Raw genomic sequence first — 67,740 nt, 5'->3', positions numbered from 1 at the left:
GAGATCGAGGTAAGTTAGCTTTTAGCTTACTAGCAGTCTACTGTGTATGTGTGCTAAGTAAAGGAACTACAGTGTATGTATGTGTGTTATAATATATGTCATGTTATGCCATGCCAAGTCATCACGTAATTGTTTGTTATACAGAATTTATTCTGTCATCAGTTTTTAGCTGTTACATAATATATTCTGTCATGTATTGCTGTACATTACAAGTACATCATGCTAAGTATGCCATCTATTACATGTATGTCAAGTCATGTAATATTCACTGTTGTAAGTATGTCATGTTAAATATGTTGTCTATTATATATTATGCCATGTTACGAAATATTTCTATCTCAAGTTGGTCATGTATTTCAAGTTATGTTCAAGTCACGTTATGTTACGTCAGGGCTTCAGTCCTTTCATATTCCAGTCACGTTTCATCTTGATTACTTATGTATGGGGTCACAGCAATTGTGATGCATACACTACATGAGACACAGTAATTGTGACACGTAGAATACATGGGGCCACAACAACTGTGGAGTATGTATTTAAGCAGTTAAAGAATAAGTTTTCGTAGAATACATGGGGCCACAACAACTGTGGAGTATGTATTTACACGTAGAATATATGGAGCCACAACAACTGTGGAGTATGTATTTTTCATGTTAAGTTAAGTTTGTGCAGAATACATGGGGCCACAACAACTGTGGAGTATGTATTTACACGTAGAATACATAGGGCCACAACAACTGTGGAGTATGTATTTTTGATGTTAAGTCAAGTTTGCGTAGAATACATGGGGCCACAACAACTGTAGAGTATGTATTTACACGTAGAATACATGGGGCCACAACAACTGTGGAGTATATATTTTTCACGTTAATTCAAGTTTCAGAGCAAGTTCATACTAAGTCAAGTTTCAGATCAAGTTCATGTCAAGTCAAGTTCAGTTTATGTTTCAATTTAAGTTATGTCAATTATGCTATGTTGTACGCTAAGTTATGCTTTAATTACTTATGAATTTGATTATGCATTTATGCTTTTACTGTCATCCATGCATCATTAGCTTGTGTGGAAGTTTTTTTGTTAACTTACTGAGATTTGTAATCAAATCTCACTTTGGTAGTCCCAACTACCATTCCTCCTGAATGGTAGATCTTGTTACAGGACCTGAAAGAGAATCAAGAGCTGATCAACTAGACACAGTTGACTAAGTGACGGTGCGACATCAATGTTAATATAGTAATTAACGTAAATTACTACTTGTACGATTGAGTTGCATCTCTAGTACTTTTTGGATCATAACCATTTTGGACTAGTGTTGTGATCTTAGTTGTTCAATGGGTTTTTATGTATGAAGTATGTTTTAAGTATTTGAGATATTTTCAATTTGGTGCATAGTATTGCTAAAGAAAAAATTTATCCGCTGCGAATATTGCATATTGTTAGATGCATGTTAGGAACATTGCATCTTATATGTCATGAACGGGGGCAGGTAACCTTGTGTTGCATGTCTCGACGCTTCAAATGTCCATCCGATCTCAAATGGAATTTGGGGGCGTTACAGGGTGGTATCAGAGCAATACGTCTCTGGGCAGAAAATCCACATGTCCTTAGGAAATGCACCAAACATTAGACTTGAAATTTTAGTCGTCAGTAGGCTTGAATTTCTTAAGGTATGAAAGATAGTATGTGGTTTTAATACATATACTCGTGTGTTTCAAGGAGGGACACATGACTCGTGATAGAATACCTCGGAATCCTATGGGAGATAACAATCAAGAGGATCAAAATTTCCCGATGAATGAAGGATTAGTTGAGGTAAACATAGTTAACGTTGATCTGATTGCAATTGATGGTAGTATTGCATTATTATTATTTTGGAGTAGGTCAAGTCATTGGGGTTGGTAAATTGTACATTGTTTGATTCAAACGAGTCATTGTTTCTATTAATTGTGGTAGTGCTTGAGAATTCAGCTTGGAAGTTGAATTGTTACCCTAGTGGTAAGAGTAACAATTTTCATTAGAAATATTATTGTTCATACTAATGTAGATATAGAATACCTTTTAGTAATATGAGAAAGGATATGTAGGATTGATGAATGGTATTCCACATATTTGGAGAATTGTTTTGATTCTGAGAATACGATAGAAATTGTGTTTGGAAGAGTAATTTGATTAAGAGAAGCTTTAACCTTAGTAGGATTCATTTATGATAATAGTATTACCACGCCGCCAGTAAATGATTTCTGGCAAAACACTATCTTTATGGATACATAGATCGATCTTCTTTTGAAGACTATTATATGGGGAGTAAAATCTTGGTCTTGAGGATTTAGGTAAACATTAGGAACAAATCATTTAGAGTTAGAATAATTGATAACTCATGATGGATAGAAGAGTTATGACAATCATAAGAGAGAAAGTCTCAAGTTTAAGTTATTAACTGGTCAGTTATCGAAGTACCACCTAGGAAGATGACTGATTGTTGCGATTATAAAGAAATAAGTTAGTCCTAGACCAGTAGAACTCCTTGAGGTTTTATTAACTTGAAGATTACTGAGAGTTTGGATATGCATGATTAAATGCATATTTATATGAGTCATTGGATCATGTCATATATATGAAAATCCTTGAAAGAAATAAAATGGAGCACATAAAACATCTACCAGAAGATAGAAACACAAATATGAATATTTGTGAAGTATTATTTTATTATCATAAAGCAAAATTACATAAATTTGAGGCTCTTTACCTCAATCTTTAAACGCTATTTCTCTTCAAAAATCTACATGTCTTTCCTATCTAAAGGAGTAGCCACTCGAAAAGAAGAGTTAAGCAAAGATTTTAAATCTCTGTTCTCTCGCTTTACTGCTTCTATCTTCATGTTGGATTCCATAAGAAGCCTCTGAAGGATAGAAATATTCTCGTGGAGTTTGTCAACCCCACCAGTCTTGGATTGCAGTCTCTGTGAATATGCGACAATGGCTGATGAGTATCGAGTACCGAGACTCACAAGCTCGTAGATAAGTTCATTATCTGACTTATTAGTCAGATCATTATTGGATTGCATTATAACACCTACAGAAGAAGAATAAACAACTGGTGAACGAGGTACAGAATACCTCATGTTTTGGTAATGAGAAGATTGTTGAGCCATTGCAAAGTGAGTAAGCAGAAAGAGATTGCAGAGTAAGAATGCAGATTAATTTCAGAAAAGTGAAGAAGATGAGATGTGAAAAAAGATGAATTGAATAATTCTTTTATAGAGAAAATTATGACGAATCATCTCTCGTGAAGCATTTCTCTACAAGAAACGAGCAATGTAGTATCATAGCTACGGTGCCTGACAACTACAGAAGAATAAAGTAGTGTCATAGCTATGCGGCGCCTGACAACTACAGAAGAACAAAGTAGTGTCATAGCTATGCGGCGCCTGACAGCTACAGAAGACCTATAAAAATCATGCGGATCAGAACTGTCTGGTCTAAAACAGAGGGCCACCGATTTTGTTAAAAAAAAAAAAACAAAAAGAGAGAGAGAGAGAGAGAGAGAGAGAGAGAGAGAGAGAGAGAGAGAGAGAGAGGTTAACGGCTTAATTTTGATGAATTCTCTACTAATTATGGTATTTATAAGAACACTTAAAGTATATCGCCCATGTTTTTTTAAAGAATAGTTTCGGAAGATTATTTACTTGAAGTTTTAGGTTTGGAGAGTGTGTCGATACAACTTGGTCAACCTTGTGGAAAGAAGTATAATATAATTGTTGATTAAAGTAAGAGAGTTAAGGAACAACATAATCTCAAAGGCAAATATATACGGGATAGACAGCAAGTTAGTAAGCAACACCTATTCCTTAAGTTGTTATTTCTTACTTCGATTTCGAGGATGAAATCTTTTTTTTAGGAGGGGAGATTGTAACAGCCCGCTAGAAATTCAATTGTAAAATTTCTATTAACTTTAGGAACCTTGTGAAGACCCCATAAGTTTTCACGAATCTATTAATTGTATAGGTTTTTGTCTAACTACATAGTTAGTGTTATTATTTACTATGGTATCAGAAGTGTGTTTTTGATTATTGGAGATAGTTAAAAGTGTCAAAATGTATTATGGTTTGTGCCATTAGACTCGGAGGGTTATTTAAGGTCTTATGGCGCAATAACATTTTTTCATATTTTCGGACAAAACGTCTGTTCAAAACTGTAGATATTATTGGATAAAAATATCTTAAGCTAATTTTGTGGATATTATTAGATAAAAATATTTTAAGCTAATTTCGTGGATATTATTGGGTAAAAATATCTTGAATTGATTTTTGTAGATATTATTAAATAAGAGAGTCCTACACTCCACTCTCACTCTGGATAAGACAGTCCTACACTTAACTCTCACTTCAGGTAAGAGAGTCCTACACTTAACTCTCACTGCAGCCTCATCTCTTCCATATCTCATCCATAAGTATCTCCAGCCATCTCTCCCCACGAAATTATTTTCATTTATACTTTCCATTAAAAGAATATCAAACACTCTCTCTCGGACAGCTTTTAGGAGTTATTTTGCATGCCCATTTCGAAACTTTTGTAAGTGTTTTATCATAAAATATCCTTCATATAAGTTATTCCTTTTTTAGTCTAGTTTACGTGGATATCTTATTTGTCCCATTTGAAAATCATTTGGTCAGTCAAATATTATGTAAACTATAAAAAGGTCATTCTGGAAGATAAACTGGAGAATATGTTATAGTTTGGAGTTTTTGACCAAGCTAATGGATAGATATTGGTCCGAAATTTTTATGGAGTATTGTTAACATGTATATATGACTATTGGTTGAGGATTTTTGCATGATTAAAGGTTTTGATGAAATATTTTCTTAGATTTAGAAACTTAGAAACTGGAAGAGGAAAAACAGTTTCTGTTTTGAGAAAGTTTAACTCTTTGGTGGTCTAAACCTATTCCAATGACTTTGATAATTTTATTGGAGAATCCTAAGCATCTTATATACATGTTATATTATTATTTTGAAGATATTTGATATTAGTTTCAAAGATATGAAATTTTATGCAAAGAGATATTCAGATAAGCCAAAGTGTGGATGTTCTTGGCTAAATTTATGTTTTGGTTAACTTTTAACCACGTGATCTTGAATTAGAAGCTTATATATGTTTTATAATATTTTTTTAAACCATGTGATAGTTTGGTTTGAACATCACATATTTATAAGTCATAGATCAAAAGGTTGATCAAAACAAGTTGAAAACAAAAATCAATAAAAATAGTATATGGAGATTTCGGCCCTATGGAGTTTTAATAGTTGTTATTAGTTTTAAATTTTTCTAAATTGATATTTGAATTGAGGATAAAATTTACATGATGCATGTAAATTTTGGTGACTTTTGGAGTTAGTATGCAAAATCCTTAAGTTATGGGTAAAACGGTTATTTTCTTACATGCAGAGAGTAAAATGGAAATTTTACTCTTTAAGTTAGTATTTTTTACATTTCAATTTATTAGTGATTTAGTGCTAACTTTTAGAATCACTAATTACAGTTCCTCGTGATCGCGCTTAAAGTTTTATAAGAAATGCGGAGATCGAGATAAGTTAGCTTTTAACTTACTAACAATCTACTGTGTATGTGTGCTAAGTAAAGGAACTACAGTGTATGTATGTGTGTTATAATATATGTCATGCCATGCCATGCCAAGTCATCACGTAATTGTTTGTTATACAGAATTTATTCTGTCATCAGTTTTTATCTGTTACATAATATATTCTGTCATATATTGCTGTACATTACAAGTACATCATGCTAAGTATGTCATCTATTACATGTATGTCAAGTCATGTAATATTTACTGTTGCAAGTATGTCATGTTAAATATGTTGTCTATTATATATTATGCCATGTTACGAAATATTTCTATCTCAAGTTGGTCATGTATTTCAAGTTATGTTCAAGTCACGTTATGTTACGTCAGGACTTCAGTCCTTTCGTATTCTAGTCACGTTTCATCTTGATTACTTATGTATGGGGTCACAGCAATTGTGATGCATACACTACGTGAGACACATCAATTGTGACACGTAGAATACATGGGGCCACAACAACTGTGGAGTATGTATTTAAGCAGTTAAAGAATAAGTTTTCGTAGAATACATGGGGCCACAACAACTGTGGAGTATGTATTTACACGTAGAATACATGGGGCCACAACAACTGTGGAGTATGTATTTTTCATGTTAAGTCAAGTTTGTGTAGAATACATGGGGCCACAACAACTGTGGAGTATGTATTTACATGTAGAATACATAGGGCCACAACAACTGTGGAGTATGTATTTTTCATGTTAAGTCAAGTTTGCGTAGAATACATGAGGCCACAACAACTGTAGAGTATGTATTTACACGTAGAATATATGAGGCCACAACAACTGTAGAGTATGTATTTTTCACGTTAATTCAAGTTTCAGAGCAAGTTCATGCTAAGTCAAGTTTCAGATCAAGTTCATGTCAAGTCAAGTTCAGTTCATGTTTCAATTTAAGTTATGTCAATTATGTTATGTTGTACGCTAAGTTATGCTTTAATTACTTATGAATTTGATTATGCATTTATGCTTTTACTGTCATCCATGCATCATTAGCTTGTGTGGAATTTTTTTGTTAACTTACTGAGATTTGTAATCAAATCTCACTTTGGTAGTCCCAACTACCATTCCTCTCGAATGGTAGATCTTGTTACAGGACCTGAAAGAGAATCAAGAGCTAATCAACTAGACACAGTTGACTAAGCGACGGTGAGATATCAATGTTAATATAGTAATTAACGTAAATTACTACTTGTACGATTGAGTTGCATCTCTAGTACTTTTTGGATCATAACCATTTTGGACTAGTATTGTGATCTTAGTTGTTCAATGTGTTTTTATGTATGAAGTATGTTTTAAGTATTTGGGATATTTTCAATTTGGTGCATAGTATTGCTAAAGAAAAAATTTATCCGCTGCGAATATTGCATATTGTTAGATGCATGTTAGGAACATTGCATCTTATATGTCATGAACGGGGGTAGGTAACCTTGTGTTGCATGTCTTGACGCTTCAAATGTCCGTCCGATCCCAAACGGAATTTGGGGGCATCACAACAGACATGGCATCAAACTGTGTACGAAGCACGGACACAGCAGAATGGATCTCCATATGCACAACCTCGATCACAGCTGATGTCTGTTCGCTGATCGCTGCAGGAACAATCTCAGCCATCTCCTCACGAGTAACATTGTTTACTGATGCCTCGGCCTGTATGGATGTCCCAGTAGCTGATACTCTGTAATCTCCTGGCTCTGCATCTCTCTAAGGATCAACCGGTTCTGGAACATGTCCACAAAGATGCAGTCTTGAGTGTCCCGTGCTGCGTGAGAGGGTGGTGCTATTTATCGGTCTCATCGGCTCCCATTTACACTCAGTAACATCAAGCACAACCCCAGCAAACAGCAGAAATCGAATGGTCAGGATCCCGAATGACAGTCTATCCATCAAAATGTATTGAGACTTTGATCGAATCCTATCGAATATATACCCCACCAAGTCGATAGGAATGCCACGAGCAACTTGTATCATAAATTTCGTCCGAACAATGCTAACCTCTGTTTTGTGCTGCCGAGGGTCAATGTTATTAGTAATTATCAAATTCAAAATCTTGAATAAAGAAGATAAATATGCCTGTTTGATGCTCTTCATCCCGTCATAAGGTGGAGCATCTAGACCAACAATCAAATCTCTCACCTCATGATCAGCAAGGGTATTGACCTCATCAGTATAAACTGATGCCTCCTTCTCAGCTATCTCCGCTTCAGCTAAAAGATTAGACTCTCTAGGCACCACATTCAGATATGAATCTGACAGCCTAGGAATATCGAGATACTCAGCAAATCCATCCCGTGAAAATACAACGGGTACTCCTCGGACAGAGATCCTGTAAGCCCCTCCGTCATCTAGGATGGCACTACCGAGCTCTCTATAGAACTCAACAACAATGTCAATATAAGAGACTGACTCCCATGCTTCCTCCCGCGCATCTAGGATAGGTCCCAAACACGATCACTGAAGACTGATGGTAGTGAATGACTCTCCCAGATAAGACTCTGGAAATCAGAAATCTTCACTGGTCACTCTAGTGAAACAGTCCTCTCCCTGACTGGACCACTACTAGTCTCACTAGGATTACGTCGCTTACGTCCCGCCCTAGAAGAAGACATTATAATCAACCTGAAATTTACAATTAAAAATTAGATACACAACATTAACAATAAAAATACATTAAATAACTATTCACAGTACACATCAACAAATAGCAATTTAATAAAGTGAGATATTGAGAACAAAATAAATTTTAATAAATAATATCACTTTATTTAATATTAATATGATTAATATTAATAGAAACATCAATATTAAATTTTATATTTTTAAATTATTGCAGAAAACACACTTTGTATCCACATCCGCTTTCTTTTTTTCTCAAGTATACTTTTGTTGGAAGTCCCTCTCTACATGCTCTTCATGCAAATATTTTGATTTTATTAGAGATCCTCATCTACCAAATCATCTTCTTGATTCTGAAGATGGGTATTGGAACATGGGTAGTGCTACATCTCCTGACAGATATATAAAGCTTGAGAACCCACTAAATAAGGCAATTTTTTTTTTTTAATTTTTTTCATTCAATTTTTTATATTTTTAAAATAAAAAAAAAAATTCACAATATTACTAAAAAACAATTATTTAATCCCTAAGTTAAAAAAAAATAAAAAATGGAAAGACACATTCGGTAGAGAGTTTATCTCTCTTTGGAACATTCACCTTTTTCGCGACTGAAACCTCATTCATTGGTAGTGTCTAATTAGCTCATTTAGCCCATTCCCCTTTATACACGGCCAGAATTAGCCCATTAACATATGACGGCCCACGACAATTCTGATTCAAAATGACCGACTTACCCCTATTCTTTACGCACGAACTACACGTGTAAACGGTGTACTTTCTTCCCCTTCTCGGAGATTGCGAGGACGCAGTGTTGGGGGAGAGAGTCGAGAGAGGCGATGTTCGGTGCTCTGAAATTGCAGTTCTCGAACCCTCCAATAAGCACAAACTACAAAAGGCGCAGCTTTTCCGTTGCCATTGAGCCGCGTCACCTTCACGATCTCAAGAAACCAGTCCGACAATTTGCGTCTCTGTCGACACAAGTAGAGTACAATGCAACTGCCGCGTCTGCTCCGTCGATCTCCTCGCAGTACACATCTACTGTCGGATCTCCTTCGGCGTCCTCACTTCAGCTTACCCAATGGAATTTTAACCACCGTCACATGCTCATGCTTCAAGCCGTTGCTTGCGCGGTACTTGTTTATTGTTTTGTTTTTAAATTTCAATACCATCGAAAAGAGAGTTTTACAATTCGCCTCGATTATCTTCGTTTTAATGTCGAGTCTAATTGCACGCTTGTTTGGAAGATAACTACTTTATTTTCAATTTAGCTGGGGAAATTAGCGTTTTGATTTCTTAAGGTTTATGTCTCGCAGACTTGCAGACATAGTCTATTATTGTTGATATTATGGTTATATCACGCGCATATCTCATGGAAATATATATATATATATATATATTGTAGATTTTGAGAGATAAATTGTATAAAATTTTATAAATCTCATGGAAAAGTATTTTCTTTAAGTAGAAATTACATTTGATAGATAAATCATATATGATTTTCTGTTTCCGAAAATAGAAGAAAGAAAAGATAGGGACTTATGATATAAGAGGTTGCTGATGATGATTCCTTGATTTTTAATGTCTTCGAAATTGTATAATTAGGAATCTCATACATTGGCATGGATTACATTTTCTGGTGATTTTATTTTCCTCGAAACAAAAGCCCTTTAAGCTCTGATGGTGTTGCTTTTAACGAATTTTTTCCCATTTGTTCGAAGATTTCACAATTTAGTGTGTTTACGATAGCATAATGTGATTATAGCAGACGGGTATTTATTTTTGTAGGCTGCGGTTTCGGCAACCTGGCTGTTTTTCTCTGCTATACCGACTCTTCTGGTACGTTATCATGAGAATTTTCTTCTTTTATATTTTTTTGTTTACTTTTATTTGTTATTTATGCATTCAATGCGTCCAATGTGGGCATATTGAAGGCTTTTAAGAGAGCAGCGGAATCCCTAGAAAAGCTCATGGATGTCACGAGGGAAGAGCTTCCTGACACAATGGCTGCTGTTCGGTTATCTGGGATGGAGATCAGTGACCTAACAATGGAGCTCAGTGATTTGGGGTTAGCACCATAGATAGAACACTCTTCTGCTAGTATTTTTCCCTTTATGTTGAATATTTGATACAGAATGTTGCAAACCCTTTTGTTTCTTTTGTAGCCAGGAGATTACCCAAGGTGTTAAAAGCTCCACTCGAGCTGTGCGCTTAGCTGAGGAAAGATTGCGCCGGCTGACAAACATGGCCCCATCAGGTTATCTATGTCTTCTCTAGCTTTTCACATTTGAATGTCGGTTCTCGAATTGGTTCGGAGCAATGGATTTTACTGTTCATCTTTACTTGATTAGCTTCGTTGCAGGAGGTAGCCAGCCCCAAAACTGAGGACACAGTGCCAGTGTTGGCTAGAACTGCAAGGGGCGTTAGGGAGGGGATTGTGAAGGGTCGTGCCATTCTGCAAATGTTTTTCACCCTCACCCGGTTTTCTAGGTTGGCCCTCAACTATTTCACTAATAGAGCTAAGCGGTAGGTGCTAGGATATGTGAGCTTAACAGTGAGAACCATCAAAATATGTCTTTTGTACATATCTTTTGTTTTAATTTCTTCTACCCGTTTTCAGTAAATGTTGTTGTTGAGATTTTACCTTTCAGGGTGCTAGGCCATGGACCTAGGAGGTCAAGGCGATAAATGTAGTTGTCACGTTGCTTTATCTTCTGCTTTTAGTTGCAGAAGGTTTCTTGTAGCCTTTGTCAATCCATGTACCTCGACATTTTAAGCTTTCTATGAACTTTTTACGCACAAGTATAAGCTTGTGGTCTCTCTTGTCATTGAAGTTTGAGTAATGCTACATACAGTCATTTTTGCGTACTCCTTGTGCACTCTACTGATATAATTAGCTGGATCAATTTTTTTTTAATACACAACCAATCATATCACTGGAGTGCACAAAAGAGTGCACAAAAGTGACTGCACATAAAATTTTTCTTGAAGTTTTTTTAGCCTGACTAAAATAATTATTTGTTACTTAAAATGATGAAGGTTTCTAAGCATAGGAAATTTAGATTTCTTGCATGATTGATCACTGATTATTTCTAAGTTAATCTGAGGTTGAGAAAAGGTAATCGTGTCTTGCAGTACTATTTACTTGGCCTAGTTTGTTTTCAAATATGAGATAAGATAAGATAAAATCTTTTGAGATATATTGAGATGAGATGACATAAAAAGAGATTAGATGAAATATATGTTTGTTTATAAAGATAAGCTGAGATTAGTTTGACTTTGTTATAGTTAGTAATATGATGGGATTCATAAGTATTTGTAGTACTTTTTATAGTATTTGATTTGTTTATTTATTTACTAATAGTGTAAATTTCTTTCCGCTACTTCTTTTTTTTTTTTAAACTATTTGGTCAATTTTTTTTTTTTTTTTGTATTTTTTTGGCTGCTTCCTTTGTTTATTTATTTACCAATTGTGTAATTTTTTTTTCGCTGCTTCCTTTATTTATTTACCTTATGTGTAAATATTTTTTCTTTTAATCAAATATTTTGCTGCACGTTTGGTATCATTTTTACTTTTTTTGCAATGTATTCATGTCAATATATTGTTTATTTAAAATATATTATTGGAGGAAATATTATTGAAATAAGGTGAGATCTAAGAGATGAAAACTTGAGAAGAAATTTGAGATCTTTTGAGATCAAAATTGGTAGATCAAAATATATTTATTTTTGTAAAATTTCTGACCGTAGGAAAATTTTGAAAAGTTTTCAAAGTTTTGATTTTCTATTATGAAAGTAAACGAGGCTGTTAAATTTATCATGTTTAATTTATAAAGAAAAAATCTAGTTATAAGTATAATTATATATTAATATATATATTAATAGAATATAATTAGTTAAAAAGTTGATTTAATTAAAAATAATATTAATTTAAATTTTAAATATAAAAAAAATTAATATTAATATATAAATTAATAAAAAGATTAGTATGTTATTTTATTTATATATATATATATATATATATATATATATATAGTAAAACTCATTTGTAAAAACTATTAATCATGTTTAATTTATCCAGTAAACATGGTTGACGGTAGTGTCAGAAACATGATATCTATGCATGTTCTCGTTGTTGCTGTGATCTAGTGGCTGTGTTTGGCTGCAGAAATCTCATTTCTTATTTTCGATTAGGCATTTTTCGTGGACATGCGAATGACATTGAGTTGACAGATGATAGACATAAAAGGCTGGTGATCGAGTAGAAGTGATGGTGGGAAATATGATGATTTGGGTGAGTTTCTAGATTGAAGTGATGTTCGATTAACATAACGTATTCATTTGAGGAGTTATGTATGGATAATGATTCACTATCAATTCATTCACAATTTATAAATAATTTTTAATATAATAATAATTTTTTATTATATTTAATCTTATCAAATTATAAAAAAAAAGTCAAAATAAAATTTAAAATAATATTATTTTACTCATAATTGTACACATTAACAAAGAAAAATAAGTTTATAATTTTTCAATATATATATATATATGGTGGGTGTTAAATAAGAAACGTGTCAAAATGACGAATGTTTATTTTATTATTATAATTTTTTTAAATTTTTATATAAAATATAATAAATAATTTAATTTTTTTAAATATCAAAATAATAATAATATAATAATAATATTATATTTGACTTTTTTCTTAAAAATCTTATCTTTATCATACCATTTAAACCGCACCTAAACCTAGCTCGATTAGTTTTGAATCCCTGATTTCGTCCAAAGCAAGGATGCCTTCTAAGTAACAGATTAGGGAACTTTCACTCCATAATATTCGTTGTTTGCCATTTAGACATGGATATTTAAGGACTGGGACGATGTATTTGCTGAAGATGTCATGATTACTTGAAATGTTAGAAAGGGGGAAATTGAGTGGGAATAACCAGGGTAGAAGCAGGAGAAGAAAGATGTGAAGTCTTATTCTTTTGCTAATAAAGTGATTTCGGAGGAGCTGAAATGAAGCATGTCTGTTGCTAGGTGAGCAAGGGAACCAATATTACCTGGCATTGCATGCCCGTGGTTTAGTTTTTGGAAAAATATAGTTGTAAGTACAATTGTGTACTAATTTGTGCATCAATGTGATGTGATTGGTCAAAAAGTATATTTTATTGAAAACAATATTAATTTAAATTTTAAGTATGAATAAATTAGTATTAGTACACAGATTAGTACACAACTGTACTTATATGTAACAAAACTCTTAGTCTTTTAGGACAGCAGAGTGCTGTATTTATCACAACTTGAGCTATTATGATAAATGCCATTACATAGGTGAAACAAAATCTTAGAACTGCTGTGAAGTTTCCAACTGAGATCCTATTAGGGGATTCCAGAATTATACCAAAGGGAGTTGTTCTCTACGTACTTTTGGTGTGAATAGTCTTCAAACTTCAGAGGCCTGAGAGTTGAAACGTTAACAAAGACCACGAAGATAAACAAAGACATCCAGCTGCATGCGGGTGGTGTTGTGTGAACAAAAGCAACAAGAAGTGGTTGTGTAGTGGTGATCAGATTGATAGATCACTACTGAAAGTCTGAAACAATGAGAGAGAGGCCTCTGCATTTGATGAGGAATCATTTTAAGGGACTGCTATTAATGCTGGTCGGGACCGGGACAGTTAACGAGGAAATTGAGATAAACATAGAAGAAAAAAAGATCGTTCTGAGATGCAGATCAAACTTAAAAAGAGATTCTGCCACGGTTGAGGACGAACACCTCCTTAACATGTAAATAACGACAAATTGCTGCAAACTTTTTCACCTCACCACCGGCCCACTCACAGGACTTTGCTTTCTGTCACTTCCCACATGCTATTTTATTTCCATATGTTTCACTTCTCTCAATGCCCATAAGCTTTAATCGGTTAAATTATGCCCTCTGATCTTTTCTAGAAAAAATCTGATTCGGATGTGCTTTTGTGCCTTGGCATCACGGAGAAAATAAATAAATTAAGGGAATGTTTTAGGAATATAATTATTTTCAGACTTTCTCAAACTAATTCATTATTATTTATAAATTATTTATTATTATTCACAAACATTTTGAAATATTTTAAATATCCACTGGGTAGGAACATATGATGATAACAAGAAAAAGCGAAGGATTTTTTGATGTTAACAAACGACAACCACTCACCAGAGGCGATGAATTGATATAGATCTACTTGCTCGGGGACTTGAGAGAGAGATCGGGCAAAATGTGGAGAGACCCAGAGAGAGAGAGAGATAGAGAAACCGATGTGGATATGAATCCTCTGATGTTAACGGACAGCGACCTCACCAACGGTGATGGATCAAAATGGATGTACTGGCTAGGGTTTCAAAGAAGTGAGATGGAGAGAGAGAAATTGAAGCTGTGAAGGGGCTATGCGTGTATCAATAGAGCAACTGGGATGATATTATCATTTGTTACAAAACGGCATCATTTTCTTTAGACAAAATGAAGTTGTTTTCCTTCAGCAAAAGGACGTCGTTTTGTAACTCAGTTACAGATAATCGGACTAAAACCAGATCCGTAACCGGGTCTGGAGTCTGGACGGAAAAAGAAATTATACAGAACATGAAATTTAATATAAAAGTAGGGAATAGCTCTAGCTATTTACGACGCAAACTATTCTTCTGCTTTTCAGCTATTTGGTGACATGGACAACGTTGCTTTCAGTGCTCGAAATAAAGGTCAAAAACAAGTTACCAGCAAGCCTCAGGTCTGCAATAAATTTAATTAAGAATAATGCTTATAATAATGTCAAAATATAGCATTAAATTCTAACTTACAGATTCCTTAGCATGAACTAATCACCAAGGTTGCATATATGTACAAAACCACCGACGATGAAGCCCCGGAAAATTAAGCATACAAGACGATGAAAAAGTGGTCTTTTTGGACCTGTAAACATGATTATTTTAAGAAGAAGATTTGTTGATTGAATAAATCTTCTCAACCCCCAACCCCCAACATCCCACCTCTTTTTTATTTTTTAATATTTTTTTAATATTTTTTTTTGAATTTATTTTTTTTAAATTAATTAATTTATTATTTATATATTAAATAATAAATAATAAATAAAATAATAAAAATTAAAAAATAAGTGAAGTGTTGGGGGTTGTGTAGCATGACTCTTGTTGATTTGACCACCTCCGCCAGAGCTTATTGGTGGTTTTGGTGGCCTTCTCAAACCTCTTGATGACTTTGCCCCGTTCACTGCAAACTCATCCTGCATTATCAAAAACAAAACACACACACACACATGTTAAACAAACCTCTATGTTTGTGTGTGTGCGTGGAGTTAGAGAGAGAGAGTTACAGTGAATATCATCTCTCTCTCTGCATGCAGAGGAGGATGTTGAGATTGAGGTACTTGTTCGGTTGTGGAGTCATGACCAAGGCACTTAAGAAAAGATTTGATGACCTGGTCAAAGAAATAGCAAGGGCTGTAGAACAAACCATATGTTTCTTCTGATCGGTTTCTTTGCTCCTTTGTCGAAGCCCCATCATCATCTTCTTCTTTTTCTAGTGTATCCTCTCTTTCTTTCTCGAGCTATTTGTTCTTCTTTCTCTGAGGGCAAACGGTGGCTTGGTGCAGTTATTATCTCACCTGCCACTTTCTTTATTGAAAATTGATATAAAATATCTTTTTAAGAGACACTTGCCAGATTGTACGTAAGCCATGGTAAATGGGTCTCTGACAATTTTTTCCCCCCAGATCAAACTGGCTTCATTACTTTGTAATTTTGCTTCGTTTAGCATTTTTTTTTTTTTAAATTTTTTTCAGAAAAGTAGACTGTTTTTTAAGGGAATAAACTATCTACTCTTCAATATCCTAAATTATCAACAATCACATAGTCGTATCTCAAGGAATCTAAAGATTGTAATATACATCTTTCATTAATGTTGGACCGTTAAAAAAAATTATATATTTCCATCATAATATTATATATGATGATTATATCTTATATTAATAAGTGGCAATAAGCAGGCAGGAGTCGTATAATTTTCCTGCCTGTTTTGCCCCTCCATTTTCTATTTATTTCCTTTGCTCTCAAGTTTCATGTCTGGCAATTTTAACCATACTTTATGTTTATTTTCTTTTTTTGTCCCTCTGCCGTTGATATTAGAGATTTATTCGGATAATTACGCTTTTGCCCTTACTTTTGGCTCCGGTGTTTCTCGATTCTGTATAGTACGTTCTCATCCAACTCTGAATTTTATCTTTCCACCGCTTGGTATAATACTGATTTCACCTTCTTCATTTTGTACTCTTTCCTATCCGGTAAAATCGACTCCTCCCTCCCGTTTTAACCTTTTACCAAATCCATTTCTTTGCTTCTGATTTCTAGGTCCTACATCTCGGCTCTCAACGAGGTATTTTTTTTTTTTTATGTTGATTATTCTGGATTCAACATTTCTAACTGTTTATTCAGTTATTTATTTGTATGCAATAGTTAATTGTTACAAATAAATTTGGCTAAAAACATGAAAGGAATGAACAACAATTGTTACAATCTTTCAATTCCTCAAGACTTTGTTCTCTGCTTCTTAAACGGTCCTTAGTAGCTCGCTTTTTTATTTGCTTTGTTCTATGTATTGTGTGGTATGATTTCTTCTTCCATTTTTTTATTTGCTTTGGCACACATGTAAACGGTCCTTAGTAGCTGACATATGAATGATAAAAATACCAGTAATTTATTCCAATATTTGAAGAAAATTTCAACGATGAATAAGAGATAACATAAAAATCTCAGGCAGGATAAAACAATCATATCGAGTAATACAAAGCGAAATAGCACACGTACATATGAGTAAAAAAACAATAGAATCTAATATACATACAAAATTCATAACAATAAATAAGATCTTAACATTTCAGTCATGTACACAAAATTTTAATGATGAATAAAAGATAACATGAAAAATTAAAAAATAAAATAGAACGAAAAAATAAAATAAAAAACAAAATTGTTTACATTTAGAAATTACATGTTCAGATTTATGAACATCTGTGAAGTTCTCTGGGAAAAAAAATAAATAGAGAACTACACGAACAATAACCAAATAAAAATAAGAGTAACTCAAATCGAAACATAAACTATGGTAGTTGTGTAGATTTAAAAGAAAAAAAAATCTTCAACTTAGCCAAAAAATTTGGGAGATGAATAAGAGGTATGCCGCGTAATATTAATCGAAAAAGGCGAATGCCTGTTCAGATCTATGAAGATCTGTTAGGTTCTCTAGAAAAAAAATATAGATAGAATGAGTATACAAAAAATAAGGGAAAAAAAAGTGAATATCCTCAAATCTGTAAGGATGAACACTGCGATTTTTTTTTCCCAGCATGACTTTTTTTTTTTCACTTATGCTGGAAAAAAAAATGTTCATGTCTACGGAAAAAGAAAAACATGATAGAAAAATGTAACAAAAATAAAAATCAACAGAAAAATTGAAAAAGTAAAAAGTACAAGAAAATATTATGATTTTATGTTTACTGTACACGAAAAAAAAAAGGTATTGGAAGAGTTATATGGCCAACAACAGATTTAGTAAAAGAAGAAAAAAAATAAATATAAATGAAAGAGATAAAAAGACTAAGAACCCAGATCTAAACATGCTTTGTTCGGCTATATGCAGATCTATTTGTATCTATATTGAAATGAAATTAACAGAGTAAAAAAATAAATATGAACCCAGATGTGTAAGAAATACATAAAATTGAAGCATATACCCATGAAGCAAACGAAAAATACGAAGCCAGTATATGTCAAAAGCAACAGAAACAATTTCTACATAACTGAAATGTAGAAACTTAGAAGATCAACATTTTGCAATGACAGTAAATAAATCACAGGGACAAACGTTAAATTCTGTCAGAATATACTTACCAGAATCTGTCTTTTCTCATGGACAGTTATATGTTGCACTTTCAAGAGCTAAGACTGCTGATTCGGTCAAAATGCTTATAAAACTAACGACAAGTGCTGTTTATTAAACAAGTTATACAAAAAACATTGTATATAGAAATTTTTTAAGATTAATAAATTCATTATAATATCATGAGAGTGTTCAAATTATTTTGATGTCTTTTGTAATATCATGTGAGTGTTCTAATTCTTTTATGTTATTATTATTCATATATTGTTTTTTTTTCATTTTATAATTCTATAAACTTTTTTGTTATATATTCACATTTGTTTGTCATCTAATTTTTAATTACAGTGAACATGCGGACCGTGTCTACATCTGTTAGGGACATTACTCCAGCCACAAGAAATTGGAAGATTAAAATGATCGTTACAAAAAAGTCACCAAAACGTACGGCGCAAAATTCAGCAACAAAATACCAAAATTTGATACTTTTAGATTCTGAGGTATTAAAATATTACTCTTCATTGATTATCATTATTTTGTGTGGTTCAAAATTAAACAATTAAATTTATTCATTGTCTTCTTACAGGGAAATTGCGTGCAGGCAGTGATCACTACAAGAGATATGATTTTTTGAGACAAAAAATTTTGTCTCAAAAAATGGAAATTTCGTCCCTAAAAGTTTTGGGAGACGAAAAAATTTCGTCTCTATTTTGTCTCAAAAAGGCTGTCTCAGAAAGTTTTCGGAGACGAAAAAAGTATTTTTAGGGACGAAATTGGGCGGAACCGGTCGAAACCGTTCGAACGGGAAATTTTTTCTGAGACAAAAGAATGTCGTCTCAGAATCTAGTTCGAACGGAAATATTTTTGTTCGAACAACATGAAATGTTAATTCGAACCAATAACCATATCTGACCAAGTTTGTTCGAAGAAAAATATTAACTGTTCGAACAAATAATCTATTTACAGAAATCTTCTGTTCGAACGGACTTTTAGAAATGAATTTATTCGAACGAGTATTTAGTTGTTCGAACGAACGCATGGATTGTATTTCCCGGTAAGTTCGAATGGGTATATTTTTGTTCGAATGGGAATTTATTGGTTCGAATGGATATGTTTTTGTTCGAATGTATGCATAAATGGTAATTTACCATTCAAACGGCATTGATCAAACAAAATGAAATTGATACTAATACAAATTGTAATCTATATACATCAATTGTTCAAATGTTTACAAACATCGTAAATATAAAAGGCTATTAAAAAAAAAACAAATGAATTATGATTGTGGTGGTGGTGGTGGTATAGGGTTTTGGGACATCATTAATTGAAATTGTTCAAACATTTTTTGGTTATTTAATTGTAGCCTCTCTTCTAATCTTGCTTCTAAATCTGCTGCTTGATCTAATCGGGTCAACAACTCTTTTTCCTTCGATCTCAATCGTTCTATCTCAAGTGCAGCTTCCTCTAATTTTTTAGTGTTGTCGTCATTCGATCTGGCTTTAGAAGATGATGAAGATGTTGAGGATGGCTTCACGCAACGTCCTAAGCCCCTCAAATATCCAGAACGTGATCCAAGAACTTGAGAAAAGATTTGAGCATCGTTGACAGATGATTCATCAGATGGATCCGCAACAGTGTCTTTAAGAGATATCATCTTGTCCTGGAAAAAGAAAAACATTAAAATTAGTATATGTAACAAAAATATATTTAGACAATGAAATTAAATAAACTTAAACTTACATAATTTGCCTCTGCTTCAGGATTGCTCCAAACACCATCACGATTTTTATGTGCTTTAGCATACAATTGGGTCAGATCATAATCAGTAGGATTTTCTTCTTGCTGCAAAATGAAAATTAATATCATAATTTATACGAAAAAAGTGTATATATTAAGATTTATTGGAGACAATAAGAACTAACCATTTTTTTTTGCTAAGCGATGAAAAGATCGAGAACCCGCGTGATGGTGTATCGTTAAATTTGATCTATTTGTTTTGTTCACTGTACTCCGTTTCTAAAAAAAAGAATTATAATTTTTATTTAATACATCTATTATATATTATTAAAAAAAAGATGGTAGCGAAATTACCTGATAAGCAGGATCTTCAAACAGATCACAAACTTTCTCCCATTCGTTTGGTGGCATTGCTTGGAATGGATTTTGACGCGCCTCTATCGTAGTACTGAACTTCTGGTAGTGTGCATGGCATCGACCTTTGTACCTCCGAAATGCATTCGACATGAGTTCTTCAATCGTTAGTCGATCCTCCCGCCGACCAAAATTTAGTTCAAACTCGTCCTTCAAAGAATTATAAACAATTAGTATAATTTCAAACATTCGCATTTAAGTAAAAATGTTATACAAAGTAACTTATTACCAGACAATGATTTTTGATGTGGTCTTTCACATCTTGGGGAACTTTAGCCCAGGATGATGTAGCCATCGGTGCATACGTGCGAGTAAGTGTACCAACATAAGAAGCAAGCCAAGCTGCCGAATCCCCAGAGCCACCGGTGTGATCATCAAATATATCAACTTTAATTTTACCCACTTTCCTTACTTTTTCTATGCAGACACCCCTCGTAATGCCTCTAACTCGGCGCTGGTTTACAACAGCTATATATACAAATGGCTTAGAATATATTTTAATTAAATTAATCTTATTTGAAAGATATACATTGAAAAAATACCTTGTTCTGGTTCTGTTGACGGTGGCCCACCATTGTTGGCAGGTGAAGCACAGGGGGATTCGCTAAGTGGTGGGGATGGCTCACGTGTTCTTTTGCGTTTAGGAGGCATATCTGTTTGAAATTACACAATATATTATTATTCGAACAAAATACATGAAATATTTTTATAAGAATTTTACCTACACAAATATCTGTTTGAAAATCATTCGGTATCAGTATTGCTGGACCAATCGCTCTCATCCTCAGTAGACATTTCAGTTGATTCATGTTCTTCCGACATGTCACCTTCAATTACTTCGGGTTGAACATCTTCTCTGCGCAATGGGACCATGTCATAATGGCTGAGATCAACAAATAGATTGATGCCTGATTCATTTTCTTGATATGCTTCTTCATGGTCTGGACTATCAACTTCTTCATGTGGTTTGTCTACCTCTGGAATATAATCATACACATTTCTCGGCGCAAATTTCTCGACTATTCTCCATGGATTTCCGAACTCCGGATCATTTAAATAAAAAACTTGATTTGCTTGGCATGTGAGAACAAATGGGTCGTCCTCATACCATTTGCGAGATGTATTGACACTTACAAAATATTCATCCTTACGCACTCCCAATCTAGGATTCGAGACATCCCACCAGTTACATTTAAATAACCAGACCATATATCCCCCCACATACTTTAATGCTATGATATTCTCCACAATTCCGTAAAAATCAATATTTTCATCCCCATGGCTTCCTTCGACAACAACCCCACAATTTTGAGTTTTCCTATATCGTTCTCTGTCTGCTGTGTGAAATCTATATCCACGCACCAAACATCCTGAATATTGGATAGCCCGCTTAGACGGACCACATGCCAAAGCATATACTTCTGGTGAGATTTCACCTGAATGTTCATTATATTTCGATGCAACCTACATAAATAAATTTTATTCTACTTATATCAATATCATATATAAATATAATGACACCTACAAATTAAATAAAGTTTAAAATACTTTCAAGCATAATTTTTTATACTATCAATACCGTATGTTCAAACCATGAGGCAAATTCTTCTTCATGCGTCTTTTCTACGTCAGTCACACCATTCGTGCGAAGTAGTTGTATATGTTCGCTGCATATGTTAATGTGAATTATTAATTTGTATCAATATATACTATATTATTAGAAATGCACTTAATACTACTACCAAATTAGATGATCATCACGAACCTCAAATACTGTTCAATCTCTTCACAATTATTTAAGACATACCATCGAGCTCTTTCAAACTCTCGCCCACATAGGTCATAGCCGCCTTGTGCACCTATAGGACGTACTTTCTGGGAAAACACGATAAATGCTGACGAAACTCCCATTTGTCCACCTTCATAATTTCGATCCGGTCTCGTAAATCTAGTATCAACCCCACGAAAATATATTGAACAAAATGTATGCCACTCATTATGAATATATGACTCTGCGATCGATCCTTCCGGACGAGCCTTATTCCCCACAGATCGCTTAAGTTTTCCCAAAAACCGTTCAATAGGATACATCCATCTATACTGAACGGGGCCAGCAACTAAAGCCTCACGAGGGAGATGCACAGCCAAATGAACCATTACATCAAAGAATGAAGGCGGGTACAAACTCTCCAATTTACACAATATCAATGCAATGTCAGCTTCCATTTTTAATAAGGCATCAACTTTCAACGTTCTACTGCAAATATTTCTGAAAAATCGCCCTAATTCTGTGATAGCTGTACGAACATCTGGAGTAAGCTTTCCCCGCACACCAACTGGCAACAATCGCTGTAAAAATATATGGCAGTCGTGACTTTTTAGACCAGTTATCTTCCAATCATGAGGTCGGACACATCTTGACATGTTCGAAGCATAACCATCGGGTAATTTGATTGTCATAAACCAATCACAGAATTTCTTTCTCTCATCACTTGAAAGTGTATACCATCCAATGGGCATATAAGCTGATGACCCAGTATCTTGCAAATGCAACTCTGATCTGATTCCCAACTCTTTCAAATCTTTACGAGAGTTGACTGTATCTTTTGTTTTTCCTTGTATTGACATCAGGGTACCCAAAATATTCTCACATATATTTTTTTCAATGTGCATTACGTCTAGATTGTGACGCAGTGTTAAGGTAGACCAGTATGGCAACTCAAAAAAAATACTTTTTTTGGTCCAATTCAATTCCACTGCTTGTCTTTTCCTCTTTCGGCATCTTGCATTCTTTCCAAATCTGTTGTCTGGGACATCTGCCAATTGAGTGAGAATATCACTGCCAGAATACTCTGGTGGTGATGACCTACGATCAACCGTTCCATCAAACATTACCCTATTGTTTCGCCATCTATGATCATGAGGTAGATATCGACGGTGTCCCATGAAACATAATTTTCGGCCATTCGCTAACCATTGAGACTGTGTATCTTTGTTACAAACAGGACAAGCCATTTTTTCCTTTGTGCTCCACCCAGACAAGTTCTCGTATGCCGGAAAATCATTAATTGTCCAAAGTATTGCAGCATGCATTTTGAATTCACGCGAAGCGGCCACATCATATGTATTGACACCCTGTTCCCACAACTCTTTCAACTCTTCTATCATTGGCTGCAAATATACATCTATTTCATTTCCTGGTGACCTTGGCCCTGGAATCAATAGAGTCATCATAAAATAAGGATCCTTCATACACTTCCATGGTGGCAAATTATAAGGCATTACTATGACAGGCCAAGTGCTATGAGAAGTGCTCATGTTGCCAAATGGATTAAACCCATCAGTTGCTAAACCAAGACGTACATTGCGAGGTTCTTCAGCAAACCATGGATACTCGTCATCAAATTTCTTCCATTGTAAGGAATCTGCAGGATGAGTGAGAAATTGATCATTTTGAACTCTTTCTGTGTGATGCCAAGTCATATCTTTCGCAGTCATCCGGGAAGTAAATAATCTTTGAAGTCGAGGAATAAGCGGAAAATGTCTTAGCACTTTCTGGGGTACATTACGCTTATCTGATGTCCATCTTGACTCAAGACACACCGGACATGATTCACATTCTGCATATTGCTTCCAGAAGAGAACACAATCATTCTTACATGCATGGATGATATTATAATCAAATCCTAACCCTCGCTTCAATTTCTTCGCTTCATAAAAATTCCGAGGTACTACGTTATCCTCTGGCAGAGCCTCTTTAAATAATTCAAGCAGCATATCGATAGCCTTTGTAGAAATACGACAAATAGACTTTATATGGAGCAACCTGACAGTGAATGACAACTTGCTATGACGGGTACACCCTTCGTACAATTCTCGTTGTGCATCCTCCCACAATGATCCAAAGTCTTCATTTCCCCCAAATGACTGGGTAGATGTTCCTTCTCCAACCCTGGCACCAAATATGCCAGCGCCAAGATCTCCTAACATTTCAGTCATATCTTCTCCATTATCATAACCATCATCAGAAATATCAACATTTATGTCCTCCGTGTCGATCTCGTTACATTCACCCATCTGGTTGGTGTGACTGCCAAATCTAACTCCTTGGGGAAATGGTTCTCCATGTAAAACCCAATCTGAATATTTACCATCAATTCCATTTACGAATAAATGATCCTCCACAACCGTCATATTATAAGAACTAAGGTTTTTGCACTTCTTGCATGGGCACCTTATAAATCCTCGACTATCAACACTCCCACAAGCAAATTCTAAGAAAGACTTCACCCCTTGTGCATATTGTATATAGTCTCGACCAAGTCTATCTCCCAACAACATCCAACTTTTATCCATCTATGAAGGAAAACCACAATCATGGGATAAACACTATCATTCAACTATTACAATACATGTGTTTAATTACCATGTACTTTTAAGGTAGTTGGTCCTATCCCATTCGAGAGACTATCATCTATATCGCATATATACTCAGTCTAAAACTCGTATGTTAGTTTAAATTTCGGCAGCATTTCCCTACAATTCTCCAAGTATGCTAGTCACGATAAGTCGTCGACCCTATTCATGAGCCGAGAAACTTATGAACTACATACTCGAAGAATGTAGAAAAATGTTAAACCAAAATTTAAATTGACTAACACAGAAGTTATAACTAAGTATATATGCCATATAGATGATAGAATCCCAAACTGTCCACTTTGGACAATTCAAGAGTTATACCCAAATATTCTTTAAGAGAATATTTGGCCACAACTCTCGAACGGGTCTAAGGTTTAACTGCATGTAAAATAACTACAAAATCCAAACACTCAGTAATAAACATAACAAGCATATGTCACAAATACATGGGAAGATTACATTACAAGTATACATGATGGGCCTTGAAATATTTAATACTTGAGTACTCAAATATCTTCACATATTTAATTATAATTTTTTAATTAAATATCTTATTATTATATTTGGAGTATTAAGCTATTTAATTAGTGTACTTAGATATAATTAATTATACATTAGGTATTAATCATCTTATTACTTGAGTACTTACTTATGTTCAAATATGTAATTATAATTTTTTAATTAAATATCTTATTATTATATTTGGAGTATTAAGCTATTTAATTAGTGTACTTAGATATAATTAATTATACATTAAGTATTAATCATCTTATTACTTGAGTACTTACTTATGTTCAAATATGTAATTATAATTTTTTAATTAAATATCTTATTATTATATTTGGAGTATTAAGCTATTTAATTAGTGTACTTAGATATAATTAATTATACATTAAGTATTAATCATCTTATTACTTGAGTACTTACTTATGTTCAAATATGTAATTATAATTTTTTAATTAAATATCTTATTATTATATTTGGAGTATTAAGCTATTTAATTAGTGTACTTAGATATAATTAATTATACATTAAGTATTAATCATCTTATTACTTGAGTACTCAAATATCTTCACATATTTAATTATAATTTTTTAATTAAATATCTTATTATTATATTTGGAGTATTAAGCTATTTAATTATCACTGCAAATAATAAGTATTTAATTCTGTGATACTGTTCGAACAAACACTCTATAAGTTCGAATGGAACGCTGGTGAAGTTATATTCTGTTCGAACAAATAAAAATTAATTCGAACGGTATTCAGAGCGTTCGAATTAAACCAACCCAGAAACCAGTCACGAAACAGAGCACAAAACTGATAAACAAAACACAATTTCTGCATTCATGATGCCATATTTCAATACAACAAACTCAAAACATCATGAATATCTCTAAATATGATTATTAAAAAACTTAGAAAACTAATAAAACTTACCTCTTGTACTAGCAATTCAAACTTTAGTCAATCCACAATACCTATATATACATAAAATATATTAAACTGTTGTTCTATCCCAACAAATAAATGCAAAAACTCTATAGATATTTGTAAACGAAAATCGGAATGAAAAATACAAAAAAACACAACTTACCTCTTGTCCTTCTCCTTTCTCTCTCAAGAATCTCTTCTCTCTCAACGCTTTCAAGCTCTCTCTCTCCACAACACTCTCTCACAGCCTCTGCCACGCTCTCTCTCCTTTTCTCAATCTTCAATCCGAGTGAAAAATGAAGTGAAAGGATCGGATTAATAATATGTGCATTTCAGTTCGAACTAAATTTTAATCAGTTCGAACGCGAAAGTCCAAATACCGCTAATTTTTCCCACAATTTTTTCGCGTTCGAATTAATATTTTTCCGGTTCGAACAGAAAAATGAATATTCTCCAGCATATACTGATAACTTGGCGCGAATTTTCCCTCCAAACAAAAAAAATTCGTTCGAACATGAATTATCTCTATTCGAACTAACATTATATTAGTTCGAACAGATAATTAGATAAATATATAACTATACACATAATACACCCAATATTATTATGTGTATATGTAAAAATTATATAGACTATATAATACTAAGTGTCACTAATATCATAATACTAAGTTTCTTATCAATCTATAATATTAAGTATTTAAAATAGTATAATATTTTATTTACAATCACTAATAGTGTTATACTTATAAGTTAGTATCACTATAAGTATAATACTAAGTATCACTAATAGTATAATACTAAGTGATATTAAAGTATAGATACCATCAAAATATGAAAACTAATAATACTGTAATATTTTATAATATAGTCCAAGTACTTGGTTTATTATTAATATACAAACTAAACATATTAGAAATATGTTTTTTATACTAGTATAATTAATGCAATGTTTTACTATATACTTACTATATTTACTTTATAATGCAATACTTTAGACAATACTATTTTATACTCATCTAATCCATAATATATATACTATTACATATATATATATATACTAGATACTTACAATATATATAAGTAACTAGTATAAAACTCTATACTATCGATATATAGTTATCTAATATATATTATTATATATACTAGTGAGAAATTTGGCCATTAGTACTAGTATACTCTGTATTATATACTATTATTACTAATATTTCTCAATTGTTTTACCTCTTGTACTTATATATATATTTTTATGAAGTATTATATAATTCATTCGAACTTATACCCTTCTAGTTCGAACTTATACCCTTTTAGTTCGAACTAATTATACTTCCGTTCGAACGAAATCACGTTATTTAAGCCGCGAACCAGTTTCTTCCCCAGGAGATTTCGTGCCTCCTCTCATTCGAACTTTTCGATTTCCTCCGCCGTTAGCAGCCACAACGCCGCCACCAACTCCGACCAACTCCTCAAATCTCCTAGAACAAGAGGTATGGGTTAAATGTTAATTATTTTTATAATTTTTTTAGTTAGTTTTGGGGGGGTCGGATTTTGAATCAATCCGGCCCCATTTTGTTGTTTTGGGGGCAAATGACACAACTATAATCGGTAGAAATGATAGGGATTTACTCCTAAATCATTTCTACCGATTAAAATATTGGATTCCTTCATAAAAATGAATGTGTCGGTTCGGTTCTGAGTCGACTCAGCCATGTCTGTTTGGCTCAGGTCCGTTCGAATGAATACAAATTTCATTCGAATTGAAGTCAAGTCCATTCGAATTAAATTTATGTTAATTCGAATGGAATATAATTTTATTCGAATGGATTTTAGGCTAATTCGAATGGACATATCTGAGGTCATTCGAATGAAAATTATGTTCATTCGAATGAATTTAAATTTCATTCGAATGAATATAATTTAATTCGAATGGAATTAAAGGCCATTCGAATAAGCAGTTGTCAACCATGATAGCACAATATCATCATTCCTCTAATTCACTTTAATTAGATCACATATATCTTTTATACATCAACAGTATACTAATGGCAAGCAGCAGCGGAAGAAAACGTTCCAGACCCCAGACAGTAGAAAATACCTCCGCATCTCCTTCTCAGCCGGCCGTCAGGCCTATACTAGTTGAGCGGGAGATCATTTTAGGTGACTTCCGTGACCTCACTTGGGAGGGGCGGAGCATACATGACATCATCACCGATCGTGGATGGACCCCGATCTGTCAACAGAGGGGCACAGCATATCCTGAGATGGTCGGTGAGTTTTACCGTGCCATGGGTGAGCAGCTTGGTGATGCTCTATGCTATAACTTAGTAGTCCGGGGAGTGAGTATTATATTCTCTCCTCGCGTTATTGCTGAGTTCCTAGATTTGCGGCGAGAGCCCGGTGCCTATCCTGCAGCAGCAGCAGCGAGATCAGCGACTGCACCATTTGGAGAGGACACTACAGTCGCATCCTCATCGCCAGTGCCGGATAGACAGACCGCAGAGCTGGATGCTAGCTCGGATGATAGCGAGAGCGGTGATGAGGTACCTGATGATGGTCTCACAGACGATCAGGTTCGTGACCTAGTGCGAGACCCTGAGGCTCCTCCATATGATGGCGGTAAAGTGATCCGACAGGCCGACTGTATAGCATTTTTCAGAATGCTTAATTTGATTGTTGGGTATAACATTGATCCGAAAAAACACAAGACTGATTTCGGGATCGAGCGGGCCAGATTTTTGTTACGGTTAGCACAGGGGGAGCCGATTGATCTGGCATTATATTTCTTCCTCCGCATTCGCACAGAGTCACGCTATTCGGGTGGAGGTAGTCTACCATTTGCGCTTTTGATATCTAACCTCTTACTCCATTCAGGGGTTGCAGTGACTTTGACTGAGCGGAGGTCGCCACAGATGGGGCCCGTTAACAAGATCACATTCAGTAAGAGCAAGGGTCACTTGTCGAAGACTCGTCCAGTCCTACAGGATCAGCCTCCGCCTACTGATCCAGCTTCTACTGCTGCTGCCCCTATTGAGAGACACCCTGCTGGGGCTACTCCAGATGAGGTACGAGCTATATTGGCGGACCACCGCGACATTTTATTGAGGGACTTCATTCAGCCCATGATGGAGAAGCTTAAGGACCTAGAAGGATGGTTGCAAACTTTACAGGAGGATTTTGATTTATATAATAAATAAATATTGTTAGTAATTTTTTTACTTTTTTATATTGTATAGAACGTCTAACTCATTTTGGAATGTAATTAATGCAGTATAGTTTTTATTTTTAGTGTTTGCTAGCCTCTTTATTGTTAATAACACATTTCTTCTCATTATACTTAGTGTTCACGATAATTGAAAAAATGACACTATCTTTAAATTAATATTTAGTTAACTAAAATATTTTTAAATTAATTACATAAAATTAATTATTTATGAATTTGTAAATATTTTAATTCATTGTAAATCATAATATATAATATATAGAACTTTTTATTTACTTTGGAAATGATAAAAATTAATAGAAAAAATATGTATTCTTACAATTTTAACAATATATCTTTTCAATTAAATAATACCGTTCGAACACGTTAATACTAATTCGAACAAATAATATTGCATTCGAATTAATTAATTTTCTGTTCGAATTAAATTTAATTAGTTCGAACGGCATAGATTTTTGGAGACGACCTAATTCGTCTCAGAATCTCAAGTTCGAACTAATTTTTTTTAGTTCGAACGGATTTATAAGGTTTTCCATGTTTTGAGACGAAATTAAAATTTCGTCTCAGAAAAGTACTTTTAGGGACGAAATTAATTTCGTCCCTAAAAATTAAATTTCTTGTAGTGGATCTTTGGGAAAGACATCGATCTACGTAATGATACACTGTATATCTACCAATCATACTATATCGCAAATGCTTTGGTAAGAACAATGGATCCAAGGCATCAAAGAGGACCATATCAGTTTCAATGGACAATAAACTTCAAGACCATTGTTGAAGAGATCGAAGAAGACGAGCCAGCACTTAGACCGCCAGAATATAACCTTGTTCCTTTGAATGAACTTGGCGTACACATAGAAACAGATGCTAAAATAGGTAACTACTATATAAATGTTGATATTTTTATATAGTTCCCTCTCACTGCAAAGTAACAATTTCTTTTTTCCTAAACTAAATATTTTGGCACTTGCAATTCATATGAACCCGCCAAATGAAGTGAATACGAACCATGGAAAATCGTTGATCCAAGATGTGACGCCCCCAAATTCTGTTTGGGATCGAACGAACATTTGAAGCGTCGAGATATGCAACACAAGGTTGCCTGCCCCCGTTCATGACATATATGATGCAATGTTCCTAACATGCATCTAACATTGTGCAATATTCGCAACGGATAAATTTTTTTCTTTAGCAATACTATGCACCAAATTGAAAATATCCCAAATGCTTAAAACATTCTTCATATATAAAGACTCATTGAACAACTAAGATCATAACACTAGTCCAAAATGCTTATGATCTAAAAAGTACTGGAGATGCAACTCCATAGTACAAGTAGTAATTTATGTTAACTATTATATTAATATTGACGTCGCATCGTCGTTCAGTCAACTGTGTCTAGTTGGTCAGCTCCTGATTCTCCTTCAGGTCCTGCAACAAGATCTACCATTCGGGAGGAATGGTAGTTGGGACTACCATAGTGAGATTTGAAATCTCAGCAAGTTAACAAAAAAACTTCTACACAGGCTAATGATGCATGGATGACAGTAAAAGCATAAATGCATAATCAAATTTATAAGTAATTAAAGCATAACTTGGTGTACAACATAGCATAATTGACATAACTTAAATTGAAACATGAACTGAACTTGACTTGACATGAACTTGATCTGAAACTTGACTTAACATGAAAAATACACACTCCACAGTTGTTGTGGCCCCATGTATTATACGTGTAAATACATACTCCACAGTTGTTGTGGCCCCATGTATTCTACACAAACTTGACTCAACATGAAAAATACATACTCCACAGTTGTTCTGGCCCCATGTATTCTACGAGTAAATACATACTCCACAGTTGTTGTGGCCCCATGTATTCTACGTGTAAATACATACTCCACAGTTGTTGCGGCCCCATGTATTCTACGTGTACTCAAGATGAAACATGACTGGAATACGAAAGGACTGAAACCCTGACGTAACATAACGTGATTTGAACATAACTTGAAATACATGACCAACTTGAGATAGAAACATTTCGTAACATGGCATAATATATAATAGACAACATATTTAACATGACACACTTGCAATAGTGAATATTACATGACTTGACATACATGTAATAGATGGCATACTTAGCATGACGTACTTGTTTTGTACAGTAATACATGATAGAATATATTATGTAACAGATAAAAATTGATGACAGAATAAATTCTGTATAATAGACAATTACGTAATAACTTGGCATGTCATGACATATATGATAACATACATACATACACTGTAGTTCTTTTACTTAGCACACATACACAGTAGACTGCTAATAAGTTAAAAGTTAACTTACCTCGATCTCCGCGTTTCTTATAAAACCTCAAGCGCGATCACGAGAAACTGTAATTAGTGATTCTAAAAGTTAGCACTAAATCACTAATAACTTGAAATATGAAAAATACTAATTTAAAGAGTAAAATTTCTATTTTACTCTTTACATGTAGGAAAATGACCGTTTTACCCATAACTTAAAGATTTTGCATACTAACTCCAAAAGTCACCAAAATTTACATGCATCATGTAAATTTTATCCTCAACTCAAATATCAATTTAGAAAAATTTAAAACTAATCACAACTATTAAAACTCCATAGGGCCGAAATTCTAATATGCTATTTCCATTGATTTTTGTTTCCAACTTGTTTTGATCAACCTTTTGATCTATGACTTATAAATATGTGATATTCAAACCAAACCATCACATGGTTTAAAAAGATGTCCTAAAACATATATAAGCTTCTAATTCAAGATCACATGGTTAAAAATTAACCAAAACATAAATTTAGCCAAGAACATCCACACTTTGGCTTATTTGAATATCTCTTTGCATAAAATTTCATATCTTTGAAACTAACATAAGATGCTTAGGATCCTCCAATAAAATTATCAAAGTCATTGGAATAGATTTAGACCACCAAAGAGTTAAACTTTCTCAAAACAGAAACTGTTTTTCCTCTTCCAGTTTCTAAATTTCTAAATTTAAGAAAATCTTTCATCAAAACCTTTAATCATGCAAAAATCCTCAACCAATAATCATATACACATGTTAACAATACTCCATAAAAATTTTGGACCAATATCTATCCATTAGTTTGGTCAAAAACTCCAAACTATAACATATTCTCCAGTTTATCTCTCAGAATGATCTTTCTATAGTTTACACAATATTTGACTGACCAAATGATCTTCAAATGGGACAAATAAGATATCCACGTAAACTAGACTAAAAAAGGAACAACTTATATGAAGGATAATTTATGATAAAACACTTATAAAAGTTTCAAAATGGGCATGCAAAAGAACTCCTAAAAGCTGTCCGAGAGAGAGTGTTTGATATTCTTTTAATGGAAAGTATAAATGAAAATAATTTCATGGGGAGAGGTGGCTGGAGATACTTATGAATAAGATATGGAAGAGATGAGGCTGGAGTGAGAGTTAAGTGTAGGACTCTCTTACCTGAAGTGAGAGTTAAGTGTAGGACTCTCTTACCCGGAGTGAGAGTGGAGTGTAGGACTCTCTTACCTAATTAGACTCGGATATTGACCTTATATCCGAGTCTAATGACACAAACCATAATATATTTTAACACTTCTAACTATCTCCAATAATAAAAAACACAATTCTGATACCATAGTAAATAATAACACTAACTATGTAGTTAGACAAAAAACCTATACGATTAATAAATTCGTGAAAACTTATGGGGTCTTCACGAGGTTCCTAAAGTTAATAAAAATTTCACAATTGAATTTCTAACGGGCTGTTACACAAGAGATATACTTGATTGATCCAGGGTATGAACGTATATTGTCTCACATTGGTAAAATTTTTAAATTAATATATTATAATTGTTTTATTATGATGAATTTAACACCATTTATCATTTTTAATAGTCTAAAACTCCTGCGTTTAATAATATGGAATCGCTTTGTTCATGACGAATGCCACGAAATTTCTGACCTTATTCTAGCAAAGCCGATTATTTTAGCAACACGGATCAAAGTTTCTTCTTATAATGGTACTTCCTATTAATATTAACATTGTTGTTAATTGTACATCTTATACTTGTATATTTATTCATTCATGTTTATAATATAGGCCTATCGCTATCATCAAGACCGACGAGTGTCTTTATTGTTGAACCCTTTCTTTCATCCTCTGTTGCATTACGTACATGGTAAATAACTTATTTAAATACACTATAAATTTAATGTTGTTTTCTTCATTGTAAATCTTTCTTTGTTTCTATTGATGTTTAACTTTATTTACTAATTCAAATTTTCAGGACAGCACAAAATGATAAATTACTGGAATAGATCATTGGAAATAGTTTTGGATCAGTTTCAAGTAGTTCTACCGATCCAATCATAAAAGTATCTGAAATCGCAGAAAAACTGATATCTGCTCCAGCAATGGCGGTATATTTTTCTTTTTTTTTTTTAAAGCCAAATTTCTTATTTTAAAGAATACAATTCATTTTTTCACTCTTTGGAATTGTTTAATTTTATTCTAAGTTTTTAGGACATGGAGATTGGAGGTTGGTTGGAATGAAAAGGAGATGGAGGATGAGAATTTGTGAATTGTGTACTGTGGATTCAGAATTGTGCATATGCTTCAATTTGAAATGTTGATTGTTTGTTGGATTTAATTTATGTAATAAGGGTGAATTTCGAATCCTTCTATACGGTATTATTTAGATGTTGATTAATGCACATAGTTATTCTGTCTTAATGCAGATGTCCACATATTTGGTTAGAGGCAAATTTAGAATGGTTGATTTTCACCAGTCATTCCACTACGTATCATGCGAGAATTGCAACAAGGTAACTGGCTATGAGTTCGGTGAAAACTTCATATGTTATAGTTGCAAGAATGCAGCAATTGCACGGGCAAGGTAAACATTTTCCTCATATTTTGAAATTAAAAATTTCTACATGGTAGTTAGAACATTTTATTTGCTGATATCAACAAATGATAATTTATTTATTACTGTCATGTGTCGAGTTTACTTAGATGTGTATGATGATGCCACATCGACACCCGTTGTTATTTTTGGATCTTTGGCAGAGGAAATTTTGGGATGCACAGCTATTGATTTTATAGACCGTACAGATGAGGTAAAATCTATACATTTAAATACGTTTAAAAATTTTGATACATTATCTTTTTATATGTTTTTTCATTGTTACAGGAACATCTGCCTTATATTGAAAACATTGCAAACAACATTGAAAATAATGAGTGGAACGTAGTCTTGGGCGTGCAGATGAATGAATCTGGGAGGTTACGTCAAAACAAACTTACTGTATTATTTGTTAATAACGTCCCAGGAACAGTAGAATGAATTTCCAGACTTTTCTTTTTAAACTTTTGACTATTGTAATATATAAGTACATGGTACTCATGTATAGTTGTAGTTATGTTTATTAGAGTGTTGTATTATAGCAATGAATATTTTGCAAACAATATATATAATATTTATTATGAAGAGGAAGAAAATTGTTAAAATATAGATGAAATTCTGTCTATTTATAGCTAAATTGAAAAATTTTTAAATTGTTATACTTAAGAAAAATATCGACCGGGCACACGTACATCGCACGTGCTGCTTTACTAGTGTATATATATATAAAAAATAGATATGATGAATTAGATGATGCAATCATAAAGGTACTAGGAATTTAGGTAAGGCAGGAGCCCCTGGAATGGCCTTCCAATAATGATGGAACTACAGAGACATTTAGATAAGGCTTCGATAATGAGATAGTATATGATAATTTTAGATCAAAGTAAAAAATAAAATAAAATATTATTTTAATATTATTTTTATTTTAAAATTTTAAAAAAATTAAACTATTTATTATATTTTATGTATAAATTTAAAAAATTTATCATGATGAGATGAGATAAAATAATATAAAATATTTCCATTATTCAAACAACATTATAGCATTGTTAATGGATTATGCATGTAAATAACACTTTTGATGAATATAAGATGAATTAAGATTTTAACTATTCCATTCACATAAATCTCCACATTGAAATAATTATTTTTTTATTATATAATAATAAAGTAATATAAGATGAATTTGACTTTAGCCATTTACATTAAATTTTCATATTAGCCAAAGTAAGATACCATGGAAACCCCCCCCCCCGGGGCAGCCGCCTTTTGTTCTTAGAGCATTAATAGTGAGTTTAACAAAATTAAATTATAGTAAAAAAATAGTTTAAATGTGAAATAAAATGCTACAATAGGCTCAATAAATATATAGTAAATTTGACTATTAATTATTTGGCTAGTTAAATTTATTGAAGCAAAGAGACTAAGTAAATATTATTTTTAGAGTAAAATATTACTTTCCAATTACAACACCGAACAAGATCAACTCCCGCACACCTGACGGAGCCTCTCTGGATGAAATTTCTTATTGCTTCCCAGCTGTAGTAAAATATTATTTTTTTAATACAATTTCTGGAATTGGATGGATTTTTTTTGAATTCATCTCTGTTTGAACTCCAATTTTTTTTTTTTTTTTAAATTCTCAACCTTTGATTGAATTTCTGAATGTGATTTTAGTGTATTGAATTTGATAAAATTAAAGATGATGAACCACTCTAAGTGTATGTGTTTATTCGCTATGGAGGTTAAGAATTTCTAGTGGTATATTATATTAAAACCAAACATATAAAATTACAAAAATCGGAATTCAAAATTAATATTTTAATATAATAATAAAAGATTTATTGATCTTATTATTTAGTGATATAAAAAGTGATTAGCTAAAATTTATAAAAACGAACTTTCTAGCTAAATTTTAACTAAAATTTATTGAGCCTACTACTAATGCTCTTATAAGTCAAAAATGTCCATTATTTTTAAGAAACAAAGACTGGTTGATCATTAGAAATAAAAACCGAAGTTTAGTACTTACAAACAACAATCCTGTATAATGTGGTTTTCTCGAAGAATATTGTTAGTATTTACAATGCGATTAAATTTATCAAATTAAACACGAAAATTTTCATTTAAAAAAACAATGATGGATTGGAGATCTAATAATTTAACTCTCCCTCCTATTTATTTGTTCCTTTATCTTTCTTTGCTCGGAAAGCGAAGAATTATCGTCTAACCCTAAACATTTCAAAAATGCAATTCTAGCCTGCCTGAAAAAATCACAAGGGTGATGACATTGATATTTATGGCTTGCTGATGACCCTTCCCTTTCTGCAACCTCTTCTCCTTCTCTCACCAATCTTCTGCTTGTGCTTCTTGTTATTTCCCCCTTTATAACTTGCTCTCCAACCTGCCAAGACATTGCAAACTTGTTACCCATCTTGAACAATACCTATCCTTCGTATCCCATCATATATGCATAGTGAATCGGGTCAGTAATAAAAATAAGTTTTTTTCTTTTTCTTTTTTAATTGGCACCAAGTGTTTGAGAATAAAATCCCGACTGATCCCGAGATGCATAGACCCTTGACAAAGAGTTTCCCGCTCCAATAATAAAAATCATGAGTAAAGCCAAACACAAGCAATACTCGAACACAGCTAATATGCTTTTCCAGTTTTAGAAATCGTTCGCCCCCATGGAGTCATGGTTTCTTTCCTCATGAAGGGATAGATCAAGGTTGGACCATCAATTTTGTTATCACCGATACAGACTACTTCGCCAAAGTCCAAGTGGGAGAAAACAATAGCAATGTCTTGCTGTGTATTAACATACAAATTCTTTCTACCCTACTTTACTTTTTAAATAAGAGTCACGACACCAAGAACAATGCTGAAATGGACATTCAAAATGAATATTTCATCGGAAAATTGTTTAAAAATAAATTATACTTTCTTGACATTACAACCACATGGCCCGTGAGAACATCCATGCATTTGGGATTATTTATTAGGAATGTCCACAACGGTTGGAAGTTCCTATTTGGTTTAACGTGTGGCGTGGATTATTTATTTGGAATGTCCACAACGGTTGGAAGTTCCTATTTGGTTTAACGTGTAGCGTTTGGGGTAATTAGAGGGAAATAATTTAAATATAAAGGGATTACGCAAAAATAAATCCAGAAAATAATGTGACTTGATGTGGTATGTCAGATTGTAAAGTTATTTTTATTGTAAAGTAAATCTAACAAATTCCATAAAACCATATCGGTTTGTGAATTCACTTTTGTATAATCTCTTTTGTGTACGTAGCAATTCTCGATCAGGGAAATACTATATTTTTTTCTCCCTTTTAAAGAAGCAAGCACTTTGTTTTCAAAAATTTAAAATAAGCAAACAAATTAAACACACTTACATGGCTCTCTATAAATAAGAACATTATCTTACGCACCCTATTTAGGTGTCTTCAACAAGGAATATGTGACCTAATTTACCTAATTCTAAACGTAATAAGATGAACTCTAAAGCATAAAGGGAAACCAATCTTGCAAGGATCACCTAAGCATCTTCAATAGAGTTGATTATTTTAGACAAAACTTCCTTAACTTTATATTTTGGCACATGATACGCAACTTCATTCACAGTGAAAAGTAAATTTGGTTTTGTTTTTCTTTTCTCGTTTCTATATATAGACGCATATTTTCTGGGAAAAATATTAGAAGTGGCTGGATTTGCGTCTTGAAAGAATTATGACAAACAATGAATTGGGTTTTGGGCCTCTTGTAGCGTGATTCATCTTCCTTTTTAGTTATTACTCAAACTTCTTTACTAGGAGAAAATTGGAAATGAAGATGAAAAGAAAACCGAGGCCAAACCCCACTTAGACGAGATCACTGATTCTTAAATACCGTACCAATTTTCTATCTTTTTTTTATCGGTCAAAAGAAATCCTAAAGCCGCAATAATTTTCAAATGATTTGGCATGAAATCATTGTGAAATAGAAAGCTGAAATAAACCGAAGTGAACACAACCTTTATATACTATTATTATTTTTTTTTTTGAAAAGAAAGGCGTCAGGATACAATAGGATGCGTCCTGCACCGATACCAAATGCTGTTCGGAAAGATTAGGCAGGGTTTACTTACCCAAAAAGGAAAGGGGGGAAAATAGATCCGAAAGTTGTAAAAGAAACAAAGAATGGGCATAAGAATCAACCAAGTAGTGAGGTGTTTTGCAGAAAAAAACAAAAAAACAAACTCAAGAAAGCCGAATTTAATTGTTGTTAACTGATCGACCAAAGACAGTCCATAACTGGGTCTCAAACAAATGGATAAAATCTAAGGTTGAAAACCATAAAAACCGTTTCTTTCTAACATTTTCTTAGCAACCAAACGCAAGAAAGGGGTTATATTAAAAGGAAGTGAGTTTCAGGAAGGCTGGGTTTTATTAAGAATATGTGAAAACAGACACAGAAAACTAAGAATGGCAAGATTATCCTAACCATACCTGGGTAGTCTCCAAGTAATTCGTACGAATCTTTGTGGTGTTGCGCTTGGGAATCCGTTTTTCTATCTGGGTCTCTTTGGAAACGAGATGACTGGCAGATGTGGAAGCCTCGGCGGTGAAGTCCAAGCGATTCGAGGTAAAAAGGGTGAAGCTATAGAGGAGACAGACAAGGAGGAGTAGGACCAGGAGCTGGATCCATATAAGCCAAGGAACTCTGTACCCTTCAATTGAGAACTCATCTCCAAAATCAAACATATTGCGGGATATACGACTCGGAAGATAAAAATTCCGAGGAAAGAGACACAGAGAGAGAGTGGAGGTTGGGGTTGGAGAAGAATGGTAGGTAGGATAATTAAGGGAAAATGGTTGCTTTGGTTACGTAAAGAGAGAAAAAAAAAAAAAAAAAAAAAAAAAAAAAAAAAAGGAAATAAAGCTTTGGACGGTGGAGGGACTTTAGAAGATTGGAAAATGGGAAAAGCTACTTTGCCGCTCGGGCGGTATCGCTTAAGTGTACCGTTCGGGAAAAAAATAATTTTATTTATTTATTTAATAATTTAAAAAAATTTTAAATATATTAATATATATTTTTTTATTTAATGATTAAAAAAATAATTAAAAAAAAAAATGCTTTTACACTAAACGATAAATCCAACTGTCAAGATGAGGCGCCAGAGTAGCCCCACTCGAAAATTGGATTATAATAGTGTAACAGTGTTTTTACGGTGCTGCTGACGGAACGTTGAAGAATTGAAGTAGACGCGTTACAGCAAAAAGTCCACGCGCCTGTTCATTTTCTTACGAGGCTATGATATATATTTTTTAATTAATTACATTAATTTTTTTAATATAATAAAATTATTTTGATTAATTATATCAATAAAATATATAAAAAATTAGTAAAAATAATTATATATTATAGAATTTATTTTTATAAATTTTATTACCGCAAAGAAAGATATAATATATCTATAAATTATTTTAAATTATTATACGACATCGTATATTTAAATGTCTAGCTAAACTCTAAGAACGTGTGATTGACGCGTAATGAAAGAGGGTGGGACAACTTTCCAGGCGCTGAGTAAGTATGGTGATAGCCAAGACTGAACCGCACCGTCAGGTTGGGTGGGCTGCCGTGGCCACCGACAAAGTGGGATCCATTGAATTTCCACTGGTATTGCAGTGTTCATGATGGATCATGGAGCACGTGATCCTTTGAATTTAGATGCCTGGTCCAACGTGCGGCACGTGGGACAGACCAAACCAGAGTAGCCACCTCAGATGGACAGGCAATGTTGGCATATAAAGTTGGGTAATAACTACAAGTGAACTACCTCTTTGTCCGCACGTGTTCGTCTTTAGAGGCTACTATGGACAATCTGTCTGTCTTCTTAAGAAACTATAAGCCCAATATCAATGGGCCCCAACTAATTAGGCCCATGGCTAAGTCATTTCTATTTAAGTCTTTCCAATGCAATGCCCGTAAAGCTAAGGGAACATTACTTCAAGGAAAAATATAGTTGCAAGCATAGTTGTACACTAATCTATGCATTAATATGATGTGATTGGTCAAAAAGTAGATTTTATTGAAAACAGTATTAATTTAAATTTTAAGTATGAATAAATCAGTATTAGTACACAAATTAGTGTGCAACTGTGCTTGTATGTAGCAAAACTCTTACTTCAAAGGCAAATTATCTTCTTCACACGGCAATTGGCTCCCAAAAAAGCAATCATTTTTTACCCTTTATGGAGAGCATTCTTCAAATTCAAGAAACTCCATCACACTTTATTCTTTAAAATAGGTAAGATCGAAGAGGTCCAACTCCGTTTGAGGTGCCTGTACCCAAAAGTACGTACCATGCACGCATAGAGATTGGGCAATGGAGGAGCAAATTCCTTGTGATGCTAAAATGTTGTCAAAACTTCGATAATCTTACCATTACATGATGATTTTTCATGAAATCTTTTCTTATTTGTTTTGTCACTCTTATCATACATCAATGCAATGACAGTATCGATCGCTACAATTAGGACTGTTTACACATAATTTGAAAGATGCCAACTTTAAGCAATAGAATTAAGATATGCCAACCACTCTGAAAAACTAAAGAATTTATGCCTGGCCGGACAAAACACAAAAATACAGAAACTCCTGATTCCCTGACTTCCTCTCCTCCTAGATGAAGGCGGCACTAACAGGAAACCACATGCTCATTGGGCTTTACTGTTCTGAATTGAAGCTTTGACTAGTGATCAAGCTCATGTTAATTTCAGCTATGCCCACAAGGAAATCAGTGTCGGCCGCCTTCGGTTAACAGTGGCAAAGTGCAACCTATAAATAATACAATCAAAACACACGAAAACAAAGAAGAAAAAAGAAATAAATTCTGAATCTGGTCTGGACAATCTCGTCAGTCTGTAATTCAGTGGGGAATGGCTACCTTCTCGATCATTTTCGTCCTCTTGAGCGAAGTTGTTACATTGGACCCGTGGAACAGTCATTGATAACGAAGTAATTTCAAAATAATAACGTACAAGCCGGGTAAAAGATTAAATTTACAGGATGATTTAGGATTTTGTTATGATCAACCCACTAGGTAGAACTGACCCTTGAAAGCCTGCTTGCAAGGGAATGGTGCCTAAGGACTTATAAACCACCAAACAACCTCATACTTAGTCAATGTGGGAACGTAACAACCACCACGCCCCACAGCTGACATCCACGGGCTGCCTGTGCGCTAGGCCTTTCTTTCCTAGCCCCAGACGAACACTAGTATGACGACATCACCCCCCATGCCACACAATTGCAACCATCGTAACGTGGCCTTAGAATTGCATTCCATACTGTATACATGAGGCAGCTCTAATACCATTTGTTAGGAACCCACTAGGTAAAACTCACCCTTAAAAACTGGCTTGTAAGGAAATGGTGCCTAGGGGTTTATAAACCACCAATCAATCCCATAGATAGTCGATGTGAGATCATAACAACTACCATTGTTCCTTCCATTCATATTTCGTGATCTAGAATCCTCTCCATCACTCAGGCCTCTGTTAGCAATAGAGTCCACCTTCGCACTGGTTTCTTCAAACCTTTTCATGAGGGTTTCCATGATACTCCCAAAATTTTTCATTTGCTACTCAAGGCATGATTTTCCATGAGCTGCTCTAATGCCAAAATGTTACGAGCTTTGGGGACGAAATGAGTTATGTGGGGTTCAACAGGGAAGGAAGCCGGACCAAAGTTGTCGTGCCTTAACTATGTTGAATTGGTTCACAGGAAATTGTTGGGTTGATGAGGAACCCCCCTCTTCAAAACAAGTTTGAAATAATAATTTTTGCATAAACTATATTCATTCCTTCCATACATTGATATAGTCATCTCGTTATTCAACTTTCCAAAGTTAAGCATAATACGTAATTAAAAGCTAATGAATCCTAAAACAGAGCAATATTTCCAAATAGAAAGTTTTGTATTGTGCTGGACTCGATCATGTTGGAAGCTCCCCTTTATTCGAATTTCTCCTTCCATACTTTGCACCCGTATCAAATTAAATTTTCTAGTTAATCAAATTGTGCAAGGAAAGCAACATCGAGAATTTGTCTTACACATGAACTACTTATAACTATAATTTTTCTAGTTGATCACTTGCTTGCTAAGAATAGAATTAATTTAAGTTGTTGGCCTATTATATAGTGATTAATTCATGAAAAAGTATTAATTAGATGCATTATTTGGTCATCTCATCATTCCATCACAAAATGCAAATAACTAACTTTTAGTGATAGCGCATATTATGATGTGATGGAAATACAACACGTCTATATTTTGAGACTATCTAATCCATATTTTTAAATAATAACCTCATTACAATGATCAACTTGCGTGCGCATTAATGCTATATATATGAAACACCTTGTTAACATTGTGTTTCATACACCTTTGGGACGGATTCAAGCATCTCGGGTCTTGAATCTTTCACCTGCATACTTAAAGACAACACAGAGAGTGGGGGGCTTCGGTGGAAGTGAGGAAGTCTCCAATCCTTAAGTCAATATCTCCTTAGTAGTTTGTGCCGGAGCTTCGAGCAATCAAAGAGAGTTCTTCGTACTTAGAGGTCGACTTTTATACTAAGATTCTAGGTGGGGACAACCCATACTTGGCGTTAGGAAGTTCATGTGACTTCAACTGTTCACTTAGTCAGAATCTTTTGATGAGGCGTGGCTCTTGAGGTAGAGTCATTAATGCGACATGAGTCCAGGGAGTGGCGCCATTAATGTGGCATGGCGCCCTAACTTGCTTACCCTACGAATGATCCTTGTCAACCCTTTCCATGGCTGTTGTCAAGAGATCAAGAGTTCCAAGTATTTCTTGCCCACCTACCTACCCAGGTTCCCGAGGGTTGGGTGTCAACAGGGAGTGTCAAGGGGGCGAGTCACATTTGTCCCTTACTGTTTGCTTTTCCCACGTGGGTTACTTCATTGGCAGGTTTTGCTCATGTGTCGATTGTTCTGTAGAGGCCCACATACTCCTTTCAGAGGAGGTTCGTTGGGCCTTGGTCGAGCTCTCCAACACACTCCGTATAGATCCCTCGTAGGCTTCCCATAAGGGCCTGGAGGAGGGAAAAATCCCCTTACAATTACCCTGCAAATTCCTATTGGACTGGTCCAATGGGAGTTCTTTTTTGCCTTTATGTTCAGGCTATTATTTTTTTATGGTCATAGTCATTGAGCCCCTTTTCCTAAAAAATGGGCAGTTATTACGTACTTTTCTTGGCTCTGTTAAGGGCTAGGCCCTTGGTTATACCCCGCATGGTTTTTTCGTCATGTAATGGTGTCATGCGATGGTTTCTCTCCCGACTTTATGAGCACCTTTTTTGACTATTGGATTCGGTACTTGATTGCGTCTATTATGTTCACTCAACGATGGTGTCAAGCAGCTTCTCCCTCCCTACATCGCATCGTGTAGTACGTGCCATTGGATTCGTGCTTATCCCACTGGCTCTGTGAGGCCTATGCGTTCCCACGACTTTGGGATGCTAACCGTTGTAGGGGTCTATTTAAATCCCCCCTTCGTCATTGGAATCTACTTTACTCTTTCTTCCTTTAAGAGTTCTTCGCGCATCCGCCCTCCCTCTTGAAATTTATTTTTGTGTACATCTTTTGCCTTTCCATCTTCCATATTTCCATCCACATGACTCTAAGAACCCTCCATGCCTTGCTCCTAAAAACTCTAAGCCTGACAAGCCGTCGGGCCCCTCATGGACTCCCAAGGGCCTGGACCCTTCTAAGGTCTGTATTGAGTCATAGAGATTTGATGGGTTCTTATGGCGACTGGTGGTGTGACTCCTAGTGAGTTGGAGTCACTGAATACGACCTACAAGGTGCTTGGCATTGTCAAGTTGGAGGTGTCATTCCTCGATGAAGGCACTGTAGATTCCAAAGGGTGCGTGTTGAAGGTGGCTGTACACCCCAGCATGTTCTCCGGCGGCCTTAGACTACCTTTCTACCATTCAGTCCGTGATGTGCTGCACTACTTATGTTTGGTACCTACCCAACTACACCCAAATGCATGGAGGATCTTAGTGTCGTGTTGAGTTATCTGGCTGCTAGTGATGGAGGAGGTTGGTTCCAAGCACCCTGATCTTATCGCTCATGAGTTTTTCTTGACCCATAATCTTCTGAAGAAAAGTGGGAACAGTTGCAACTTCCAGTCTATCGAGGCACTGGCTCGTTTGGAGCCACAGTACAACAAAGTGAAAGGGCGGAGCCATATATATATATATATATATATATTTTTTTTTAGGTGTCCGACGAAGGATAGGAGCTCCCGGTCGGGTAGGTCAACCAGCGCGACTACCCTTTTCGCGCCATCTGGGGGGTTATGGGGATGACAACAGCTTCAAGCCCTCAGCAACTCCTGAGGAAGTCAGTCAGATCGAGATTGTTTGTGCCAGGGTGGAAGCCCACCCGAATGCCTTTTTCTCCAAGGGTCCGTTGGAAGAGGGCAACATTTGATGATACTTGCCTCCCCCAGCCAACATGCATTTTGCTAAGCAGGTCATACCGATACAAGCGACCGTTCCTCAGGTACATAGGCGTTCCCTCAGCCCAAAGGTGGAGGTTAAAGGGCAAAAGTCCAAGAGGCAATCTCTCGCCAAATGTGGTTTTGACGACTTTGTGCTTGAGCCTCCCCCGGGCAATCTTCTATTGCGGTGCTCATCCAGCGGCCCAATCATCTTCAGAAAAGGAAGAGGAGGCCGTATGGTCTCCCAACACCACGCCTTCTCCTCTTTCCCCATGAGATGTGGGTGTTGTCAATTCCTTTCAACGAGTTCATGTTGATCCTCCGTCAGCCAATCTTACACAGCCCAGGGGGACTCTCCTAACTGGTTCATAATTTTCCTCTCCAACACCGCCAGGCAATGTGGAGATTGTCGAAATCTCACCCGGAGAGGAGTTTCTCTCCTTGTGTTTTTACAGGGTCTTCTTGGACTATCCTATTTAGGAGTTTTAGATATTGCCCTCGTCCCCTTACATTGACCTCAAGAGAGTTCCCTTGCTGTTATCTGAGTAGCATCCTATCGGGGAAATAATTTTATTGATTGGGTTTCTATCTACGTGTCTCCCAACACTTATTCCCCTAAATTCGATGTTGTCTCAACTGAGCCTAGTTTGGAGGGATATGGGAGTGAAGATGTTGTGTCTGGGAGGGAAATAGAACCGACCATGTAATGGGTCGAGGGGTTTCAGTGGATGTACTCAAGACTGAGGTTGCGGTGAGTCGATGAAGGTCAACAAAGCTTTGGCTATTGATGCCGATGTTGGGGCGTCACTGTCCTCCACCTACACTATCCCAGCCTTGGCTTCAACGAAAGTTGGAATTGGGGCTGGAGTTGGAGAGGGTGGTGAGGTCCTAGCCACTTTAATGGACACTGGTTCTTCTTTGTCCTTCATTGACACCATCTCGACTTTGGTGTTGACTGGCGTTGGTGCCAAGACAGGGATAAGGGCAGTAAGGCAGACTGAAGGAGAAGTTCTTGAACGTGCTGCGGGAGGTGAAGGTGAGGGTGAACTCTGGAAAAGTCCATTTGAGGCAGAGTTCGTGATGGGTGCTAGGAAGTCGGGGAGGGATGGCACCATGATTGGGGACCCCTCCAAGGAGAGGAGTGATGCTGCTCCAAGGTCGACCATGGGCGAGGCCCGCCCTGACCCTATCTAGGAAATAGCTGGGAGGCTCAGGAATCCCTTCTCTTGGGTCAGCTATCGAATCATTACATTTCCTTTCAAGTTTTCTTGGTGCCTCTTCCTTTTATACTAACTTGAACTTTCATTGCAGAACGTAGAGCAGCTGGCGGCATTCATTGTGGATGACCTGGAGGGGCTAGAAGATGAGAATCAGGCGCTCTGATCTCTAGTGCAGTTAATGTTGAACTGTGCCAAGGAAGAGAGGGCGAGAAACTAAGAGTTAGAGGAAACCCTCGTCAAGGTCCAATTCAGTCGGCAGCGTTGACAGAGGAGGATACTCCAACTTCATCAACGAAAGGCCCAATTAAATCTAACTTGGTGAGGTCTTGAGAAGAGGTCAGTTTGCAACGTCTTGAAGCGGTGCTTACTAAGGAAGCAAGGCACAACATTTAGGAACCCTTCGATAGCCAACAAGAGCCGGAAAAGCTTCAAGCCAAAACCTCGCAGTTGAACAAGTAGCAAGACTCCAATAACCTCGTACAAGTGGATCGAGAGAAAGTTCAAGGATGCTTCTTGGTCCCTTCAGGAAAAGAAATATCATCTCAAGGCTAAGCCCCAGAGGGTGAGGGACTTGGAGGTTGAGAATGCCTTGGCCCGTGCCCGGGAGGCTAGCAAGAAGAATCGATCAGCAGAGTTGGAGACCCAGCTCGCTGAGGCCAATCGCGTGATAGCCACCCACGAGGCTACTATCTAGGACCTGCATTCTCACCTTAAGAGCACAAAAACTGACATTCCTTGACTGCGTGAGGAGTTGTCACACATCCATTTGGTTCGTGATGATGGCTGAAATTACTGCTATTAGGAGGGCTTGAAGAGAATGGGGGATTGCATGCTTTTGAACCCTCAAAGCAATTTTGAGGGCGTTGTAGGTGCAAGACCTCCCTTTGGACCCGACATCCTTAAAGCAAGGTGCCTCGATAAGAAAGAAGCTGATCTCGAGCGTTCTCTCATACAACCCCGCCAACAGAATATTTTTCCTTTTATATCGATGTATTTCTATTTACCTATATTTGTAATGTACTTCATAATACTATTAATGGACTTCCTTGTACATGCTTTTCTTTCTTCTTAGGTTCTTCTTTTTCTTCTTTACTTTTAGTTTTTCATTCGTATGCTTCAGGGAGTGCACTGGGTGAGGAGTGTATGGGCGATGCCACTTATGTGATGAACAACTATAAGTAAAATTTGTCCATTATTACGATGATAAACTTGGATATTCTCAATCTGTTTCCATCGGTTTAGGGGTGGGGCTCCTCGGGAGTTTACGTTATGTAGTGGAGAGAACAAACCATTAATCCGCAGGCAGAAAGGGTATGATGTCTTAGGCTAAGCCCTCCTCTTTTTTCTCCCTTGGAGATGTTAGCCAATTTGTAGTCGAGGAGTTGTCTCACACTTTGCCGTAAGGCAGGTAGGAGATGTTTAATAACGCTGGAAAAACTAAATAAGTTAACATAACTCATCAGCAACTACGATTGCGAAGTTTGCTAACCTGAGCCATTTTACTAGAAATGTGAGGCGATACTCTTCTGGCTTCTCATTTGGCAGAGGTGGAGTTCGGTGAAGATTCTGAGCCGTTACTTATTTGTTGTTTCGTTGTCGAAGATAGTGTCCTAGGAATAGTGATAGGCAGTTGAAGAACTAAACCCACTTACCACTGGGGAAGGGTTGGGTTGCCTCGGGCTAAGCCCACCCTTTTGGTGCCCTCGAGGAGGTAGTTTGCTAGACGGTTGAGAAGTGAGTCTGCTCTTCACCGTAACAAGGGTGGTGTAAGTTGTCAAGCAACCGAGAGGCTGGACTCAGTCTCCCGCATGAGGGGGGTTGAGCCACTTGCCCACCTATTAACCTTCACGTGGAGCTAAGTTGCTGGGCAATTTGGGATACAACCCGCTCCTGCCCGTTGACATCACAGAGAAGGTAAGCGTTGAGTCAGGTTAGTGTTAATCTTACTTTTCATCATGGCAAAAGTCGAGGTAAATTTTCGTGTAGCTGAGGGACTGAATGAGCCTTAAGGCGCATCTCGCACTTCACGGGGAAGTAAGTTACTGGACTGGACTTGCTCCTACCTATTGATACTCACGAGGAAGGAAATTTTAGGCAGTTGAGGGCTGGCCTGCTCTCCATCACAAGAGAGATAAAGTAGCCTTCAAGCGTAACCATTCCCTTTGGTACCTCGCCAATTGGAGTCAGGCAGTATCTATCCCCATTCGGATAAAGGCTTTGTAGGAGAGCATGTTTGCGGAGTTTCGTTGTCGACAAGGATCCTCCTAGTAGTGAAGTTGGTGACCAACATAGTCACCACCAGGGCTTCATCATGTGAATAGAGGATTTCTTCCTTGTTGCCTTATCCAAAAGAGACTACGGGGGCTGGTTCGCTTCTCATGTATTTGGTAGGGATGTGTTCTGCTTAATACACTTCTTAGTATCTTGCTTGTCTGGCATGCACCTTTTGACTGGATGAGGTCAAATCCACCCTTCGAATCCTCCCGCGATGGTCCTGATCTCCCCAAGCGGTGGCCCTTCCTAATGTGGTTTATGGGGAAAATAGTGGCAGGGTCCCAACATAGCTACCATTTGCCTCAGGCTCCCTTCCCTCCTTGGCCTATTAGCCTTCTCCACACTTCTTTCCCATGATCTCCTCCTTCACTCCCTCTCTGTCCACCTGGTGAGAGGGTAGTGTAGCCTTGGACACCTCGTTTGCTCTCTTCCCTGTTTCATGGAAAGTCAACCTTCTATGTTATGAGTGTTAGACTGATGGTAGGTGCAATAGCAGTGACTAGTGCTCCTATAATCATCTTCTTGGGTGGGTTGCTGTTGTTGGTCAATTCACAATCCCAAGCCTTTCGTTGGGGCCTTTTCATTCCTATTGTCACGTCGTTCTTTATCCGGCTTCTTGTGAGCCTTGCCTTTGGTTGACTCATTCCCTTTCCTCTCTACGTGTTCTAGTTCTTTCTTCCTCTACTCGGTCAAAGCACGATGTGTGTTCTTGGTATTGATTAAGTTTTCGGCTTGATACATGAACTCTCGCAATGTGGTAGGAGTTCTCCTTCCCAATTCTGCCATAAACTAGGATCATGGTCAAACTCATCCTAAAAGCACTGCCAAAGTTATCTTCTCATCTTGATCATTTGTAGTCTTGCGCTCTTTGTTGAACCTGGATAGGTATGCCTTCAAGCTTTTGTCCTCCCCCTTGCTTAATGGTGAGGAGATACGCCGCAAAGTGTCTTCTTCTTCTACTCACCATAAACTAGGTAAGGAACAAGTGGGCCAATTTTCCATAGGAACTGAACCAAACTCTCATCGGTCCCTTCAAAGTCAGCGGGAAAGCTCTACATGCCACCTCCCATAGGAAGCCATGCAGGGTCAAGTGGGCTCTGAAGGTCTCTAGGTGTTGAGGGGGTCTTTGGCCCCATTGTACATGTCCATGAGTGGAACTTGGAACTTTGGTAGTAAGGGCATAACCATCACCACCTCACTATAGGGCAGGCCCATACTGGTGAGCCGTTCGTCTACTGATGATGATGTGTCCATCTTTTTTGCCATATCTTTATACTTCCATTTGAGATTACGTAGCTCATCCGCATGTTTTTCTTTCTTCATTTGCGTCACCTCCCCCATACATCTTTGGACTCTACATGTTCTCTGTTGCTCGGTCTTGCCACATTCTTCGATCTGCTGGTGGCTACTTTGAGTATCTCATTCTCTTTTTTAAGGGTCTCCATCTCGGTATTTGGCTTACCTACCAGTTGTTCCATCATTGTGAGCCTTGCTTCCATGTTTGTTGACGTCCCTTCTTATGGTCTTCAAGTAGTCTGAGAACGAGTTGTTGTAGGCATACAAAGGACACGTGAAATCTATAATAGTGATTCCTCAGATGGAGCCACTGTTAACGTCATGTTTCATACACCTTTGAGCCGATTTTAGTAAATTTGGTCTTGGTTCTTTCACCTGCATACTTAAAGAAAACACACTAAGTTGAGGGCTTTGGTGGAGGTCGGTAAGTCTCCGATACGTAAGTCAGTATCTCCTTAATATTTTGTCTAGAATTTCGAGTAATCAGAGACTGTTCTTCGTACCTAAAGGTCGGCTTTTATACTGGGTTTTTGGGTTGGAAAAACCCATACTTGGCCTTAGGGAGTTTACTTCAACTGATCACTTAGTCAAAATCCTTTAATGCAGTGTGATTCCTAGGGCAACGTAGAGTCTAGGGAGTGGCGCCATTAATGCGGCGTGGCTCCTTAACTTACTTTACCCTACGGACGTTCCTTGTTAACCCCCTCCATGCCTGTTGTCAGGAGATCAAAGGTTCCTCGTATCTCTTGCCCACCTGCCTGCACAGGTTTTTAAGGGTTGGGTGTTAACGGGGGTTGTTAGGGTGGTGAGCCTCATCTACCCTCTACTGTTTGCTTTTTCCATTCGTTTCCATTCGTGGGTTGCTTGGGTTTTGCTTAGGAGCCGAGTATTCTACAGAGGCCCACAGACTCCTTTCAAAGGGGGGTCATTGGACCTTGGTCAAACTCTACGACACAAATCTCCAAAGATCCCTCATAGGCTTGCCATAAGGGTAGGAGTAGGAAAAATTCCCTTACACGCGTAATAAAATATAATATATTCCTTCATGCATTGTTTTGATTGTGAATGCATGGGATGGCATGGCATGATAGTTATATATAATATATATAACCCAACAAGGATCGCCCATTTTAGGTGATGTGTTTTTAAAAGATACTGGATGAATTAGATATAATATCCAAAATCCGAATATACTTGTTAAATGGAGGGGCACCCACGTGGGGCAGACCCCTCCCCTGGACTGCATAACGCTTTAAGCCATGCGTTACTTGGTTATAACACATGGCTTAAAGCCATGCATTTCTGCCAATTAAATGGTAGATTAAGGCTGGCCTATAGCCCCCCTCTTTTGATTCTTGGTAATCATCTAAATTAGTAAAAAGCTCTCTCTCTCTTTTGTTATCTCTTAAAATAGTATTTAGGCTGTAGATTTATTAAAGCGTTACTCCAGTTTTACACTACGTAGTACGCTTTACGACTAAGTGGAAACTCTTGAGATTTATCGATCTGGAGAAACTTGTGGAGCAACTTTCTAAGCTGAGTTTGAAATACTTTCTGCTGTACTTTCTAACATTGGTATCAGAGATTTTATAATTGCTTCCAGTTTCTTTCTTGCATATGCATGTAAACTGTGATTGTGTTATTTTATTTTTTTATTGTTCGTGCACATGTGGTGCTACAATGTTTTTTTTTTTGTTTTAAAAAAAAAATTTCTGTCTAAGCTAAGCCACCGTGCAGCACCGCTACGCTCACCACTAGAGGGGTGCTGTTAGCCCCGCCTCGGTGCTACGCGCACCAGAGGGGTGTTGCCAGCATCACCTAGGTGCTGCGGCAGCACCAGTGATGCTGGCAGCACCTAACTTCCTCTGGAAGCTGTTTTCGGCGACCTCCTTAAACGGTGGCTGTTTTTGCTAGTTTTGCAGTTACTGTTCACGTGAACAGTAATTGCTAGAGGAAGAAGATGACTTAAGTCATCTGTTTTTTCTGCATGGGCTTGGGCCCTACGGCCCAATGTGTTTTGGGTTTAAAAAAAAAAAAAAAAAAACGGGCTGGGCCTTTCGGCCCAGTGTTTTTCAATTTTTTTTTAAGAAAACAAAATAAAAGAATAAAATGGCATAATGAGTGTTGAACCCAAGACCTTCTACTAAATTAAGGAGATGGGCGCACCATTGGGCTGCGAATATCTTTTGAATTAGGTGGGGGTTTTAAATGTTTTTATAATAGTTTTTGTTTTGTTAAATAATAATAATAATAAATTTTTTTTGGCATGATTTAATATATGTTTCGATATATTGTTATATTATATGTGATCTTTTATTTAATGTTTTAAATTACATGTGAATATTTGGTTATTTTCATGCTATTTTTTCCATAATGTTATATTACATGTGATCTTTTATTTAATTTTTAGATTAAATGTGATAACATGTATGTGTGTATTGAACATGTGGAAATATGATTATTTTATCATCTATGAATGTTAGACTTGAATGTTTAGACATTAGTCTTTATTTCTTTTAGTGATAAAATGGAAAATCCTACTAAGTAGTTTTAGTTAGAATTGTCAGTGTGAATGATAGGTTGAAAGAATTGCATTGACCCCAGTAAGAACTGTAAATGCACTGTATAGCCAAAAGACCATGGTGACCCCAGTAAGAACTATAAATGCATCGTATAGCCAAAAAGACTACAGTGACCCCAATAAGAACTGTAAATGCAGTGATGGAACAAGAAAAATGGACTGTAATGGTCTCATATGAACCATCTTTGTAGACTGGCCCAACAGGTTGCTGTAGTCTGGCTGTCTTTGTAGACTGGCCCAACAGGTTGCTATGGTCTGGGTAGTTGTCCTTGTAGACTGGCCCAAAAGGTTACTGCAGTTTTAGTAGGTTATGTCTTTACATGTGACTAGGCCTAGATGACTACTTAAGATAGTGAAAGTATGGTTGAGATTTATGATGATAAATTCTCCCATATTTGATTTTTTTAAAATTTGCATGAGAATTGAGTTAGAAATTTAATAATTGGATATTGTGCGCAAGAGATGATTTTGAAACCTAACGATTTTTCGATCTTGCGACATGTCTAAATTATTCTTTTTCTAACTTGAAAGGATGCGGTAGATTTCTTAGGTATGTGAGTAATATCCCTTCTTTGCATATTGTAGTGAAATGGCATCCAAGAATATTGTTGCCGACTTAAACAAAGGGGAGAAATTAGATGGAGAAAACTATGACATATGGCATTGCAAAATCCAATATGTCTTAAATGTGCAAGATGTTTTGGAGGCCTTATCTCACACCCTTACCATGCCCGAAGAAGGGAACTCGAAACAACACAACATAGATCAACAAGCCTATACCCAATGGGCTAAGAAAAATTGGTGCACGTGCATAATAATGTTAAGCAGCATGCACAATGATCTAATGTGTCAGTTCGAGGTCTATGACACTGCCCAAAGCATGTGGGAGGCTTTGAAGTTGAAGTTTGGTAGAACTTCAGCCACTAGGTTGCGTGGATTAACCATGAGATTCGACTCCTATAAGATGCGCTCTGACCACACGATGAAGCAGCATCTTAGGTCTATTTCATCTATAATCCGCGAACTTAGGTTGGCAGGAAATAACCTGACAGATGAACAGTAATTACAGGCAGTGATAAGATCACTCCCGAATTCTTGGGAGAATATGAGCCAGAACCTGATGCATAACGAGAATATCAAAGACTTTAATGATGTCTCGCGTCACTTGGAATTGGAGGCTGAGCGCCTAGAGGTTGCTAAGCCCAATCATACAGCCTATGTGGCTAATGCTGGTTCGTGCAAGGCATCAAGGCCTAAACGCAAGAAGGCCAAGAATGAAGTAGCTGCTGGACTAATTAAAAAAATGTCAGGAATTTCTCAGCGCACCAAGAGAGGCAAGTGTGGGAAAAACAAGTCAAAATTATAGTGCTTCAACTACGAAAAGATTAGCCACTTCGTTCATGACTGCACTGAGCCGAAGAAGGTACACTCTGACTTTTCTCGCATTGTTTTTGTAACTAGCCATGTGATGATTACTGACTCCTATCCTTTGTGGACTGTTGATTCAGGAGCGACTGAGCACATAGCGCGAGATAGAGTTGGATTTGTGGAGTATTGCCGGATTCCAACTGGGAGCCGTGATATCAATGTGGGGAATGGAGCTAGCATGGAGGTACTGGGACCTGGTACCTACAAGCTGGATTTGCAAGGTGGCCGTACTCTTTTCCTCCACAATGTGCTATACGCTCCCGAGATCCGACGATACTTACTTTCAATTGTTACTCTATTAAGACTTGGTTTTCGGATTTTTTTTTTTTAAAACAATTATGATTCCTTTCATTTGGGCCATGTGTTTTATGGAAATGTTTTTCTTCAAGACGGTTTTATGATATTGGATTTGGTTTATTCTAATATAAATGAATTCATTGCTTTTCTTTCTTCATCTATTGATAATTTGGATTCATACACATGGCATGCTAGGCTTGGCCATATTGGGCAAGATAGAATGACTCGATTAGTTAGAGAAGGCCTGATAGGCAATCTCGCTAAGCTCATCTTGCCCACGTGTGAACATTGTCTAATGGGAAAAGCTACGAGAAAACCGTTTGGAAAAGCCACTAGGGCATCTTTTCCACTACAATTAGTCCACTCAGACATCTGTGGTCCAATGAGTGTGAGGGCAAGACACGGAGGTGTCTACTTCATCACTTTTATAGATGATTTTTCACATTACGGTCATGACTACTTAATCTCCCATAAGTTTGAAGCATTGGAATGTTTTAGACGATATCTAAAACTGGTCGAGAATCAGTTAGATAAGAGTTTAAAAACTCTAAGAACTGACCGAGGACGAGAATATCTCTCTGAGCAATTTAAAAGCCTCTGTGATGAAAAAGGAATCAAAAGACAGTTAACGATGCCGAGTACGCCACAACAAAATGGCGTGGCAGAAATGAGAAATCGAACACTACTTGAGATGGTTAGGTCAATGGTGGCGCAAGCAAACCTACCAATTTCTTTTTGGGGGATGCACTTTTGACTGCTGCCTACATTCTTAACCGAGTGCCCTCCAAATTAATAACTTCCACCCCATATGAACTATGGATTGGCGAGAAACCCAATTTGAGTAACTTGCGGCCATGGAGTTCAACAGGTTTTGTTCATGATCTTTCTCATAAGTATTTGAAATTAGGCCCTAGAGAGAAGAAGTGTATCTTTATAAGGTATTCAGAACACTCTAAAGGGTATGTGTTAATAGGTGACCAACTGATAGAAGTGTAACTGAGATTGAATTACGAGATGTGGACTTCATTGAAAATGAATTTCCAAGTAGAGGTGAGGTTAATAGGAGTTTAGAACTTCATGAGATTGTGGAATAAGAGGAAAGTGCTCCAAAAAATTTAGTTGAGAATGAGGAAGAAATTCTTCAAGCTCCTACAAATGATAAAAGGGACTTAAATTCGAGTGGGAGCACACCACTTGTCAATCAATCACAACAACCTCAACCGCGTAGAAGCACATGTGAAAGTATTCCTCGTCTTCGTTTTGAGATTGAAGGGGAAGCTTTTATGGTAGCTCCGCATGATGATAATGAGCCTAAGACAATTCATGAGGCTCTCTCATCTTCTACTAAAGATGAGTGGATGAAAGCTCTTAATGATGAAATTGAGTCTATGAAGACTAACCAAGTCTGGGATCTGGTTGATCTACCGACATGGCGTAAGACTATTGGGAACAAATGGGTTCTTAAAGTTAAACGCAAGTCGAATGGATCGATAGATAAGTACAAAACTCGCTTAGTGGCGAAATGATATACCCAACAGGAGGGTATAGACTATGAGGAAACTTTTTCACCAGTAGTGAGGTTTGCTTCAATTCACCTGATTTTAGCTATAGTAGCAAACATGGATTTGGAACTCTACCAAATGGATGTTAAGATGATTGAGTTGAATTATTACATTTTTAATACTTTTGGAATCAATATATATTAATTCTTTCATTACTTTATCATTGATTTTATATGGAAAAATGAATAAATCAAAGTTGTGATTTTAATTGATTAAAAGCATGAATTTCTGCTCTAATTTTATCAACTGCCAATTAATATGGATTATGGTACACTTCGCTCGAGCGGCGGCTTCTGGCCGCTCGAGCGAAGTCAGACAGATTCAAACGCTCGACTTCCGCTCGACAGTAGGCTCGAGTGAGATGCGGAAAAGAGATCGCTCGAGCGGAGGCATTTGGCCGCTCGAGCAAATTCAGGCAGAGTTGAACGCTCGATGTTCGCTCGACAGGCCGCTCGAGCGAACTTAGGCAGAGTCGAACGCTCGATGTTCGCTCGACACTCCGCTCAAGCGAATATCACATTTTTACTGATCAGGGTTCATTCCGCCGTCAGAGTATATATATGTTTTTTTTACATCTTAGAACGATTCTTGGGCTGGAAAACTCGGTTTTTGAGTAGAGAAACACTTAGAATTCATTTTTCCTTTGATTTTCGTTCAGATTCGAAGAGGAGGATTCATTCAATCGATCATTCACGCAGCTACACAATTTCCACTGGATCATTCACTCACACTGCAGCAGATTGAAGAACTCCTTGAGGGGTCCAATTGCCACTGCAGCTCAGCCTCCTCCACCGCTTCGAATCTTCATCTCCATTCAACTGGCTTGATCTTTTCAATTCCCTACTTGCTATTTCATTTCAGTTTTGATTTTCTGAATTATTTTAGAGAATTTTGGATTTAGACGTTTGAGAAATTTATTTGTTATTCATTCAATTCATGTTATTTATTTTTTATCGTTTCGTTAAAATTTCATTTTAGTAGTGATTACAATTACGGTGGTTTAATTTGAGAATTTGTGATTTGAACATAATGATGAACCCTAGAACATTGATTTTGGGGCTTTTCAATTTCAGTGCATGTTTTGTCAATTACTTCCTAATTTAGTTTAATTCTTAATTTAGTTTTATCAATTTCTGAGTTTAATCTATTAGTCATTTACATTCCGATCCGACAATCAAAATCCAAAAATATGAATCTAGTCCAAGACTAGTGTCCTCTCCCATCCATTGCACATACCATCATTTTATTTTCTCTTTGTGAAGTTTTTCACCTTTTTTAACGAATTTCATTTCTAAGTAACTTTACCTGAGGAGATGATCTAGGAATTCATTCCTAATTATTACACGACATCCTCCTGCACTTGGGATAGCTTTAGTGCTACTCATTTTTGAGTGAGTCATAAGACGGCATTTCTCAATAGAGAACTAGATGAGGAGATCTATATGGATCAATCAACGGGTTTTGTGGTCAAAGGTCAAGAGCGCAAAGTGTGCAAGCTCAAACGATCAATATATGGCCTAAAACAATCATCTAGGCAATGGTACCTGAGATTCCATCGAGCCGTTCTTTTGAATGGGTTTAAGATGATCACAGAGAACCATTGTGTCTATGTCAAAAGGTCCAAAAAGAGTTTCATTATGTTGTCATTATTTGTTGATGAATACTACTAGCTGGAAATGATAAATGATTGATAGTCGCCACAAAATAGTGATTATCCTTTAATTTTGAGATGAAGGATATGGGTGAAGCAGAATACATTCTGGGAGTTAAAATCTACAGAGATTACTCAAAGAGACTTTTGTATTTGTCCCAACAGACTTACATAAAGAAAATCCTCGAGCGTTTCCTAATGAATGAATGTAAGCCCATTGACACCCCTGTTGCAAAAAGCGAGAACTTATTTAAAGAGTTGTGTCCTAAGACTCAAATAGAAAAGGAAAAGAAGGCCTGTGTCCCTTATGCTAATGCTGTGAGTAGTCTGATGTACGCAATGATGTGTACTCGGCCTGACATATGCTATGCAATTGGCTTAGTGAGTAGATTCCAATCTAACCCCGAACTGGCTCATTGGAAAGCAGTCAAGAGGATTATGCGATATCTCAAGGGAACTACAGACTATGTGCTTTGCTATCAAGGTTCAGATTTGCAGCTAAAAGGTTACAGAGATGCCGACTGGGGCAGTGACCTAGATGAGCGTAAATCAACCACTGGGTATGCCTTTCTGCTCAACAATGGCGCCATTACATGGAGTAACAAGAAACAACCCTGTATAGCTTTATCCACCATGGAGGCAGAATACATAGCTTGTTCTGCAGCGGTTCAAGAAGCTATTTGATTTTGAAGATTCCTCAAGCATTTAGACTTTGGCGTGGATACTTCAGATTCGGTAACAATATTCTGCGATAGCACGGCTACTCTCGCATCTGTTAAGGACTCTAAGTACCATGAAAGAACCAAACACATAGATATCATATATCACTACATCAGAGACATGGTAGCGCAAAAGGAAATGGTTCTGAAACACCTCTCTACAAGTCGCATGGTTGCTGATCCCTTAACAAAACCCATAGCAAGAGATGTCTTTGAGGCTCATGTTAGGAATCTAGGACTACATAGACTGTAAATGTATTTTGTGTTTAAAATAAAATTGAGATGTAACCTTTCCTTTGAGATATTAATACAATATGATTCAGTTATTATTTTTATCATATTGTCTTTCTAATTCACACACGAGATATGTCAACAGGCTTAGATCAGCTCACTCACACAAGCGATCGCCTCTAACGCTTGAGAAGCGAGTAGAGATGAGACATTGTGTTCTTAGATACTTGTCCAAATAGATAAGTTAGTTGACATAAAGATATGTCGTTTTAGTAGGAGCTAAGATCAGATCCAATGAGAGGACTATGCATGGGTTACCCCACAACCTTTGTAGTTTGTGGTTAGCCAGATGTGAGATCCTCTTTGATGGCTTGGAGGCGAGCAAATAGAGAAACTCGGGTTAGACGCTTAAAGAGCGGCTAGACTAAGATATGTACGGTGTTGATATAGACATATGCTCTTTGAGAAAGAGAAATCTACCGTAGCATGTGTTTCATACTACATGTGCTTATTCGACCAAATGAGTAAGTGAGTAAATGGTTCCCCTCTTTCTCACTGTGTGAGTCTCATTTTTTAAGTGTCCTTTACTTTTGACTATGTCACAAGATGGAGGTTATGATGTTTGCTACTTTGGCATGTTGTTTATGGCTATGATCAATACGGTCTAAAGAGGCATTGCTGGGAAAGCGGTTTGATCAAAGTTGAATGATATGAGTGCAAAGGGAAGATTCTTCGATATCGCATCTTCGATAGTGTTTACTGACGTCAAACTATGACGCTACATACTGGTAGCGACTAAGGTTGTGAACATATTGAAATGATTTATAGATAGTCAAGCATTGTTCTGAGTTTTCTGAAACTCAAGAGGGTTTCGAAAATACTTGAACTGATGCAATCGAATGAGTCTAGGACATAACCAGACTCTTTAAGGATGTTACTATGCTAGTCTTCTCTGAGAGAAATTTAATGTATGTACTCCCACCTTTCTACAAATATGTTGGTGGTCGCACGACCTATTTACTTGTATGAATAAGATTGAGAACATTAGAGAGATGCTGACCTAGGGTTATGCCCACTGTGTGCGAGTGGAAGATGTTAAATGGAAGGACGCCCACGTGGGGTAGACCCCTCCCCTGGACTGCATAACCCATGCGTTACCTAGTTATAACGCATGGCTTAAAGCCATGCGTTTCTACCAATTAAATGGTAGATTAAGGCTGGCCTAAGTCTTTTGATTCTTGATAATCATCCGAATTAGTAAAAAGCTCTCTTTCTCTTTTGTTCTCTCTTAAAATAGTATTTAGGTTGTAGATTTGTTAAAGCGTTACACTAGTTTTACATTACATAGTACGCTTTATCACTAAGTGGAAACTCTTGAGATGTGTCGATCTGGAGAAACTTGTAAAGCAACTTTATAAGCTGAACTTGAGGTACTTTCTGCTGTGCTTTCTAACAATACTAGTCGTACGTTTCTGGGACAAAATATTAGTCTTATAGTAACAAAAGTCGTCGGTTTCTATATGGGAAGTCAAATAACCCATTGTTGTGTTTGTAGTCGTTAAACATTAATGTCAACTCTTCATGGTTAATATGAAAGTTACATATGATTCGTGAAGCCCGATCTCGTGTAATTAAGCAACTGGCGGTTGAGATTACATGTGGATTAATTCGTGCAATTAATCATTTTGATCTATAATTCATGAGTTATTTTATTTTAAAGTTATTATGTAGAATATACCATTTATATCACTTAATTAGATGTACGTAACATTTGATTTGTAATATTTAAAATTTAAAATTTATCTTTAAAATTTAATTATGTCATATAAACACTTTATTAAGTATCTTTTATAGCTATATTGGATAGTAAAATTTTACATAATATATATCCTAATTCTCCTCCTAATAAATGAACGAGTGTGTATCAATAAATAAAAATTTTACTCATCATTATCACACCATATATTATATAATTTTTTTATTTTTTTTTCTTACTAAATATGTAATGTAAAAATGATGAATAGAAAATTTTAATTAGTTTAAAAAGAATAAAATTAAATTTATTTAAAATATAAAAATAAATATAATACGTGATATGTTAGAATGGTAACTAAGAGCATCCCCGTCTGTTTCCCCAAAGCACTATATTTCCCATAATTTGGGGTTTATTTTGAGGTTTTGATCAAAATGTCCCCTACATCCGGATCCCTATTTTAGGGAAAAGGTTTAGGGACTAAACAATAAGTCCCTATATTTGAGGACTTACTATTCATTCCCTAAATTATTTTTATCAATATTTTATTCTAATATATCAAATAAATAATTTTTCAATCATCTACACTTTCTCTCATACTCATATTTATTATAGTTTTAAATAATAGTTTTAAAAGTAATTTAATTAATTAAGAAAATAAGAAAAAAATTAATTTTAAAAATATTCTTATATTCACAAAAAAATAATTTAAATTTTTGTTTAAAATATTCACTAGAGTAATAGTTCAAAAAACAAGAAAAAATATTGAGTAGTTAAATTTGTAAATAGAAGTGAAAGAAAAAAGTAATAAAAAAGAATAAAAAAATATTATTTAATAGAATAGAGATAAGAATGGGGAATGAGATGTAGGAGGTTTTTGAAAGATGAATAAAATTTAGGAAAAAATTTGAAGAAATGTAATTTTAAATTAAATTATAGGGATGAAGATAAGAAATAGGATGTGAATGCTATAATAAAGGTAATCAATAAATAGCAACAATTTGTATTGTAATTTAAAAAAATAGCCCTATTAAAAGGGTAAAGAAACGTCATCATTTTCCGCAATTTAAGGATGCGAGGACCCGTTCCTTGCCACAAAACAGCACCAAACATAACGGAACAGCCAAATGCCCTGCTCGATCTCCCTCTCTCTCTCTCTCTCTCTCTCTCTCTCTCTCTCTGTGTCGTGGCACGTGCTCTCGCGTTCCTGGCTAGCTCATCAAGGTTCTCCATGCATGCATTAATGGAGGATCTAAAACTACGTCTCACATCCAATCATGTAGAGTCTCCGGCGAGATCTTCAGGTACGCCTCCTCCACTTGCGACGCCCCGCCACTCGTCCCTCGTCCAACCATCCCAGAAAAAGAAGCGCAAGACTAAAGCACTCAGAGTCTTTCGCTCTGTCTTCCGAACTTTCCCGATCATAGCGCCAACGACATGCAAGATGGGGTCGATCCCGCTCGGTATACCGGACTCTCATCACACCAGCAGCGGCACCCGAGTCACCGGCACCCTGTACGGATACCGTAAAGGACGTGTAAGCCTGTCCGTGCAGGAAACCCCGAGGTGTCTTCCCACGTTGGTGGTTGAGCTAGCCATGCAGACAAACGTGTTACAAAAGGAGATGAGCTTGGGGATGGTCAGGATTGCTCTTGAATGCGAGAAGAGATCTGACAAGGACAAGACGAGGCTCTTGGACGAGATCTTGTGGACATTGTATTGCAATGGGAAAAAGAGTGGCTATGGGGTTAAGAGAGAGGCTACGGAGGAGGATTTGAATGTAATGGAGCTCCTCAAGCCCGTGTCAATGGGTGCCGGTGTTCTACCTGGGAATTCTGAGGTCGAAGGGCCGGACGGCGAGCTCGCATACATGCGTTCCTATTTCGAACACGTCGTGGGTTCCAAGGATTCCGAGACACTGTACATGTTGAGCCCGGACGGGAACAATGGACCTGAGCTTAGTATTTTCTTTGTGAGGATTTGACCATTAAGTTAACGTTCAAGGTTGATTGATTAATATATATGAGTTACAGAGAGCTAACTATACTTGAAGTGATCATGATCGATCATCATGCATGCGTGCCTCTTACAATGAGAAAAGTTGATGGATCAGGCCGCAAGAGCTAGCTAGCAATCAGACAAGGGTTTTGCTATGTATAAGCAAACTCACATACTAATCTATATATCAATATTAATTTTTTCATATTTAAAATTTAAATTATTGATAAAATTTACTTTTTAACCAATCACATTATATTAATACATATGTTAGTGGACAATTACACTTACAACTAAATTTTTTTCATCAGACAAAAAGGTACGTCGTTGGAAATTTGGACACACGTACGTACGGAAACGTGAACGAATGAAAAGATATATACGAACTGTGACCATGTATGCCCTTTTATTGCTTAATCTCATGTATTCATATAAAATAGTTTCTTTTTGTAAAATAGTTTATTTTCTTCACTAGTATTAATTAATGTGAGTTTAACTGATCATGATAATATTGAAAACATTAATAGTTATATCGAACCTGTCCATCTACATTAACCCTGCCTGTTAATTATCAACGAGTTGTTTCTTGATTATTATAATTATATAATTTCTCCTTAATTCATCATTACGGACGTATAGGAATAGTGGTACAGATTTGGGGACGCATGCCATTCTTCTAATTATTAGTAGGTGTGTTGTTGTCGTCCCATAATCCTATATATGCAGCAGCTTATATAAGGCCAGCCTATAGTATTAGGGTGAGACTTTGTGCCGCCTCATTAAGTCCATGTTTGAAATTGCGGTAGAAAATATTATTTTTAATTTAAAACTTATAACTTAGAACTTAACGTAATAAGCTTTACTATTAAAAAGCTATTTATTATTTGAGATCCGTATGTCTATAGCACTTTTAAGCATACTAATTTGTTTGGAAACAATTTTTAAAAGTATTTTTTGACATAAAAATGACATAAAAGTGCATATACTTGATAAAAATAAAATATTATAATAAAATAATAATAATAATAATAATAGTCTAATAGATTCTTCAATAATTATAATGAAAAATAAAATTTCTTCAACGATACATAAGTGATAAGAGAAGAATAAAAAATATTGATGGGCAAAGTCTTGAATAGATTATATGGGAATAATAAAAAATATAGATTCGCAAAATTGTCATTGTGCTAAAATGATGGGGGTCACTTCGTAATGTACATAGCACGATAAAATAGAAATTATTTTTTCTAAAGTGCTTTTGACAAAAAGCACCACTTTGGTATTTTTGTTGAAACGTAATTTTTTGTTTTTTCTTAATTTAGAAGTACTTTAATATAAAATTACCAAATAGATAAATTTTATCATATAAGCACTTTATACCGTTCTACCGCACTTTTTAGATCTCCTACCGCAATCCCAAACAGGTCCTAAATTTCCTTCCTGGCTAGAGTTTAATTATGTGGAGCTAGCTAGCCATATGGCCAGGCACTAGAAGAAATTTGAATTTTTAAGATGAAAAACTAAAATTTTTATCTCAAAAAACCCTAAAAAACTTTTTGAGACGAAATTGTGCTAGACAGTTCAAATGCAATCTAATTTGTTCGAACAGATTTGAGCTTTTGCTGTGAAAAAGTTGCATCCTAGCTAATACCCATTCGAACAAGATGAATTTTGTTTGAACGTTGCATACTATATTGTTTGAAAATTTGAAAGTTATTAGTTATATTGTTCGAATGCTTATGGTTATAATATTGAGCTCTTAGTTTACGCTCGAATGGTTTCACCTTATTCATTTGAATGTTTAATTTACTTTCGAACCCTTATATTTGCATTTAAATGATGTGAGTTGCTCGAACAATATTTACATTGAACATTCAAATGTTTTTTTAATATATAAAAATAAGATCCCATAAATACAAATGAAACTCGAAATACAATAATTATTAAGAAATACATGCAAGATCATCACATTTGTTCAAATGCTCCATTAAAAAAAAAAAAAAATTGTTTTTGCATACAATGAAAATAAACCGCAATTAATTCTAAGAGAATTCCTTATCATTCCCTACATTTGCTTTAACACTAATTATTGTTGGGTCAACAACTCGATCCGGCGCCTAGTGCAATTCATCCGGACTTGCTCTTGAATCTCTTGGACCAAATATTTCAACCCAATTAATTGCAATCTTTTTTTCATTAGATATGATAAATTTCATTCCCAAAATATAACGTTCAAACTTTATTATATCTAAAATCTTACATCTTTTGCAAAAATCACATACTATTTCCGAACTACACCATAATATTGGCCCACAAAATGTTTCCAATTAAGAACAAAACATACGAAATATACACGTCAAACCAACACCAAGCATTCAAGATTTTTAGTAAATAAAATTAAATAAATAACAATGTAAGGTACCAAAAGAACAAAAACAATATTTATACTAGTGAAGGACAAGCTTTAATTATATATTTCTAGAAAATTGACACAAGAATGTAATCTATATACACATACCAAACTAAAGAAATTAAGTTAGTTTCAAGCACGCTAAGCATCCCTTACAAGAACAAAAAAGAGAAACATTCGTAGAGTATAGAAAAAATGCATATTAATCAAATTAAAATAATAATAATAATAATATATCCCATTCGTTTGAAAGAAAAAATGATTCCTCTCCTTCTCTATTTCAAAATATACACATCATGCCTACGTACACTAACCATTCAGAATTTGTAGCAAATAATAGTATAACAATAAATAAAAATGTGAGGTACCGAAAAACAAAAAATAATATATATAGTGAAAAACAAGCTTTCATATATTTCACGAAAATTGAAAACAAAAATGACATTATGTAAACATACCTTAAATACAAACTAAAGAAAGTGAGTTTCGAGTACCAAACATTTCTTATAAGAACAAACAAGAGAAATATTAGTAGAGTATAGAAAAAATGCATATTCAAATTACAAAAAAAAAAATCCCGGCCATTTCTTTGAAAGAAGAAGTGATTCCTCTCATTCCCGACTTCACAAGAACACAACCCAAAATCTTCGCATATTTGGTATGCTAGCCTCTATCTCTCTAAGCTGCAAAATTTCCAAGACATCATGCATGCATAAAGTCTAGGGCACTTTATCTTTGTTTAGGTCATCGTGGACTGTTCAAACAAAGTAAAATATGTTTGAACGGGTAAAATTGGAAAAAGAAAAAATAGCACGTTCTAAATTATTCTAGTAAGATCTCACTGAAATTTGACCACTCGAACATGCATTCGAACAGAAGTACCAGACTCTATTCGAAGGGAAACTATTCTAGTTTAAGCGGATACTATTGTAGTTCTAACAAAATTGGTAAACTAAGAAAAGAGATCCCACATTCAAATTCTCGAAAAATATTTTTGGTGCCATTCAAACAAAATTAGCACCATTCGAACAGATATAGTAACAATCAATCACTTTTAAGAACGATTGATTTCATCCTTAAATATTACCCTTTATACGATAAATTATTGTTTGAATGGTACTTACAATTCTGGTTGTTTTAGGGACAAATTTTGGATTTCATCCCTAAAAGTCAAAAAAAATGTTTTGTCCCAAAACAATTTTTTCCAAAAAGTCAAATTTGTTGTAATGAGGTAATATTGTACCAAAACAGTTTATAATTTATTACACACTAGGTGTCGAGGTGACAAGTACAATGCAAGCACGACGCATTTAATCTCATACATATAACCAAACTCACTGATCTCATAGTTCTAAGCACCTACACGGAGTTTTCCCTACACCAAATTCGAGAGTGATTGGTCTAACGAGACATGAGCCACATATGCAAATCTCGATATCAAATATTTTGGCGAAATTTGATTGTAAGATATTTATTTTTGGGAATCTAATTTACAAGATACTTACACTTTATGATTGTACATGAGGCAGATTCTTGTTTATATATGTCCATCAATTTTCAATGCACGTGCCTTCTATTTATCTTTCAACCCGATTTATATGGTTTTTATATTCATTATCAACAAGTGGTCGTGCATATATGGAAGAAGAAACAAGTTCGCTCTAGATCATGTCGTCTATCTAGCATGGTACTCTAATGTCATCTGCGAAATTCTAGTTTCCACTATTAAATATTCTCAATGGCAACTCCAATAAAGACTGCTTAAGTGTGTAAAAAACATATTTTGCTTGATGTCATAGAAAGTAACTAAAATAGAATTTGAGTGAGACTATATTTTCGAATGAATAATTATCATGTGCTCAACTCACTATAAGAAAAAGGATTATTTGCGGCTATTTTTATTTCCGGCAATAGAATTATGGTCACAAAAAGCCTATTTTTAAACTTTGATAAAATTTTCTTGTCAATTAGAAAAGTAGCTGCAAAAAGCACTTTTAGTTTGGCCTTTGGTGATTTGTTGATAGCAATTTCCCACAACTTTTGCCACATTAGAACAACCTAGGTTGCTTCTGAACATAGTCCAGCATCCCTCTCCATGCTTCTTGACAAAGTCTACCAAAATTGCAACTTCAGTATATGTTTAGGGTCCTACTTTTAAAGATAAAGATAAAAAAAAAAATATCGATGAGAGAGGGTTAGTGGTTTCTTTTTTCCCTTTTCCTTCTAACTTTTTCTTCTTCTTGCCATTTTTGAAACAAGGTTGCTTATGATTATTGGTTTTGTTAATTTCGTAAATATTTATATATATGAAGAAGATAACCATTGGTTAGTTAAAGAGGATTATATGAGCCGTTCTACATGGTTATTCTACAAATTTGGTATGACTAGATATCCTATTTCAAACTTTCTGTACGTATATTTTCACATCGCAACAGAAAAATAAACGTGCTTCCTGAGTGTGTGTGTAGCCTCTAATTACAATACAAGGATCAAAAAAATAAAAGTGATATACTTCGTTGTTGTATAGAATGTAGAGATTTCTTTAAGAGGATTTGGATAGAACTTCTTAGCATGAGGTTTATATATGGATATGTAGGTTGAAGACTCCAATTGCAGTTATCCGATGGATATATAGTACACTAACTGTTGACACAATCCACCTTAGACAAATCCCATGGTCCAAGTTTGGTGGATGTGGATACTCTGTATAAAGTTTCTGCGTCATGTATGCTTGATTCTTTCTTTTTAAATATTTTTATTCGTTTCATTTGATTGCTGAGGTTGGTAAATTGCTCATTCAGTGATTCCCCCCCCCCCCCCTCTGTGAAGAAATTTGTTGCTACATTGTTAAAAAATCTGATTAGAAAATCTGCATGCATAGTTGGTATAGAGAACATGTACGAGAAAAATCAACAACATTGTTGAATACTTATACTTTGATTTATTGCATTTTACATTCTGTCTGGTTGGTTGTGCATGCTAGCTAGCTTGTGTTTGATGACATCTCTAAAACCTCATGACCTAGTTTTTGTTCTTGTTTCTCACAGGATTGAATCAAGATATCAAGAAATAGAGCAAAAACATTTCAGAAGCTGTAAAAAATTGATGGAAAAGCTAGCTAAACCCATATAGAAAAACTTTCACTTGTAAATTTATATTCCATTGTGATATGTTAGATGGTTTTATGTAAAACTTAAAATAATGGCAGTATAGTGGTTAAGCTTTAAATATGTACTCTGAGTTTATATGAATGATGTTTTAAGCAAAAACTGAATTTCTCCAAATATAGTAACTTTTGGTTTATTAACTTGCTTTGTTTCTTAACAAGTAAGTACCTTTAAAATTCAGGGAAAAACAACGTATGAACCAAAAAACACAGGGTCAAGTTTCAAACATTTTTGGCAACAATAAACCCCAATTAATTCCAAGAG

At 35.6% G+C, this 67,740-nt stretch overlaps 3 protein-coding genes across 4 annotated transcripts; 2 read left to right on the top strand and 1 right to left on the bottom strand.

Moving 5' to 3' along the window:
- Positions 1–9,009: 9,009 nt before the first annotated feature.
- On the top strand, positions 9,010–11,062 carry LOC122303540. Of its 2 annotated transcripts, none has more exons than XM_043115363.1 (5): positions 9,010–9,377; positions 10,033–10,083; positions 10,179–10,312; positions 10,410–10,501; positions 10,596–11,062. In XM_043115363.1, the coding sequence occupies exons 1-5, from the start codon at positions 9,084–9,086 to the stop codon at positions 10,772–10,774; spliced, it is 750 nt and encodes a 249-aa protein (XP_042971297.1). In that variant the 5' UTR covers positions 9,010–9,083; the 3' UTR covers positions 10,775–11,062. The 2 variants fall into 2 exon arrangements, with proteins under 2 accessions (XP_042971297.1, XP_042971298.1); XM_043115364.1 differs by having other exon boundaries at positions 10,607–10,768.
- A 25,326-nt stretch (positions 11,063–36,388) lies between these two features.
- Positions 36,389–39,237, bottom strand: LOC122303538. Its single transcript, XM_043115362.1, has 2 exons — positions 38,859–39,237; positions 36,389–36,764 (listed from the first exon to the last, which is right to left on the bottom strand). The coding sequence occupies exons 1-2, from the start codon at positions 39,111–39,113 to the stop codon at positions 36,522–36,524; spliced, it is 498 nt and encodes a 165-aa protein (XP_042971296.1). The 5' UTR covers positions 39,114–39,237; the 3' UTR covers positions 36,389–36,521.
- Positions 39,238–61,044: 21,807 nt separating this feature from the next.
- Positions 61,045–61,960, top strand: LOC122305758 (protein MIZU-KUSSEI 1-like). Its single transcript, XM_043118312.1, has one exon. The coding sequence runs from the start codon at positions 61,133–61,135 to the stop codon at positions 61,883–61,885; it is 753 nt and encodes a 250-aa protein (XP_042974246.1). The 5' UTR covers positions 61,045–61,132; the 3' UTR covers positions 61,886–61,960.
- Positions 61,961–67,740: the final 5,780 nt, after the last annotated feature.

This window comes from Carya illinoinensis, chromosome 3 (assembly GCF_018687715.1).
Source record: "Carya illinoinensis cultivar Pawnee chromosome 3, C.illinoinensisPawnee_v1, whole genome shotgun sequence".
Taxonomy (NCBI): Eukaryota; Viridiplantae; Streptophyta; class Magnoliopsida; order Fagales; family Juglandaceae; genus Carya; species Carya illinoinensis.
This window is presented reverse-complemented; position numbering and strand designations above follow the sequence as displayed.

Coding starts and splice junctions, on each gene's coding strand:
- LOC122303540 (XM_043115363.1), top strand. CDS start 9,084: ATGTTCGGTGCTCTGAAATTGCAGTTCTCGAACCCTCCAATAAGCACA. Junction 9,378..10,032: donor TTCAAGCCGTTGCTTGCGCG/GTACTTGTTTAT, acceptor TTATTTTTGTAG/GCTGCGGTTTCGGCAACCTG. Junction 10,313..10,409: donor ATGGAGCTCAGTGATTTGGG/GTTAGCACCATA, acceptor TTTCTTTTGTAG/CCAGGAGATTACCCAAGGTG.
- LOC122303538 (XM_043115362.1), bottom strand. CDS start 39,113: ATGTTTGATTTTGGAGATGAGTTCTCAATTGAAGGGTACAGAGTTCCT. Junction 36,765..38,858: donor ATTACTTGGAGACTACCCAG/GTATGGTTAGGA, acceptor ATGTCTTGGCAG/GTTGGAGAGCAAGTTATAAA.
- LOC122305758 (XM_043118312.1), top strand. CDS start 61,133: ATGCATGCATTAATGGAGGATCTAAAACTACGTCTCACATCCAATCAT.